Below are 72,089 nucleotides of genomic sequence, written 5' to 3'. Positions count from 1 at the left end.
ATATTGAAGTAGCCTTCCTAATAAAACCTTCCAAATTAAATTTTATAATGACGAAGCATGGGAAACCAGCAGAGTCATTTTGTGGCCTTGTTCTCATTTTATTTTGTGGAGGCCTTGGGGTAGCCTTAGGGCAAGCAATTTAATAATTCCTCTTAGCACTTGTGCACGATTGATTGTTTTGTACAAACTGACCACTCATTCCTTTCCTCAGGGTCCCTGCTTGTTTATGGAGTGTATCGTAGTAGCAATAAACTGTTATGTAGAAGTAATGAGCAATCCCAGTAACGCACGAGCGCAACGGGTCGCTTCGGAACTTTCGAATGTGGTGAGTCTCGTGTTCCCATGATATTCACCGTCGACAGACGATCGAAATGGCAAATACTTTCAAGTCGCACTGTGTAGCCATTCTTACGCAAGTGCATAGTGAGTGCAAGAAAGAAACACTCTAAAACAGCGAATTCATACTCATCCCTAGCATGCAACATCAAAACACACCGAGCAACGGTTTTGGGGTCAGGAAAATCTGCCTGCGAGCCAACGTTTCGACTAGCGGACTTGTTTTCATCTTCGAGCGTGTTACCTTGCTCGTTGCTACTACTTGACAGCGTCCGCGTTATCAGAGGTCGCAAAAAAAGAAAGAGCGGCAGATAGATCACTTTCCAGAAGTAGCAAATCGGGGGCGAGTACCTCACTCTCCGATATTCAGGTGCCTTGATGCACATTGCACGGAGCTTGGAGGGCCATCACATAGACATGAACGCATTACACTACGCAAGGCCATAGACACCGCCGTGTCATACTGCCCTTCTGAGTCTTTCTTTTGCCATACTGCATGCACCCAGAACCTTCTTCTCTTCTTCTTTTCTTGGCAGGACTTCTTCAGCAGGAGATGCCGTCGCGCACGCGTCCCATTGCTTCGTCCGCAGTGGTCACACCGCAGCCAGCCCCTTGCTGCGGCACTGATAGTCTTTTCTACTGTTCGTGATTTACTTCAGCAATTAGCTCGTATGAAAATTTGCTACTCAAATTTTTAAGCGTGAAGTTTGCGCTTGGTCACACAGAACTATAGTGAACTAGATAACAAAACGTCGCCACCGCTATACCTGCTGTGTTATCACAATTACCACAGTATAGTGTGAGCGACTTGAGCGCCTCGTCCTCCTTTTGCAGTGTAACTACAGATTTAAAAAAATGTCCAGTTAAAGGAATAATAACCTAAATAATAGATTGTTCTCTATGTCGCCAATAAAGGGAAAATGGCTTTCTCGTAAAAATAAAACTGTTTTATTTTGATTTTTGATTTTCATGTTTGTGAGTAATAAACCGCGAACTGGTTTTGGCACGTAAAACCCCAGAAAGAAGAAGAAACCGCGCCACTTCTAGCAACACTGAGACCATCGCAGCGGCGGCTGCTTTTTTCTCGTTGCGGGAGTGTGCAGCCCCACGAAAGGCACGCCGCTGTGTCCCCGCGCCACCGATCGCCGCCGAAAGTCGTGAGGAAAGTTCGCTCCATGTGGTTCGGCCTTTCGACGCTCTTCAAGCTAACCTTTTTATCTGTGTTATCTACGCGTCACTAATACCACTCAAAATGTTCAAGCAAAACTTCTTTTACCTGCACATCCATCCCTTCCTTGTCGCCTTGAATGCCAGTCTGTCCATCAGTCAGTTTAATGCCGAGTAGAACGCATCGATCCTGGAGACAACAATCTTAGTCAAGTCCCGTATAACATCCTGTATACATGCGGTGTTTTATTTATTTATTTAAGTACTGCCGGCCTGTAGTTCAGGCCTTAGGCAGGAGTGGGTATCAAATACATTTAAAAGTAGTGTAACAAAAGAAAGAAAAAATTGCGTAACAGAACATATGTGAAAATCCAATACAAGTATAAGAACACAAGAATGTGCTGTCACGTACACTTTGATGAATATACACGTTAAATACAAGAAAGAAAGAGCAGCACAACTTTTGAAACACAATCTTTGAAAGACACTAATGACACATTTGAGTATATAAGTTCTACAACACAAACCCTCACAAAAAAAAACCACGCCAATTGCGGTTTAAGATTGAATAAACCATGTAGGTAAAATAAAAATGCAGGTATCAACAACACGAGCATTACATATATGAATGATCAAATGGAGTAACGCAAGGACATGTGCAAGAACACGAGGCTATGTAGTAATATATTTACTGAATACCCTTACATTTCAAAACCTCTAAGTGCACTCAAAAATACATCAATTGTTGGACTCGTGACCACATCTGCAGGCTGTGCATCCAGTCGGAGTCAGTGCGAGAAAAGAATGAGTTTTTAAAGATTTTTGTTTTGCATGAGTATTCAGCGATTTTTCGGGGGTGGTAAGAACGTGTAGTGCGAATGGTTAGACGTTCGATGAGCGTGTTTTGGTCAATTTGTAAAATGTCATTGTATAATAGGTAGAGAAGTTTGAGCCTCTCGTGATACCGCCGCGTTTTGAGTTGCTGTAGCTGGGCATCTTGCAGAAGCGCGGATGGTGATATTTGCCAACTGTAGCGATTGAAAATAAGCCTGGCTGACTTCCTTTGTACGCTCACCAACTGCACAAAGTTAGTGTCTGTCCAAGCGTCTCATACAGATGCCGCTTATTCTAATATTAGTTGGATAAATGCTTTGTATGCTATAAGTCGTATCTCAGGCGTAGAATATCCCAATGATCGTCTAAGAAAGCCCAACTGTTTCAGTGCCCTTTTTTCTACACACGCTACGTGCTCATTCTACCGCAGGTCAGATGTAATGATTACTCCTAAGTATTTATAGCTATGGACGATACTCAAGGGGTGCCCGGCTAGGTGGTATGTGAAATTTAAGGGTTTTTTTTTCGGGTTACTGTCATCGCCACAGTCTTTTGGTTATTCAGAGACATCTGCCACGTGGAGCACCACTCGTCTAGTTTTGTCAGTGTAATCGTTCAATAAAGCCTGATCTGTTTCGCAAGAAATTTCTTGATACAATACGCAGTCATCGGCGTCTGCGAAAAGTCGAATTGGAACAGGCATGTTCTCGGCAATGTCGTTTATGAAAAGCAAAAACAAGAGGGCCCAAGACAGACCCTTGAGGAATACCAGGACTTCAGCGGAGTGGAAGTGGAACTAGTGCCGTGGATATTTACACTCTGGCCTCTGCACGAAAGTTATGATTCAATCCATGCAAGAAAGGACTCATTTTGTAGTATTGGACGTAGTTTAATCAATAGTGTTTTGTGAGATACCCGGTCGAACGCTTTTTCGAAGTCAAGAAAAATAATGTCAACTTGATTATTTCTGTCTAAGGCTGCGGCGAGATCATGCATTGTTAGAAGGAGTTGCGTTACTGTAGATCTACCGTGACGGAAACCGGTGTTGCAGGTTGTTAATTAAAGTGTGTTTTCCCACGAACTTTGTGATATGCTTGGCTACAATGTGCTCTAGCATTTTTACGGATCCGCTGAGAATTGATATCGGTCTGTTAGACGATGGAGCTGAACGGTTATCTGCTTTAGGTATTGGTATGTTTTCGTTCCAGCGCAAAGTACTACATATAAACCGAATGTGAAGCAATATTATGCGTGACAATAATTGCGGCAGCAGGCTAGGCCTGCTATATGTGGCCGCGAGTGGAGGCAACGTTTATATGCAGCCCTGCAATTTTGATGCGCAAAGAGCGCGCCGAAGCGTTGAGCAAGTGTTACATAGCAAAAGCTGAAAGGAGCATGAAGGAGATGTTTTGTGGGAAAAGGAGAGAACGAAGAGAACGAAGTCGTCGCCTCTGCGTTGCTTTGATGACGGATGAGGAGGAAAGGCTGCGTCGGTCGGGAAGGATGCACAACATGGCGTAAGCCGGCGGAAGAGGCGATCGCTTTTGGCGGCAATTATCGTCATATCTTTCTAACGGCGACGTTATGCGACTGTGTTTGTGTTGTGAAGTGGTCTGGTGGCGTCGATAAACGCTCTCGGTGATGTCAGTGATGCTAAAATCCACCGATGTTACCAGAAATTGCAAGAGGCCAGTGCAACTTCGACAACTCGTGCTAGTGCGATGGCCCCACGCGTGATCAGCGGTGGCGGGCCGCCATGTACGCTGGATCGGCGGGCCCAGGAGTGCGTGTTGTAGAGCTGCGTACCTGTGTCGATTCGGTAGGGTGATTTTTAATTCCCATACGCTACGCTTACTAAATGCCTTATTTCTATCATTGCATTATGATAAGCCAGCAGATAACGAATCTTGGTGATTTAAATACCTGAACGTGTAGTACTAATGCGAACCCGCGCATTGAAGTTCTGGCGTGTGAAGTAGTTGTAACTGCAGTCATAGTTACGTTCCGGTTTCCCCCAATTACATTACTGCTAGCTATTTTTTTTTGTTGTTGTTGCGTAGCCAGGTCGGTTTTTTGTTGAAATTTCATGGGAGAATTCTCGTTAGGGCTTGCGTTTTGTAGCGCCGCTAGTAATCATGAAATCTTCCGTATTTTTTTTTTTCTGTATCCCCTTCAGGGACTTTGCGAAATGAATTAATTGAATTTCGGTGCTTAAGTTTGTCGAACGGCGGTTTCATCTTGCAACAATTTTCTGGTGTGTTACACACTTTCATCTGTGTAGTGTGTCGATTTGCATAGCTTTCTGCCTTTCCTGTTCAAATCGTCGAGTTTACTGGAATTCAATATCCAATTGAGCTCGAAGCTTGAACATAATCATTTAACTACAACGACGCAGGCAGCTCCGAAGTGTCGCTTTGTACTAGACGCAGGATTTGCAACAATATCTCTTGCTGATGAGCAGTACACTCGTTACTTGTAGAAGGGGCGAAGTTCTATGCCACTGGCAAAATTTCAACTGCGCAATATGTCACGTCGAGCGTAGCAGTTTCCAGTTTTAATAGAGACTAAAAAATCCGGTTTTAAATACTTGCGTAGTTTCATAATGTTGTCAGAAAGCAGTGCTACATAGCTAAAAAAGCTATGAAAGAACCAAAAGAACACAACACGTTGGACATTTTGCATTTGTGTAGTGATTGCTATGTAGTGTTGACCTGTGACTATAAGGTACCAACTAGCGCCAAAATAGGTTTTAATAAGACCTTTCTGATAAGCTCATGCTTTTCGAGTTGTCAAATTGCTGCATTTTTCTTTTTAGTCACACCTAACTGTTTCTTTTATACGGAATTAAAGCGGGTGGGGTGGACACTAACAACGCCACCAAATAAGCAGAACCCCAGGCTCTGCTAGTGCAACTATTGAGTGGATCACAGTCCCCGCAAGCGTAAATCAGACACTGAATGGCTAGTTCATTGCAGTGCTCAAATATCATAGGCTTATCATGAAGCACACGAAGAAAAAGCTGATATTTTGCCAGCACAAAACTGGGGTGCGGCTCAGAAAGCAACAAGTGTTTACAATATTGCTAGCATTCTGATGACATTGAAGCACTTACACGAGCTGTAATATCACTAGGGATAGGCACACATTCGACAGGCTTTCACAAATTTTGGCTGATTTCACAAGAGTGGGAAGTCACCGAGTTAAGGCGAGTGTAAATGAGTGACTGTCTCTTTCTCTCTCGTCCGTAGCTCTGGTTTGCATGGAGTCCGCTAGGGGCGCTGCGGTGCACATAGACAACCAGGGGTCATCAGAAAGAAAGTGAGAGAAATAGAGACCGTGAATTGGATGCAAAGAATGGAAACGAAAAGGACAATGGAGATTTACAAGAATGAGAAGAAAGAAATTAGTAGGGAAAATCTGTACGATAACACAAAGGGCAGTGCCTTGCTATTTGAGGCTCGAGCCGGTTGCCTAAGGACGAAAACATATCGGAACAAATATTCGGAATTAGATGAGACATGTGTATGCTGCAGTAAAGATCCAGAGACCACTCAGCACATCCTAATGGAATGCGACGGGATCCACCCAGCGAGAACCGTAGGTAACGTGCAACTCCCAGAAGCGCTTGGGTTTAAAGTGGAAGGAAACATAAACAGATCAGCCGTAGAGATCAGCAAGAGACGATTAGAGTACTGGTGGAAAAAAAGTAGGGAAAAGATGGATGCGACCTGATCTCTTAAAATCATAGGCAGCGGTACAAGGTAAATTTTTGAAAAAAAATAATGATAGGTATACAAAAATGCATGTGAAGTGTGACACACTGACGAGTGAAGCCGACGGGAGCGGACGTGTCGAGTTGAGGTGCCGTTTCAGCGCAGCAGGAGCAGCGTGCTAAAGAGATAAGTTTTATTTTATATTTCGTCTTTGTTTTTTAGGAGGGTTAGCCTAGCCAAGCAATCTTTATAAATTATTTTCATTCTTTTTCACTTTCTTGGTCTTCTCGCGTAGGTAAAAGTAGGTAATTTTTTTTTCACATCTACGCCTTGTTAGTACGAGATGATGGTTGGTACTAGGGGAAATCCACGCGTGCGTTGTTCTGAGTGCGAGCGTTCTTACGCATTGGAAGAAACGCGGTTTAAGTCTGCACGCGAAGCGAACGGTGCAGATTTTATCTGTAGGATGTGTGTGCTAGGGTCGCGGCTAGACCGTCTAGAGCAAGAGAAAGATAAGCTAGCTAAGCGGGTTGGAAAGCTAGAAAATGAACTTAAAAGCGAGCAGAAGCAGAGGAAGGAGGTAGAAGAAAAGCTAGTTAACGTAGAGATGAAGCTGAGGGCCACCATTCAGCAAAGAAATGGTGAACCCATCGAGCCGAGCGCCGTGAATGGAGCTGGCTCTGATGCGAGTGCAGAGACAGCCGAACCCGCCATGCCGGGAGGCAGTGGCGGAACCGTCAGTGATAGTCACGAGGGAGATACCACTGACGTGGCCGCGGAAGAGAACAAAGCCAAGAGCAAGGATAAGACAGGAGGGGAGGGCATTGACCACGGGGGCAGCTTTCGGCGGTGAGGGGGAAGAAAAGCGTCGAGTAGTCTTTGTTGGGGATTCCAACATGCGTAAAGTAGAACCGGCGATAACAGAGAGGGTAGGTGCAGGCGATTAAAGAGGTGATAGCGAAGGCCAAGGAATGCGTGTGGGACACAATTGAGGAGAGACACCTAGTGGTGATAATGGGCGGAGTGATTTACGTACTGCACGGACGAGGAGCAGGGATCACAAAGCAAATAGCCAAAGAGTCACCGACCTGCGGATTGTTTCAAAGGAAGTGCAAATCGCGGTGTGCACGGTGCCAGAGGTTGAAAGGCAGGGCTATGAAATTGAAAGGGCAATTCTTGCAGTAAACAGGGAAATTTGGACTCTAGCTAAAGCAATGAATTTTACAGTCATTGACATCAACCGAGAAGTGCACCGATCAGGCCGCGAAGGCGCTTTTGTGCGTGATGGGATACATTTTAGCGAAAGCTTAGCAACACCGGTCGGACGTCGATTCGCAGCGCGAGCTGTAGCTTTTTTAGGCGGGCCCCAGGCAATCAGGAAGCAGGATTAAGCATTAAACTTAGCGAAACACCAGTAAAGGCCAGAATTAGAAGACCAGGAGTCAGAAAAAGACACAGAAAGGATAAAATTGACAAGGTAAAATTTGCTACATTAACATGCAGGGTGGTCGCAAGCAGGAAAAATGGCTGCAAATTCAAACGCAGCTGAATGATGAAGCGATTAGCGTGTACGCCTTGACCGAAACGCATCTGAGAGATTTAGAGCAGCCGCCTGTTATTGACAATTTTGTATGGGAAGGGTGCAACAGAATGACCGGGCCAAGGAAAGGCGGAGGCGTAGGCGTACTAATTAGGCGAGGTCTGAAGTGGGGAAGGGTAAACGAGACATGTAAAGAGCATTGATGGATTAGCGGCACATGACAAGGTAAAAAGACGTGGCTGGGAGTAGCTTACCTATGGAAAGGTAGTGATAGCAGAGAAAAAAATAAGGAATTGGTTGATTGCATTAGAAGCGATATTAATGAGTTCAGTAAATCGGGCCAGGTGATATTAGTGGGAGATATGAATGCACACATGGACGATTTAGACGGATATACTGATTACAATGGCTCTCTAGTGCTGGATCTGTGTGATGAACAGAAGCTTATAGTAGTTAACAGGGAGAATAAGTGTCATGGACAGGTAACGTGGCAATGCGGAAACAGGCAGTCATGTGTCGACTACGCCTTAGTCTCAGAAATGGTCTACGAACAACTAGACCAAATGATAATAGACGAAAATGGAAAAAATAGCCTGGGAAGCGATCATAGAAGTTTAGCATTAAAGTTTGGGCAAGCTACTTGCGCAGAACATGAACCAATAGCCTCAGATTTTTTAAAAATGAATGACGAGGAGATAATAGGGATCGCAAACAACATAGAGAAGAAAATTGAGAATTCTCCTGCAGCATTCTGGGAATATAAGGAACTGGTGGACGTTATGCAGCATGAAATAAGGCGGACACTGCAAAACAATTGTTGGATTGGCAAGAGGAAACCACGTAAGTGGTGGAACAAGGAAATAAAACAAGCTATAGAAGAGCGTAAAGAGGCATCTAGGGCTCATCGAGAAGCCAAAAAGTTGGGATTACAAGAAGAAGAGGTGCTCCTTAGATGGAATACATACCGAGAAAAGAAAGGGGTTGCGAGTGAGCTCGTGCAAGAGAAAATTAAATGCGCAAGTGAACGTTGGGTGCATAACATTCACAAAAAAGACGAAGGCGCTCCAAAAAGATTCTGTAACCATATAAAAGCACTCGGAGCTCCAACTAAAAACTCGCAAACGCCTATAAGGGATGAAGACGGTAACATCTACGAAGGATATGATGCGATGTGGTACATCACAGACGTTATTAGGGACAATTTAGGCACGAGCAAAAGCATAGTTCACACAACAGATCCAGGAACAGCAGAGAGGCCAGAGAGATCAAAATTTAGCATAGAAAGCTTATATTGGAAAAAGGCAGCAGAAAATGTCCCTAACACAGCAGCAGGACCCGATGAAATCCCAGTACAGCTAATCAAAAACCTCGGTCCAAAAAGCAAAGCACTGCTGACTAATGGCATAGAGCAAGCGATTAGAACAAAGAAAATTCTCGTTGGATGGCGTGAAATCAAGATGAATCTCAACTACAAAGGCAAAGGAGATAAGGATAAGACGAGCACGTACAGGCCAGTCACAGTAACGTCGGTGATATATAGAATGGCAATGCAAGCCATAAAATTAGAACTGTCGAAGTGGGTGGAGGAAAACGATGTATTAGGGGAACTACAGAATGGGTTCATGCCAAGTCATACGCTTAGAAGACATTGGACTAACTCAGTGAATAGAGATTTCAGTAGCTCAGAAAAGACCTTTATAGATAGCATTTCTAGATATTAAAGCAGCTTATGACAACGTAGACAGGGAATTGTTGTGGGATATTCTTCAATACGAAGGCATAGATGACGATTCCGTGGAGCTGCTAAGGGAGATATATCGAGGCAACCAAGTACAAGTGGTATGGGAAGGCCGAAAAGGAAATGAAATGGTGGGAATTCACCAAGGATTGAAGCAAGGATGCCCTCTGTCACCATTGTTGTTCACGCTTTATGTCAAGGGTATAGAAAGACGAGTGGAAAACAGCGAATTAGGTTTTGATTTATCCTACATGCGTAATGGACAAATGGTGCAACAGAAGGTCCCTGGACTGATGTACGCAGAGGACATTGTGCTACTAGCGGACAATAAAAAAGATTTACAGATACTTGTGAATATCTATGGGAATGCAGTGACAAATCTAGGCCTTAAGTTTAGCACAGAGAAATCAGGAATTATGATCTTTAATGAACACACGAGTAACTTCGTGGTGTCAATTCAACAGCAAGTAATAACCATAGTGAAGCAATATAAATACCTCGGCGTACACATAAACGAAGGAAAAAATTACTCAAGCAACCACCAAGATAATCTGAAAATAAAGGGGAAGTGGAATGCAGCAATAATGAAACACAGAGCACTATGGAGCCACAATAAGTATGAGGTGGTGCGTGGAATCTGGAAAGGAGTAATGGTGCCAGCACTAACATTCGCAAATGCCATTATATGCTTAAAATCTGATGTATTGGCAGGTTTGGAAGTTAACCAACGATCAGTAGGCCGGTTGGCTTTGGGAGCACACGGTAATACGACAAATGAGGCAGTGCAGAGTGACATGGGTTGGGCCTCTTTTGATGTCAGAGAAACACAGAGCAAAATTAGTTTTGAAGAAAGGCTCAGGAACATGCATGAAAATAAATGGGCGGCTAAAGTGCACAAGTATCTCTACATGAAAAGCGTGGACACAGAATGGAGGAAGAGGTCAAGGAAGTTGGCAACCAAGTACAGGGTAATCGAAACTGTAAATAGACAACCAGGAGTCATCAGAAATAAAGTGAGAGAAATAGAGGCCATGAATTGGATGCAAAGAATGGAAACAAAAAGGACAATGGAGATTTACAAGAATGAGAAGAACGAAATTAGAAGGGAAAATCTGTACGATAACACAAATAGCAGTGCCTTGCTATTTGAGGCTCGAGCCGGTTGCCTAAGGACGAAAACATATCGGAACAAATATTCGGAACTAGACGAGACGTGTGTATGCTGCAGTAAAGATCCAGAGACCACTCAGCACATCCTAATGGAATGCGACGGGATCCACCCAGCGGGAACCGTAGGTAACGTGCAACTCCCAGAAGCGCTTGGGTTTACAGTGGAAGGAAACATAAAGAGATCAGCCGTACAGATAAGCAAGAGACGATTAGAGTACTGGTGGAAAAAAGGCAGGGAAAAGATGGATACGACCTAATCTCTTAAAATCATATGCAGCGGTACAAGGTAAATTTTTGAAAAAAAATAATGAGAGGTATACAAAAATGCTAGATAAAGAACATGTATAGTATACCTGATTAAATCAAGCAGGCTAGGTGACTATTCGTCGCCGCCCCGTTTCAAAGGGGATGCCAATAAATCATCATCACCATCATCATCATCATCATCATCATCAGCGTTCGTTCCCGACGCGCGCTCTCTTTCTCTTTTCAGCCATGGATGATAACGGTCGCTTCTGCTAACGGCGCGCCCGCTATGGATGAAAAGGTGAGAGTGGCGGCTCAATTGCAAGCGGAGTCGAGGGCTCGAAAAGCCGCTGCAGCACGGCGAGGCAGACAGCAAGCGGACCCGCAGTCTACGGCGCGAGAAGTTGCAGCAAAACGGCAACGCCGGCAAGCGGACCGGAGCTGAGGGCTCGCGAAGCTGCAGCAGCACGGCAACGCCGGCATGCGGACCCGGAGCTGAGGGCTCGCATAGCTGCAGCAGTACGGCAACGCCGGCAAGCGGACGCGGAGCTGAGGGCTCGCGAAGCTCGCGCTTAAACCGAGCATCGGCGCCACCAACCTCAGGTAGAGAAGGCTTCCGGCGGTTTGCCACCGCTTCCCGCGCTCTCGCCGCCTCTGGGTCCACTTGCCGGCGTCGGGGGATTCATGGTTAACCGAATGATCTCTCGGTGCTTCACCCACTCATCATCATTCACTTCGTGGATATGCGGTGTTTTTTTTAAGACGATAGTCTTTCTTGGGGAACTTAAACGCTGAAAATTTGGTCTGTCTGTCTGTCTGTCTGTCTGTCTGTCTGTCTGTTTGTCTGTCTGTCACCCGATTCAGCCACCTGGCCAAAGTTGGACCACTTGCTTACCGCCCACACTACCTAAACTGGTACGGCTGTTCATACTTGTGAACGTTATCGATCACAAAGTAAATATTACGCATATCTGAGGCGCAACATCACTAGGTAAGTATTAGGAGGTGTGTTCCTTTAATAGAAAATACATAGATACGTAACTCTAAAGACCCTAGTTTCTTAAGCTGCGCTGAAAATGCCATTTTATGCGCGCCGACGAACGACGTTCCCCGACTGCGCGCCGACGAGCGCCCTCTGCCATGGAGGAAGGAAACCCTCTGCACAAGCTCATGTTTCCCGATGTATTGCCAGATGGCGCCCATGTCTCACGCAGCGCCTCCTCAATTTTATCAATGCCAGCCAGATGCGGCCGATTCAACATAAAGGAAGCGCTGTCTGAGGCAGGGCAAAACATAAATGGCCGCCTGATGAAATAATGCGGTAAAATGAAATCAGTTCAAACAAACCTTAATGCCAGGACGGAAATGGTACGAGAACAGCATCACGGGTGGCCGCGGATCAGACCAGCACTCATGTAGTACGGCCGGCAGAAGACTATCGTCTTTCGACGACATTTGCAGCGAAGCATGCAGATACGCGGCAAATTTTTTACAAAAAGGGCACTTGTACCCTCAACAGAAAGTGCAAAATTTTATTTACTCTGAGGTGTGTGCAACACTCTCTTTCAAGCCGTCCTACATGGACATACTGGCTGCTATGTACGGGTGTGGTAAACCTTAAAGCATTTCACGTGGAAGCCCACGTGACACTTTTCGCACCGACTGGTTGGTTTCTCGTGGCAGTGAGCGCACCTTGTCTGTTAGCATTGAGGTACAACAACATGGTCAGAGAGAGAAGTTTAATGATACGAAATGCAGAGAGGTCGGCCTGAGGTATATTCCTCTAGCCAGCTACAGTGCGGTCAAAACGACTTTGTGGCTGAATAGCGGACTGCAGGCATTTTCCGCGGGACGGCTTGCATCCGTATTTCTTGAGGAAGGCCACTGCAATCGCCCTCCGAAACGAAAGGCGCTCAATGTTCCCATTCTTTAGCATGTACAACTGCAGAGCGTTGTTGACGGATGCGTCGAGAAGGTAGGCAAACAGAGAAGAGTACCACTTTTTTTCCTTTGATGGCCGTCCGGTCCTCAGAGATGTTGTGGCCCATTTTGTCTACACCTCCCATGTTGGCATTGTAGTTAGCAACCAATAACGGCTCATTTACAGCAACTTTTGCTTTCTTTCCTCTTGAGTATTGCTTCACCTGCTGCATTGGCTGAACACCATGAGCGTTTGAAACAACAGTAACAATACTGTTGTCCATCCAGCGGCATACCATTTCATTACTTCGTTATCAATGTCCACTCTGTAATCAAAGTACTTCGATCCTTACATTTCATCATTTTTTTGTAAGAATTGGACATTTTTCAATGCTGTTTTCACCGACAGTTCCAGTGCATTTCACCCCGATAGCAGCCAGTTTTCAAGCAAGCTTCAAGCTCGTGTAGAAATTTTCATACAATTCGTGAAACAGAGGTGAGCTTTACTCTTCAGTCTGCCAACCATGTCCATCACAACAGAACCCACAAGACCAAGGTCATTTTTGCTGCCGGTGGTCCCGCCAAGTTTTCCTTCGTAGGGCTCAACTTACAACAAATAGCCGAGCGGAGTGCACAGGCACCAGAGTTTGTATTCGAATCTGATTGGTTTTCCCTTCACGAATTGCTTGCACCCGTGTTTTCAAAATTATTCACACATGCTCTCGTCGATACTATAGCATTCAAAAAGTCGCGCATGCAAAAGAAATTTGCCGTTCAAAAGCTTGAATAGCGGCCGTATCTTGGCAAATCTGTCTTTCTGAGGCAGGCTGTTATTGTCCGCAGCATGGAGATGTGAAAAGATTGCTTCAAAATGGTTACGCCTCATCGAGTTCGCAACGAGTTCGTTGTGGCAGTCATCGGAAATTTTCAATAGCATTCTTCGGCGAGGTATAGGCACGTACTCATTAAGAAGAAGCACACCAATGACTCACTTCATTTCTTCGTCTGTAACTCCTAGGCTTCGACTTTTTGGTCCGCATAGCGGTTACTTTCCTGCACCGTCACTGTCGCTGTCGAACAATTTGTGGAATGCTTCTGCCGGAGTAACAAAACTTTCATCCTGTTGGTCGTCCGGCCACCCATTCTGGGGTAATTTTGACTTCAAAAAAGCGCTTTTTCCGCTTAGCGCTGGATTTCGTGACCGTTTTGTGTGGCTCACCATCGTCATCGACTTCACTGGACTTAATGTCGAGGTCCACAATTTCTGCTCGAAGGACGCTTCCAGGCAAGCCAGCCATGTCAGTGTGATTTTCATCGCTGCTTTCTTCGTCAGTCACCGTGGCTGCAAAATTTTCTGGAGGCAATATTGCCAGTGTGGAGGGCACGTCGCCTCCGGAGTCGACAATATATCATTCAGACTTCTCGGTGGTGATCTGTTCGCATAGAGTTTCGGACATGAGTTTCCTTCCCTGAAGAAAAAAGGAGAAAACAAGATGAGCTTGTACTCCGATTATCTTTTTTGGGGAAGGTTCGCGAGTAAATGTTTTTATTATGTGTTTACAGAGGCAAGCCATGCAGTGCGGCGGGAAAAAAAGGACGACGCTCCAACGCACGCGTCTTATCAAAGCCTGTTCTAGAATAGCCGCGAATAAAAAAAAGCGCAACCTAAAATGTTAATCTGTAATACACCAGATGGTCTAACGTGTCCATGAGCGGCGTGTAAATAAGCGACACGGTGCTTATGCACTCGGTAAAATTACGTAGCAGTTGCTTCCGTTCACTCACATTACCCCTTGATACCTTATTTGCCCATGTCCTAAATATAGGACGGATGGGTTTACCACGTTGTAACTTTTGACTTCCTGATATTTCAACAAGACAACTGAATCCGGTTAATTTATCACCTCCTGTGAGCTGGCAGAAAAAGTATTGCAATAAGTCGAAGACAAATAAAGTGTCATAACTTACTTTTTCTTACGCTCCATGGCGTCTTTCACACAGAGTACGCGTTCGCCCGAATGAAGTAGTCCGCACGTGGCAGTAGGAAGGGCATGCAATGGGCATGCTTGCACACATGGAGCCAGAGGCTTGCTTGATTCACTCTAGACGGTACTAGTGTTCAGTTAAAGAAATAGCGATTTTAAAGCACATAGCAGGAGCGTCTTACATGTAGGACACAGGGCATGTATGGGTTAATACAGTGCGTGCACTTTAATGCAGTCTGCATGGCGTTTCTTTTTTTATAGTGACATAACTAAGGGTAGTACGACCACGAATGCGGCTCGTCTTCTGCACGGAGAATCGCTTCCATTTAAGATAGCAGAAAGTGGTTATTGCTGTGGTGCTGATCATGCAAATGTGGCGCAAGACGCAATGGGGAAATCGCTCTTATTCTAGGTTCATTTTGCGTCGAAGTCATCGACTTGCAAGGCTAGGAATGGAGCCGTTGTAAGCTTTGACACGCCGGAAAAATCAGGCCTGGTTATACATTTCCAAACAGCTGGTTCGTTTTTTTAGGGGCGAAGCTCCTTAGGGTGTGGGTCGGTTCCTCCTCTGTAGTATGTAGTAGTAGTAGTAGTAATCGTCGTCGTCGTAAGTAGCCACGTCTACTTTTATGAAAAAACAATTCCGAAAGTTGTGTCCGTAGCGCGGAATCAAACCAGGGACCCCTCGCTTCCGAACGCGCAGCGCTAACCACTACGCCAGGAAGCGCACATGGACACACGCACCACAATGACAATGAATACCCAACATTAACGAAAGACTGCGCGTTTCTAACGCGTTTGTGCTAGCGCGTAACGGCCCGTGTAAGAAGCTGGTGTAAGACGCTGTGGCCTCTCCGCCTTACCCCCGTATTCATAAACGCTCCTCGACTTGAACTTGACTTGCCATCGCCTTGGGCAGTGCGTTCGAAACGCGTTGAAGGCGGTGGCAAGTCAAGTTCAAGTCGAGGAGCGTTTATGAATAGGGGGGTTATACTCTCTCAGCAGTCATGTGATGGCGTCGGCAAAGGCGGTGCACGTTCCGGCATGTGTAAACGGCTGCGCAAGACTCTGTGGCCTCTCCCCCTTACTAGAGAGTACTGCACGTTTCTAACGCGTTTGTGCTAGCGTCCCCTTAAGCGGGAGATGGTGCAATTATAATGAAGGGCGCTGTTATAAAATAGGAATGACGTCACATATGGCGCGTGTCATTGCTGGAAGTCAATCGTTCGATTTAGTGCGGCGAGACTGGGCGAATTACACGGAAGATTCACGGTTTACCTATGATTCCCTCCGGTGCTTCGCCCACTCATCATCATTCACCCCGTGGATATGCGGTGTTTTTTTTTAACGAGAGTCTCTGCGGCAACAAGATGATCTTAGCGTTCCGGCCGCGCCGGTCGCATTCCGATGGAAATGCAAAAACGCTTGTGTGATTGTTTCGCTGCGCGTTCAATAACTCCATGTGGCCACAATTAATACGTAGCTCTCCATTTCTGCGTCCCTCATAATTCACAGCAGTTTCCGGATGCTAAGTTCCACAATATAAATTCTTTAACCACGCCTCCATTTCTTTCTACCCTTCATTCCTTTGACCTCGGCGGTACTGCAGGTATGGCCACGGTAGCTAGTCGCGAGGTCACGTGAATAAGCCTGGCAGTTGAAGACGTGTAAACAAGCTAGCATGTGCAAAGCAGTGCAGCTTTCCATATTTGCAGTGCAGTTAAGGTAATCTCAGGGGCGGAAATACCGACTTGCCTTTCTGCTTCAAAATAAACACTGAATCAGTAACTACAACGTAGCGGTATAATAAGTTCAATTCGAGAGCATTATTCATGATACTCACAAAAGCTACTTATGTCGGTCTTTCGGACAGGGCATCCCCTTTGAGGCCAGCGGAGGTGAATGGAAATATTTGTTGGTTCAACAAATTGAGACGGGCCGGCAAAATCCCGCCCGCTTATTCGACGCCTCAGAATATTGGAGCCGTGTTTCCGTTATACCGTCGAGGCAGCGCAATAGCGCAACCTTGAAGCAAGCGCACCTAAATGTAGTTGCAGGTGTGCATGCTAGAAGCGGATCAGTTTTAACTGAACCTTGTGAACGAGGTTGAAATTTTCTCAGACATAGTCGAGTTCTGGGTTCAACAGCGACTGCAGCGAGCAGTCCGCAGCAAAGCGAATAAAGACTAGACATTGAAGAACAACATTGGCCTGGCGAAGCAATTTTTTTTTCGCACAGTTGCCATGCTCCGTAGTTTTACCCCCTTTAGCCTTCCCGCCTCACATGAATGCTGGTGAAAGCAGCATTCGCATACAGCTACTAATTTAAATACATATTTGCTATCGACCATCTAAGCATCGGTAACAGTTACACAAACTATAAGTATACCACGCACGATTGGCGATGGTGAACGATCGATATAAAACGGCACCCTCGAAAGCCCAAATGTATCTACAAATAGCTATGCGAGTTCTCCGAGCCAGCGTAGGGATGTGGTGTAGCGGTTAGCGTGTTTGGGTCTCACGCGGTCTACCTGGGTTCGATTCAAAGTGTTTCCATGTTTGTGTAACGTGCGTTTCCATGCTTGTGTGTGTTCTCAATTTCTTGTCAATGTTATGTGTATGAAGAGCACACAAAGCCACTTTGGGCGGCACGTGTCTAAAAATAAATAATTTTTTCATAAATAAATACCCATTGCGGCGCAAAACTTTGAGCCGCCTACTAAGCCTGACAGATTTCATATAAAATACCACATAAAAATTTGGGGTTATGCGTGCCGTCTTCTAAGCGGCCCTACTCTGGGCCGTTTAAAGGCGGGCCGCATATGCAAGATCTCCATGAAAAAGGCGGCATACGCAGCAGGCCACTTGAGGGAGCTATTTATAAGCGTCGAAAATTTTGTATACTTTCCGCGTTATAAGCGTTGTTTTAAGCCGGTATTCACGAAGAGTATATCTACTCAACACTCCGCCGATCGCCGAGACGCTGTAATCAAAGCTGGGTCGGTATTGGACATTGCGTATTCCAAGGTTTGACTTCGTTCACCGATCCATACACTAGTGCAGCATGTGTGATTTCATTGACGACTAAGGAAGCGTGAACTGGACACACACACATCCCCGCGATTGCACAAGAAAACGCACGCACACACGAACCCCCCCCCCTCCACACACACACACACACACACACACACACACGCACACGCACACGCACGCACACACACACACACACACACACACACACACACACACACAAGCGCCTGTGTGCGTGTGAATGCGCCTTCTTAGGACTTTGTACTTCGTGCTTCTGGAATCCTCCTTTCGGAGTAGGAACGTGCCCAAAAAGCCTCTCTGGTCATTTAAACCGTTCCATGTGGCTAGCTGCGCGATCTCTTCTTTAATACAGTAAAATTCTCATACTCCTGACAGCGCTGTCACATTACAGTCGATCACGTGCCGCCATGGCCTTTTTCTGCGGGTGGAACGTCGGTGTCTCGTGGAATAGATGTAACTTGGTATGGAGGGTCCCACAGACCCACGGGAAAATAAGCGAAAAGCACTCAAAATCTTTAGAGGCCAACAGGCTATTTAAAAAAGGACAAAAGACTTTTCGCTCGGTGGTGGATGATTTAGCTCACATATTATACGGCGATGTTAAAGCGTTCAGCATGCGTCCCTATCGTTCATACAAATCTGTGCCACGCATCTCTGCTCACAATACTTCTTCCATCACGCGCTAAAACTCGCAATAACCTGCGACTCATCTCTCCATCCAGGTTGCCTACGATGAGACAATGTTATCTTGACGGTGTATTTAGGCATATGTTGTAAAACGTTACATAGGCAGACATACGCCCAACGCGCATGTGTAAAATATACTTCGAAATTAAATTATAATTGCACGCACGCGCATGTAATTTAAACGGTTCACTGCAAAGCTTCGCTTAGCGCCGATTATCAGAACTTTGCTTCTTTTTTTGTCACGATGTGTTGACTGAGAAGCAGAAATATTACCAGGAGGAATGAATCAATATTCGCACTCATTTATTGGGAGAACATTTACCCACTATCCAAAGCCGTCCTAAATTCACCGCAATAGTTACAAGGGGAATCTGCACTCGTAATATGGCATCGCACTTCTCCAATGGGATCGGCCTTCCCACACGTGCCAGCTCACATTCCGCAGAAATTGCTGTTGCTCACAAATATTCCGGATTGCAACAACACCATTGTATTCGTCCACGCAGACAGATAAGTCACGTCTGCCGAGCTATCGACTTGGCAGCGACGTCTTCGTCAAGTTCCGTGTCGAGCCAGCCGTTTGCGTGCTAGCGCTGTAAATTGATAACGATGACCGCTTGCAAGAGAGCACATGCAAATAGTGAAACAATGCACTAGAGGGGGGGGGACCACGTTAGTGGACAGCCCTCTGAGGGCACGCCGCCCCTGAGCGTCGGCGGTGCTGTGGTTTTCACTGGAGCCTTTGTTTTCTTCGAGGCTCGAGCCCGAATATGGATGAAGAGAGTAGGATAAAGGAGACAAGTGTTGAGGGAACAGCATGGGGTGGCGCAAGCTTTCACGCACTTGTATAAGTGGCGCGAGATGTCATGACGCCAGCAGCGTCCTATGAGAAGCGATGCACATGCGTGGCCTCAAACTTGCTGTCGTATTTATGTCATCGCATTGAAAACATTTGTGCTGGGCTGCTTATGATAGGCAAAAGTATCACGGGAAACAGGGAAATAAAGTTCCAACACTCGCTCATCTCGCACTTTCGTAACGAAGTGACGTCGACCGTGAAATGTATCGTCTCTTTCTGTTTGCTCCTTCTGTCGCTCGAAATTGCACACTCGCGCTCCACGCTGGGCTGGTGTGTGCAGTGATAGCTTGAAGGCCAGAAGGCTCAAAGCTAGCATTGGTTACTAAATCTCTGCAAAATGCCTACTATTTTATCGAAGGCATGAGTGATAGGCTTGGAATTATAAAAAGAGGAGGGGGGAGACAGAGTGACACTTTCAGCTGTCGCACCGCGTGCTGTGAAGCCGAGTAAAACCACAGCGCCACACTTCATCCAGGGCGAGATTTTTGTCTGAACGAGGAACGAATATGATGTCATGCGACACACCGGAATGCATTCCAATCTATGGCTAAATCGTCGCACCACGTATTATTTGTACAATTATCTTTCATCACAATGGCAGTCAGAATTTCTTCATCTTGCTTACACATCTAGAAAAAAAAAGGCCTGGCAATAGTTAGATCTATAGGCCGACCTTCCGTAAAGTTAAGGTTGTAAAGCTTCCGTAAGGATAAGCTGAGGCTATTTCACCGCAGAAAAAGACGTAAGTTTACTTGACTCCAAGCTAAGCAGCACTGAAACTTTGGGACTATGTATTTATAGCATCCTATACCAGCTCATGTCCTGTATTCTTTGTCGTACTTCTTTTGTATAGGCGTGGCCCAAGAATTAATATACCATGTGTCCCAGGTAGTGATAGCCAAGCTGCTAAATATCATAAAAAAGACGGTGCAAGATACGCATATTAGCGCACAGTTTCTGTCTTATCCTCTTCACTTCTCGTAGCGTAAGAAGCCAAAAATAATTTCTTGGCTTTCTTATATAAGGCTAATAAATGTCGGGCCCTGCGTTTCCCTTTTTGCTCTCCACTTGTGTATTGCTTCTTCCTCCCGTCCCCTAAAAAACACAAAAAACATACACATTGCAAAAGCAACTTTCATCTCTAATTTTAACGGGTGGGGGCAAAAGTGTGTTGAAAAACTATAGAACAAAATAGATTTTGCCGGTCTTTTCCAAATCAATTTAGAAGACCTCCCATATGAGATTATGTAAGTATTTTTCTAAGCAAGCATTACTGCATAATTTTCAGCATCAGAGAGTGATAATTTATTAGAAAGCAGAGAGTTCTCTGGCCTGCTACTCTGCACAAGAGAAAAAGGGAAGGGGTTTCGTTAGCACTGCTTGACGCAAACCGCGCTGCTAAAGCAAAACGAAATATCGTTTCAAAAGTTCGCAGAAACTAAGTTCACATTGGCATTATGCCTAGATTTATCGAAACCTTTTTATTCCTTACCGCATGAAAAATGCTTCATAAATTTCAGTCATACTGTCTACATGGCATTTCGTTTGACCTCCTAGCTTCTTAGATGGGGCATCGTAAGTCTTCTTACGATCGGAGCATCTTCTTCAGATATTAAATCCATAAAGATGGGAGCACCTCAGGGCAGCATACTGCGACCCCTTTGATTTTATGTTTACGTTAATCGTGTACACTCGTTTACGTGTAATCGACATGTAACATCAATCTGCTATGCCGATGATACAACATTATTAACCAACGGTAAAACCCCTGGCAATATAGAAAGGATATCTGATGAAACATTTTCGCTGTTATTAGATGAGCAACATGCAATTTCTTACTAATTATTACCACAGAAAAGCCAAAAGCGATACTCTATAGGTCAAAAAAAGGGCTGGAAACTTCCCCGATGATTACACTCCGTCATAATGTGATAAAATAGTAGAATGCATGTAAGTTCTCGACGTATACTTTTTAAGTACTTTACCTTGGAATGACTATATCCGCGAAGCTAAAAAAAAGACATTGCGCATAACTGCGGTTATGCTAAACAAATGTAGACATATCATGCCTGAACCTATAAAACTACAACTATATAACACATTATCCATTTCTCAGTGACGCTACCAAGCAAGGGTCCCAACAACAAAAACAAATCTAAACCGACTCTTCCTCTATCAGAATAAGTTTATCAGAAAAAATGCAAACATTCCGTATGACTTTCACACGCCGCAACTATTTAAACATTTTAAGGTTATAGATGTAAGGGCTTATTATAATTATCGTTTACTCCATTCATATTGCTCGTTCACAAAATAGAACAATTCCTTTAGAGCGAGATTTCAGAACTAAGAAAATGTATAGCCGGATACACTAAGTGTCGCCCCAATAGTTTGCACATACGAACTTTTCAAAATATCTACGCGAAACAATCCATCATTAATTTTTACCCGTCCGGCTTTGCTCTCTAATCTTGCCAACAAATTTGTAGATGTGTCAAGTAGTCCAAAAAATGCGAAATCAGTTTCTGTGAATTACGTTGGAATTATTGTCAGCTAAGCTGTGTAAACCAGCCGTAATTTGTGGTGCGTGGCAAGAAACTACCAAGAAAGAAAAGAAACTTTCACGCTGAGGAGGGATTCGAACCCGCTTACCCCTCCAAGGCGAGCATCGTAGCCACTACATCCACGCCTGCATCCACTCCTATACAACCATATCATTGCATTCGAGCGTCGTCGTCTTCGTGCTCAGCTGGCGTGTTCGTACGCTCGTGCTCTGCGAGGTCAAGAGGTTTTGCGTGCTATGAGATCGAGAAAGAGACGCATTAACGGAGGGGGTCTCGCGCCTCTTCCTCTTCACAACCACAATCTCTGGAACGCGATGTCGGCATTGGAGCGCGGTGTCGGTGTTGCAAGCTGCTCTATGCAACGCGCAGTGACGGCCGTAAGTCCGAGACGCGCGAAAAGATATCATGATCATCATAAGTAATAAAATAAAAAGTTCGCGCGCACTTTCGGAAAATGCTTGGGCTACGATCACCCAGCTTCGATCTTTCAAGCGTTGCGCGGCCGAGTGCAAAGTTAAGCGTTTTTTAATGTGGAAAGTTGGGCGAGTTGGTGATTAATCATCATACCGTATTGGTGGAGCAGCGCACTGACAAGGACAAAGTGGAGAGGCACAAGAATACACGAGTGTCGAGACACAGAAGACACGAGAGACAGAAGCAGCGAGTGTCGTGTATTCTTGTGTCTCTCCAGTTTGTCCTTGTCACTGCGCTGCTCCACCAATACGGTATGATGATTAAGCGTTTTTTACTATACAAACTTTTCATAAGAAGGCTATGACATAGCAAACGTGGTCTTTTAGTAGATGAGTACCTCGGCGAAATGAATATACTTTGCCATCAGTATCCTGAGACTGAGAATAATATTTAACAAGAAATTCGCAAATAAATTTTTATTGAACTTTGTGGGTCACCTTTAAATGGCAGTCCCATTTTCACACCCCCATTAATTAAAATTTTCAATACTGCACCTCAATTTAGAAATTCAGCATCCAATGTCAATGCTCAATCCGAGCAGCTTCGAAACAAAGCATAGCGGGAGCGCAGAAAAGTCGGTGCCGCAATCATATAAGATGGAAATTCTCCGTAACGGAAAGCTCGACGACATTGGAAAGCTAACTTCACGGCCAGTGGTCGCAAGTAGTGAGTTGCCACGTTTTTCTTGGCAAGGATGTGCCCCGACGTGCGGTATCAGTATTTGACGCTACATGCCACAATTCATACTTCGTCACAATTTTCCCCACTGAGAGCCGCGACCATCGGCTCCTCTCGCACGCTTGTATTCGCACAAACGTCACAGAATACGACGCGCGGCGGCGGTGATATCGCCCTTGGACTTTATGCGGAACACAATGGTGAAGGCGAAGAAGACTGCATAAATGCGCTTGGAGTGTACGTATAATTGCTATCGCAATAAAACATGTTTGGTCCAAACATGGACATCAGCACTCGTTGACATAATTTTACAGTTTACGATTTGAGCAAAGTTTATACTGCACGTGGCAGCGCGGCGAAAGGCATGCCTAGGTAGCGCGAATTTCCTTTCATATTTTATTTCGTCATTTATGGTATTTTTCTTCGAATAAACTTGAAGAACTAGCCAAGAAAGAAGTCTTTTAAGCTCTATTGGTTTGATTGCAGAACTCTACAACCATGCTGACGCATACGAATATAATTTCGTCGTACTCATTGCCTCAGGATGCCTTTAATCCTACCTTCAAAAATAAACTGTTGAACCATAGTATAAATTGTTTATCCTTCGCAAACACGGCAGTGTGAACCGATTCTTGTCCTTGCCTTGAGCTAAGATTCGTTAGCCTCTAATGCTCCGCGCTGGCTTGCAGCTTTTATTGGCGCCTTCTTGCCCCGAAATCCCATGCGGCCGCCTTCACTCTGTGTGCACGCTTCACTGTGTGTGTACAGTCGTCTGTACAGTGTGTCCCAGATAACGTTAAGCAAGCTCTTGAAGTAACAAAAAAAGATTGAGAAAATAAAGTACATAATGTATTCAGTCGTTATAGGTGTGACGACCGCAGAGCACATGATTAAAACAGTATCTTGCACCATGTTTTTGAAAACATTTATTCGTTGAGAAGCTTGGCTAACGTTAGCTGGGATACCTTATAATTACAGTCGTTCACTGTATATCGATAACTCGTCATACGTAGGCTACAAACTATAAGAACTTGATACTTAACAATTAGATTTCCTGCGGGACATTTAGTTCCATTTAACACTTTTATGAACATAAACTTTGTATACTGCTTGAACAGATGCTTGCTTATTTATTTCGTGCACAAGGCACTATTCCCAGTCGTGTGCTGATGTTCAATGGAGAATGCTATCTGGCAGCAAGGCACGAAGGATCTTGGTTCTATCGCCCAGGTTTGAACGGAAGTGAAAATTTTGAAAGCCCCCAAGGAGTCTTTGCAAGTCTTTTTGCGTTGAAGGCATCGGGTATTTCGTTATGCCTTTAACTAGGTTCGCGAGGTTCTCGTAGTTTGCTTCTATTACAGCAGCGCTTATTTTGTCACCTATGAATTCGACTTTTGGCGCTTCTAGCGTGCATTTTTCCCAGTTCAGCGTTAAGCCAAGGGCGCCACAGTGTTGGAAATGATATACAACCTTGCCGTGTGCTCTTTCCACGTGGTTCTCTAGATGATGATGTCATCCACATAAACCAGTACGCCAATGTAAACATTCAATTATATATGTCATTGCTCTCTGAAACACTTCCGGCGTCCCAAATGGTAAACCTCAAAAACCGAAGTGCCTGTAACGGCTACTGAGCATGCCGAATCGCCAAGTTTCTGTGCCTAGCGGAATACTATAAAACCCGCTCTTTGCATAAAGTTTAACGAAATACTTCGCACCGGCCAGCTGGCTCTAAATGCTCCCTGTTTATTGGTTAATTGAAGTTCCCGGGGCCCATGCAAATTCGCATTCTTTCGTTATATTACAGCGAAGCGGTTAGCCTCTAGTTGGTCGGGATTTTTTCGTTGTCGCCGCTCATCCCAAAACTGTACCGCCACCTAGCGGCCGCAGTCACTCAGACAGACCTCATAGGGCAGTTGGATAAGGGCTTTGTCTCAGTTTACGCGTAACATAGTCTTTTTCTCGTAAATTATAATTACAATTCCAAGCTTTCACGTTTGCATATTGTGTCTGCGTCGTACTTCACGAATTTATCGATGCAATTTACGTTGCCAAATTCACTTAGTTCAATAAAGCGGAGGCGGAGGGTCTAGAAGAATGAGGATGTAAGCTGCAGTTCCACCCACGTGCGTGCGTCGCTTGTGGTTATGGTGCTTGTCTAATGTGGCTTAACATTATTCGGGGTGGTGGTACTTGTCTAACGTCGGCAACCGTTTTGCAGTACATCCACTTCCACGTGTTCGAATGCAGGCGGATGTTGTTTTTTAGTGATTGAAAAGACAGCATAGACCCAGTGTCACATACCTATTAACTCAAGTTGATCCGAAGGTTGGTTTCGGACCTGGTTTCCTCAGAATACTCAATCTTCACCGCGTTACACTTGAAAACCTTAAAACATTACCTGTCACAGTTATCTCTAACTGTAGATGTAAATTTGTTATATTCAATATGAGATTATGAAATAGATACTAAATTTTCAGCGACAAGCTGACCTACCTGCCTCCGCTCACCGCTTAACTAATTGTAAGCAAGTGCGCACCAACGTACGAATAACCAAAACACCGGACGCAAATGTAGACTTGCAAGTAGTATTTCATAGGGAAGGGCGCAAATAAGCTTACACACGAGATCTCCAGCTTACAATGTACCAACTAGTGCGGTCACACACCCTGCTTCGACCCACTGATTTCCAGTAAGGCAGAGATAATAATTCATATTTTCGGTCTTTCGGCACTTTAGATAAGGAAGACTATGGAGCGTCAGCGAATTCCTTGGAAGGAAATCTGCGCGCCGAATCATCACCTTCCACATATCTCGCAATACGCTATTCTATTGTAAACGAATTATTAATTTCCTCCACGCTAAATATTTCAAGCATTCTTTATCTCAAATGTTAATCAGGGCAGTCACGTGATTTTTACTGAACCGGACACTGTGTTACCGAGGAAAATACATCAGTCACTGCACAATAAAAGCCCAAGGATTCGCATTGCAGAGCTTGTAACAGTTTGCCAGCCTTCAGTACCTGGGCAACGCTTTGGCTCATCTGTTTCTTCAGTCATTGCAGTAAGTATGTCGCACGATTTCATTTGGGTGTAGCTTTCATTATTCGCATGCTTTTCGCTCTTATAAGAATTTTGTGAGACCTCTGTTGAACATTTCATATTGAAATTGTTATACACACGCCAAAAACTTTTTCTACCAAGTCGGCCACATAAGTACAGCACTTGCCTTCATTTTTTTGCATCGTAAGCCACAACCATGGACCATGCTACTCTCTGCAACCACAACCACGGACCATGCTACAGAGTATTCTCTGTCACTTTTTCTGTGACTCAAGTCTATTTTGAAGGGAACTGAAGTGAGCAGGTTCCTTTCTCAACGATATCACTCTTACGAAACCAAGTGCTAGGCTGAGCGTGCGCTACTTTCCACTTTCCATTTACCCGCGTAAGGTAGACAACCAGACACTTCTCTAGGTTATATCGCTACCCTCTCTTGTTGATTTCTCTTATTACACATCTTGCAACCTTGTGATATTCTTGAACCGCCATGTGCAACACAATTTTGTTATCTATATGATATGTCGCACCTATTGGCTTGAGGCGACATTCAGAGCATACTTAATTACCTATGGTCTAATTCACAAAGCTTTTCGATATCAAGTGTCCTTTCCCATTGGCCAGCCGCCTCCTCTAATAATATGTCCGTCATCATGACATCCTGGCATTTTCTTTTACCAACAGTTATGATGTGGGTATTGGTATTGTGAATATAGTTCCCAGTTTTTGAATGGGGCGCCAATTCTATCCGCACAACGCTGGCGCTGCCTGGCCCAGCGTTGAGCGGGAAATATTAGTGATATAGCTCTTCTTTCAAACTGAAAATGTATCAGCGACTTCTCGTTTCGCCTTTTAGCCGAAATAACCGCCAAGAAAAGGGTCTCTCCGCACGAAGCTTTATGCTTTATTTTCACCAGCGTGGGTTTCTACACTCATTCCAGTCATTAGGAATTCAGGCGCGGATCCAGGGGGGATGTCCGGATGTCCTGACCCCCCCCCCCCCCTCAGATTTCTGCATCACCCCCTCGCTGACAGGGGGATGGCCCTGTCGCAAAAAAATATGGCCACCAGCATTTTTCAAAAGTATTTTTCGCGAGTACCAGTGATATCAGCCATGTAGAAGTAAAGCTAGCTCGCTCACAAAAAGTTGTATTCCGTCGGGGTGTGGTGTCGCGAAGTTGCCGTAGTTATTTTTTCTCATGAACACCTTGGACCTCCTGGCGCCGGCGGTGCCTTACTCATCCCGTCGGTGGCGTCGAATGAACGAGGGGACGTCCCTTTTGCCAAGCAGGCCGATGTCCGCGCGAGCGCCTTCGCGCCTGATCAACTTAGTAGCCCTTTGGGGTGTGATCGGTTGCCTCATTGGCTGTCATCGGTTCCGCGACCAATCTGCTTAATGAAAGAGATCATTTGCTGAAGTGTTCATATACAGGGTTTGTCCGAAAAGCAATGTCAGTGATTATATTGTGAAGCGACTATAAGTCGCAGTGCGCTAAGGCCAGTTTGGATTCGTGGAGGGGGAATTGTTAGCTTACGCACGCGCTGTCGCTCAGTCGTCTGCGACCATCTGGAGAGTAAGGACAAGGCTTTTCGTCAACTCATTTTCATTTACGGTGCAAGTCGTAATGCAGTGCTCGTTGGAACAAAGGATTGCCATCGAGTTTTGTGTGAAACTCGGCAAGTCTGCAGTAGAAACTTTTCCTCTGATAAAAACAGCTTTTGGTGATAACGGAGGTCTCCCCTCTTTGTCCCGACTGCGGCGGAGTTAGTGATTTCAAACACATGCTCTGGGAGTGCCCCTCTTTACAGCACCACACGGACCACGTATTGATGGCGGACGCATTTTATTCATTGGTCAAGAGCCACGAATGGATTAATCAACTCCGGGCTGTCCAGAAGGCCCACGATGCGGCGGTGAGGCTTGGCCTTCCCGTCCCAACGTGGGAGCGGCCCGCAGTCTTGCCCCCATAAAAACGGGGTGAAGATTCTTCAGGACCTAAATAAATGTTACCACCACCACCACATCAGGTTTACCGGGGGCACAAGGTATTTTTAGAAGGTTGTGAAGAGGTCAGCGATGAAGCCCGCGCTGTAGTGCCGTCAACGACCATCACCGACAAAAATGTGACGCGCGCGAGAAATCTTTTGTACTCAGACCCTCGTTTGAGCGTCCGTTTAGTGGCACAGAGAGTAAACATTGCAAAAAGTACCGTTCACGAGATTTTGACGAATAGTTTTCAGATGCGAAAAGTGTGCGCGAAAACCTTGCGCAAAATGTTAATGGACGACCTACAATCGAGCCGAGTTGAAACGTGCCAGGAGGTTTAGGACTTGTGCGAAAGTGACCCCCACGTTTTGGACAATGTCATCACAGGTGACCAGACTTGGGTGTTTGAATACGACCCCGAAACAAAAAGGCAAAGTGGCAAGGGGCACAGCTCGGCGTCCCCTCGCCCCAAGAAGGCCAGAATTAGCAAGTCAAAGGTCAAGACCATGCTGATTGTGTTCTTTGACATCAGCAGCCTTGTCCACCATGAGTTTGTACCCCATGGCACAACCGTGAACGCGAAATTATACGTGAAAGTGCTCAAGCGACTCAAACGAAGGATTCATCGCACCCGGCCTGATATCGGGGGCGATTTGAAACTTCACCATGACAACGCACCATGCAGCCTGCACCGCCTTTCTCGTGACCCACTTCCTGGCCGATTGAAGGATGCCTACGGTTCCCCAGCCGCCCTACAGTGCTGACGTGACTCTCTCACGCTTCTTCTTTTTTCTGCACTTGAAAATTGCCATGAAAGGACATCATTTCGCGACAGTTGGCAAAGTCGAAGAGGCTTGCACCAAGACTCTAAAGGACATTCCTAAGGAGGCCACCATGACGCCTTCGATGGTTGGAAATCTCGCTAGAAGCAATGTAACGACGCAGGAAGAGCCTATTTTGAAACATTTTATTGTGTTGTACCGATCTCATCAATAATTTCTTTTTGATCAACTCACTGACATTACTTTTCGGACAAACCCTGTATAAATAATAACTAACAGCTAAACTAAGAACTACGCATGGGCAACTTTTTTTCTAGCGTTAGCTACACTGGCCTAGCCAAGCCCGTGTCGCGCGGCACATCAAGAGCCGTGCTGCGCATGCGCAAGGATCAGTGATGTCACACGGCTTGCGCACCGGAGCCACCGGAGCCGGCACTTCTCGCGCACTCCGCCGCCGCCGCGCGCGACTCACCGCCGCCGGTCTGCGCATTCCAGAGAAGTGACGTCGTAGCCGTGGTAGACGCACTGGCGCCCGCGCGCGCTCGCTGTGTAGTCGCCGTCTGACACTGCGCTGGAGCCGCTGCGCTTCTGACTGGCGTTTGCCAGTGTGGTATAGCCATGGAGAAGGAGAGCGCAAATGCTGCTCAACAGCGCAGAAGAACGGAGAAGCTTGACTCATCGGATCCCGAAGTAGTTGCCTGGCAATTAGTGGTTGAGCGTAGGAGACAACCAGGAAAGCTAAGAATAATCAGCTGAACCTTTGCTAACGCTACGTATATCCTGGCATAGCTGAGCTAAGCCACTGCAACTTTTTTAACTGTAGCACTCATTGTGATCACCGTTACACGTTGACAATATCCAGTACGAGCACATTACCGTTCGTACGCTACAAGTTTTTCATTGTAACTTCGCAGTTTTGTTGCCGTACATTAAGCATAATAGGGTCAAAGCCGCTGGATCCGTTTATCTGAGTGGGCGTTCTCGCGGAGCGGGGCGAAGTCTCGAGCAGCGGCTGCGAAGTGGGGGAGCGTGACGTCAGCGGCCAACGCCAGAGCGCGGGCCAAGGATGGCGTCGCGTGGTTAGAGATACGAGAGCAGATGCGCGCATTGTGTAACAGGATGGCGTCGCGTGGGAAACAAAACATGAAGACGCTGGCTCGCGCTCTCGGCTACTACACCACATCGTTCTTCTTGTAGGTGGCGTTGTGAGTATTCTTACGCGGTGATTCGCATATCGTAAACAACCAGCGTAGTGGTTGCCGCATTGGAGCTCCAGCAAACGAAGGTGTCTCAGCCAAACACACAGAATCTCCTTAAGGAAAACAAGGTGTCCCAACAGAACTCCAAAGACGGACCCATGCTTGCGCATTTATAACGAACCTGCAACAGATCATCCCAAATTTTATTTTAGAAACAATACAGGCTAGATATACCGGGTGTTCAAAATTAAGCATTATGATTTTCTTAAAATTAGGCACTGGGAGGCACGTGAAGACCACCTGCGCAAATAAGTTATGTGGCCATGGGGACACAAAGTGAGACGATAATTATCGCTGTCAGCAGCCGAATTGACTAAAATTGAATAATTAACTTTGTATTGACAGCAGTAAGAAACACGACTGCCTCTAAGTTTTCAATACAAACATACCCACTTACTGCAGTCGACAAAAAATAATTGTTGAAATTGAGTTAATTAGGCTGCTCACAGCGATTATCATCATCTCACTTTGTGCCCTCCTGGCTACATAACTTATTTGCAAAGGTGGTCTTCGCGTGCCTCCCAGTGCCTAATTTTAAGAAAAGCATAAAGCTTAGTTTTGAACACCCTGTATTATCAGGCACAGCCGCCAAGCACATGACTGTATTGGGTAACGTCGTTTTCCTATAAGCTCGGAGAATCCGATATCTGGCTTCGCTACAGGTCTTCTTCCTCTTTCTGGGGTTTTACGTGCCCAAACCAGTTCTGATTATGAGGCACGCCGTAGTGGAAGGCTCCGGATTAATTTTGACCACGTGGGGTTCTTTAACGTGCACTACGACGCAAGCACATGGGCGTCTTTGCATTCCGCCTTCATCGAAATGCGGCCGCCGCGGCCGGGATTCGATCCCGCGATCTCGTGCTCAGCAGCGCAACGCCTGAGCTGACTGAACCACCACGGTAGGCTACACGTGTTGCTCTAGAGGTATAAAACGCAGGTTGATCGTGAGCAGAAACGGTGAATTTCGGTGAATAACAAAGGCTACCATCATCATCATCATCATCACTGACAGAAGCTGACCCCCCCCCCCCCCCCCTCAGAAAAAACCTGGATCCGCCCCTGGGAATTAAGCTAATTCCTCGTAAATCCACAACATAGTGATCGTTTCATGAAAAAAAAAGGATAGCCACCGTCAGCCTGAATGTAATATGCAAGACCCACTAAGGTTATCAAAACCAGGGCAAACTTCTCTTCACCCGTGGAGTCTCGTTCGTGACTAATGGTTTTCCATAGAGAACTTCCCTCATAAAAGAGGAAATTTTAGACCACCCGAATGTAGGACGAAGCTACAAAGGAAACTCATACCGGCTTATCACAAAGCAAGCTTTGCAATTGAGGAAAAATTCCTACAGATCCGGGATTCGAACCCGAAACCAGCGCCTTTCAATGGCGGTCGCTCTACCATATGAGCTAACCCTGAGGCAAGCATGTCGCCGCACGACGGGAAAATAATCGCCATCTCAAAGTACACAGACGCTAAATATTGTGATAAACCACCAGAAACGATAGCTTCACGCTCGTTTGAGGTGGTTTCTTCTACTTTTTATCGTACTGTCAATGCTTTCTTATTGATTTTAATCGCCGTGATCGTTACCGATATTCCCCGCAGACATTGAAGAAGGCGTGTTTGCCTTAAGCTATAGAATATGGTAGCTAACTCATAGTATGTACTTATAGAAGTCTAAATTACCTAATCTTAATGGTGTAGAATGGAGATGTATATAAAGTTCACACCCTAAAATACACGGGTTTGTCTAAGTAAACAGTGCTCACTGAAAGAACACGCAATATAAGCATCAGCGAAAGTGTAAAGAGTAAACTGGCTGCTTTATATTTCACAGCACCTCAGTGTGTGATGTTTAAGATCAGTAGTACGAGCATCAAGCTTTGTTGAGCAGATAATTTCGAGACTTAACAGCGTGAATCTTACAGCGTTCTCTCCATTGCCAGAGTACGCTGCTTATGTGGTAAAGTCGGACGACTGACGTTACCTTGGATTAGTATGACAATGCAAGCGGGCGTTTTCTGGCAGGCAATGTGATTACCATGTGCCTTGATTTTTAAAAATGAAACAACAGCTGAAAGTTATAAAGCAACTGCAGCACTGAACATACTTAACAGGGTGATTTATTTGACGTGACCGACCTGCCTAAAATAGGGACGCGAGTGGTGCCCGACAAATGCGTGAGGCTGCATTCTACCCAAGAGCATTGTAATGCTATGTCACACTCACTCACCCAGTTTAACGCAAAACTTCACCGAATAACGCTGCTCTAACAAATGATTCATTGTGCAGATGACAAGGCACGTTGAAAGGGGTTCACCTTAAACTTAATCTACACTTCGAGAAGGATTGGAGACGACTGGCGACTGGTGCACTCGTAGCTAAGGCCCCCACCACCCAACCAGCGCAGAAACATCCCCTTCCTTCTCCACGTTGTGGCGGGAAAAGATCAGTCCTACTACTTTCCGAACAAACCCTCTAGTAGAGGAGCCAATTCACTGCGCGTCTCTCAGCGCACTGTGGTGCGGTGTCACAACCATTTCATTTTGTAAGTAGAGAGGCCTGTATATCGTACATACCATATCTTCTGTTTCAATGGACCAGTGTCAAAAACTAAAAAAAAGCTTCGCTTATATGGACAGGCAGAGGTAATGTGTTCAGCTTATATTTTTTGCGTCCTCGTTTGTCACATGGTTAGAGCTAATACCTTAGATTAACTTACTATCACATTCCCAAGTAATGTTCAAATGCGTTATTCGACATCCGAACGGTTCTTATGACGGAATGAAGTGGGAGTATCATGAATTTGTTTAATCAGTCTGGATGGTCGATGCAATCGTGAACAAATAAATGAAGTTGATAAGTGGAAACAGGTCTCTTCGGGACTTTTATTTTCAGTGATAGCTAGATCTATTTGACTGCTGATATAGGCTTCGTCATCAGGTCTCATCACTATCAAGTAAGCGCAACAATCTTGCAAAAATTCGAAGAAATTCATTTTCACCATTTTTGGACATGTAATATGGCAGTGCTCCTATGGCACTGCCGAGTTATGTTACCCTGCAGGGCTATATGATAGACATGCAGGATCATGCATTGGAAATACTGGAAGAGAACTGTACTCTCTTAGCAAATGCCGGTTTAAAACAACGCATATAGGGCGGAAAGTAGATCAAAATTTCGACGCTTATAAGTGGCTCACTGTAAGTGGCTTACTGCGTGCGCAGTCTATTTTATGCAGCTCTTGTTTATGCGGCCTGCATTTAAACGGCCCATACTAGGGCCGCTTGGTGGTCGTGACGCATAACCCCAAATATTTATGCGGTATTTCAGATGAAATCTGTGCGGCTTACTAAGCGGCTCAAATCTTATGCGGCTCAAAGTTATGCAGCCCATTGGGTATTTTTTTACAAAAAATTTGTTTGATTAAGGACAGGTGCTGTCCACAGTGGTTTTGCGCGCTGTTTTATAGGCATTGTATAGAACCGCATGATAGAAAATTCATAACACACAATACAAGCATGGTAACGCACATCACACAAACATGGGAACACTGAGAATCGAACCCGGGTTCACCGCGTGAGAACCAAACACGCTAACCACTTCTACACATCACTACGCCGTCGCAGAGGACTCGCACAGCTATGTGTAGACACATTTGTGTTTGTGAGGCTGTCGTTTTATGTCGATCGTTCACCGCCGGCGATCGTGCGTGATATACAAATAGTTTGTGTAGCTGTTACCGATGCTTAGGTGGTTGGTGACAGCAGATGTATTTAAATGAGTATCAGTATACGAATAGCGCTTTCAACAGCTGTCATGTGGGGCGGAAAGGCTAAATGGGGTAGGATTACAGAGCATGGGAGCTGCGCAAAAAGAAAAACTTCTTCGCCCGGCAAATGTAGTTCTTAATATTTTCTGTTTATTCGCTATGATGCGGCTGCAGTCACTGTTTAACCGGGAACTCGGCTTTGTCTGAGAAACTTTCAACCTCGTCCAGAAGGTTCAGTTAAAACTGATCCGCGCTGTTGCACTGCATCGACGGTATAACGACAGTACGGCTCCGATATTCTGAGACGTCGAATAAGCGGGCAGGATATTACCGGCCCGTCTTAGTTTGTTGATTCGACAAATATTTCTATTCACCTCCGCTGGCCTCAACAGGGATGCCCTGTCCGAAATACTGACATATATAGCTTGTGTGAGTATCAAGAAGAATGCTCTCGAACCGATCCTATTATGCTGTTCCGTTGTAGTTAATGATTCAGTGTTTATTTTGAAGCAGCAAGGCGCGTCGGTTCTCCGCCCGTGAGCCTACCGTAACAGCATTGCAAATATCGGAAGCTTCACTGCTTTTCCCACGCTAGCTTGTTTTCACCTCTTCACCTGCCAGGCGCATGCACGCGATGTTGCAATGAGCTACCGTGGCCGATGTTGCAACGAGCTACCTGCAGTGCCGTCTAGCTTAAAGGAACGAAGGGAGGTAAAAAATCGAGGCGTCATTAAAGAATTTAAATTATGGGGCTTAGCGTCCCGAAACTGCTGTGGATTACGAGGGTCGCAATATTAGAGAGCTACGGATTCATCGTGGCCACTTGGAGTTATTTAACGCGCACCGAAAGAACGACACAAGCGTTTTTGCATTTCCGTCGGAATGCGACAGGTGCGGCCGAAATGCTAAGGTCACCTTGTTACTGCGGCGACTGTCATTGAAAGTGAACGAATCAGCTGTTTGGAATTTCGCATAACAAGGCGGGATTTTTCCGGCGTGTCGAAGCTTGCAACAGCTCCATTCCTACCCTTGCAAGTCGATGGCTTCGACGCAAAATGAACGTGGAATAACCGCAATTTGCCCATTGCATCTGGCGCTACATTTGTGTGATCAGCACCACCGCAATGAGCACTCTCTGCTATCTGGAATGCAAGTGAATCTCCGTGCGCAAGACGAGCCGCATTCATGTACAAACTACTTTTAGTTAGCTCAAAAAATGAAAAAGAAAGCACCCTGCAAACTGCAATAAAGTGCACGCGCTGTATTAAGTGGGCACGCACTATTGTGCTGTGTCCGGCAAAGGAAGTTGTGCCATGAAGTGGTTGCAAGCAGGTGAGATGGACTGCCCACTAGCATACCCAATTATCTCGAAGGAGAGATTGAATTCGGATTTAGGTGTCGTGTACATTATTTGAGTGCCTCTGACTTCGTTGTATGAACTGTGCCCTATATGCACAGGTATTAAAAGCACACGTTTTTCTCCTACAACGTTAAGTATGCTTTTTGCAGAATGCCCACTTGATCTATGTACGCCATCTGAAAGCATGCTGTACATTATTGCAGACACGTACGTTCATGCAGACACAGACAAAGAACATAATTTTCAAGGGAGAATGATTTATTTACAATAGAACAAAGTTGAAAGTGCCCAGCATAGTTTCACTGTAGGTTTTCAACACAGAATGGAGACTTATATACCAAGCTCTGACAGTAACAAATAAAATCCACACTGCTACAGGAAATACAAAAGCAGATAGGCAGTGTTAGTGCCTGCAGCTTTTAAAATGTGAAACAAGCATAACCCATTAACTTGCATGTACTTCATGCAGTTGCGAATAACAAGAGTTGGGCCTCTCAGTTCACCATTTTCTCGTTCATTAAAGAAAATTTTGTTTATAACCAAAACTATGTAAAATAGCAGATAACTACAACATGAGGAACAGAACAAACATATGTACTAAACTTACTGAAATGTCACATTTTCTATAGATAAGTTCTCTAATGAGGTATTTTGAGAGCTAAGTGCTCGCAGCTTTAATGAAAAATAGCTATCCCTGACTAGCATGAAAAAAAAAGAATGAAAGCGCTGCACGAAATTGTACGAGGTGTTTTCAAAAAGAAACCAAACTTTTGAAATAGCACGCAAACAGGCAGAGAGCACGCTGCGGCTACTGAACGCATGCAGCAGTGGGTTTAGACAACAAACTGCCATTTGCCGCGTTTCGCTCTAACCATTGGTTGGTGAGCTACAGCCGCCGAAGTGTGCACGTGTACAAGCTGTTTGTTGGATTAGTGCCAAAGTAACAATGAAAGAGGCTGAAGAACAACGTGTGTGTGTGAAATTTTGCTACAAACTTGGCAAAACTTTCACAGAGACATTTCAATTGCTTAACCAAGCATACGGGGAAAACTGTATGAGTCGCACTCAGTGCTATGAGTGGTTTGAGCATTTTGAACAAGGCAGAATGTCGGTTGGTGACGATCCCAAGCCTGGACGACCTTCCACATCAACAGATGATGACCATGTCTAGAGAGTGCTGTGCTGTGATTCGTGGAAATCGTCGTATAACTGTTCGAGAACTACCTGACGAAGTGGGTATCAGCATAGGATCATGGCATCCTATTGTGAATGACAAACTTGAGATGCGTTGTGTCAGTGCAAAATTCGTGCTGCCTTTGTTGCCTGTCGATCAGAAACGCCTGTGTTAAAATAAGCCAGGAACTGCATGCCACTGGCAATGATAATGAAAACTTCTGTAACATCACAACAGGCAATGAGACGTGGGTTTATGGCTCTGATATTGAAACAAAAAGTGCAGTCGTCGCAGTGGGTGGGCGAACAGTCTTCTCGTCCAAGAAAGCATGCATGAGTCAGCAAACAAATCAAGGTAATGATGGTGTTTTATGACTGGAAAGACATAGTCCATCAGGAATTTGTACCACGTGGTCAGATGGTAAACAAGGCTGTCTACCAAGGAATTATAGTGCGTTTGCGGGATGCTGTGTGCAGTAGGAAGCCTGAATTGTGGGAAACCCAGACTTAATTGTTGCAACATGACAATAAGCTAGTTCACGCGTCGCTCCTTGTCTCCGGCTATCTAGCAAAACATCACACTCTCGTGCCCGTCCTCCGTACTTTCCAGACCTAGCCCAAGAAAGCCTTTTTCCTGTTTCCCGAACTTAAAATCACGTTGAAAGTACGTCGTTTCCAACCCATAAAAGAAATTTCAAGACAATGCGACACGAGACCTACGCGCCATCCCCGAAAAAGCTTTCCAGGAGGCTTTTCAAAAATAAATGAGATGATAGGAACAATGTATTCCCAGAAGAGGGGACTACTTTTAAGGCGACATGCATAAAATGTTGTACAATAAGCAATAAAGATGTTAAAGCAAAAGTTTGGTTTCTTTTCGAACACACCTTGTACGTATTTGAATTGAAGAACTCTTTTGGGAGCCAAGCAACATAAAAAAATCATTTGTCTTGCGGAGCACACTCTGTACACATGCCGCAGTGGTTGGGTGAATGCAGAGAGATCCAAGTGAAGTTTTAATGTATACATTGCTAACAAGAGAAAAAAAAAGCATTTTTAAATAAGTGTTTCATTTTGACATAATTGCTCAGTCATCACAAACACATTAGATATCATTCGTATATATTCAGAGTTATTTGTCCTGATGACTCCTGGGCCTCCAGGTAACCGTCGTACCTGGAAGGAAAAAAAAGAAATGCCACCCAATGTTAGACGATTCCAAGAACCGCTTCACCTTGGCCCTCTTATGGCTATGTTTGTTCAATAGTTTTTCTAGGTCAATATAGTAGCGATCTTCCAAGAAACAGATCTCAATGTTAACCATAAACTTCTTAGACTGCGAGATAACGATCCGAGGTCTTTTATTTGACGGCGCTCATTTTGGTGTGGCAAAAAAACCGCACTTGACTGCGCTTAACTGCACCTTGTTGGGGGAGAGAATAATTGTTCAGACTGTGTTCAACACCCTTGCATTGCCCTGCTACTTGACATGTGGGTTGTTGCTGTAGTGCACGGCATTGTATTGATGTGCACACATTCTCTTCATTTCTATTTTAAATCTCGGCTCTCCTGTTTCCTTTCATTCCCTTTACATCCCTTCCTCAGCACAGTCACTTGTATTTACGCTGGTGAACCTGCCTTTCTTTCTATCTTTCTAATTCCTGTCTCCAAGAGCGTGTGTCAGCATTATAAAACTAGGTGTCCATGATCTACTACAGAAAGCTGAACATTCCATATCACACACTTCAGATGTGAATAACTCATAAGAGATTGTGAAAGACATGCGAATGTGTCCGACCTTTGAATTTACAGCATTGTATTAGAAATTTGACTGGCATTATTAACACTAAAGTCCATCCCTAATTAATCTGAATATAATGAGTGCATACACAGTGTAAACAAAGTAATCAAGCCATGACAACAGGCACAAACACATAATGCTCTCGCAAGCAACTAAAGAGAGAAACATACATTCAGTAGCATTCTTCACGTCATGTACGAACACATTTCACATATACTTGGTCTCTTCGAAATCAACTCAATGTGCTTGGGCTTATTATTTATTTCACAGTCATATTTCCTCACACTTGCAGGCAATATTAATTGGTCCACATTGTCAGCTGGCACTCAGGGGCACTCGTATACGTCCCCTACACTTACTGGCATTCAGTTGTACTTGCATTTACACTGGCCTAAACTCAGTGACTTCCCACTGTTCTGAAATCAGCAGAAATTAGTGAGAGGCTATGGAAATTTGTGTCTATCTCTAGTGATATTACAGCTCGTGTAAGTGCTTCAATGTTCTCCGCATGCGAGCAATATTGTAAACACTTGTATCTTTCTGAGCCCCACACCACTTTTGAGCTTGCAAAATATGAGCTTTTCCTTTGTGTGCTTCATCATAAGCATATATTTACGCACTGCAATGAACAGCCATTTTCTGGCCTGATTTTCGCTTACCGGTGCGGTGGTCCACCCTAAAGTTCCAATGGAGAGCCCGGGGTTCTGCTTTCATGGGTGGCGTTCTTATTAGTGTTGACGTCCCACTTTATTCCTGTATAGAAAAAAATTCATTTAAGCGAGAATAAAAAGAAAATGCAGAAATTTGATAACTCGAGAAGCATAAACTCATAAGAAAGGTCTTATTAAGGCCTATTTTGGGGCTAGTGGGTACTTCATAGTCGCAAATACATACAACATAGCAATCACCACACAGAAGCAAAATGTCCACCTTGTAATGTTCTTTGTTTCTTTCATAGTTTTTTTAGCTATGCATGCAGCGCTTTTATCTCACAACATTATGGAACGACGCAAGTACTTAAAACCAGATTTTTCCGTCTGCTATAAAACTTCAAATTGCTACAATCGACGTGAATGTCGCGTTGTTGAAATTTCGCCAGTTGCATAGAACTGCGCCCCTTCTACAAGTAACGAGTGTACTGCTTATCTCCAATAGATAATGTGGCAAATCCTGCGGCTAGTGCAAACCGTCACTTCGGAGCTGCTGCGTCGTCGGAGTCATTTGTTTTATTATGGTCGCGTCACGCAAGCTTCGAGCTAAATTGGGCTTGGAATTTTAGTGAACTGGACGCATTAAACAGGAAAGCCAGAAATTCTCGCAAATAGACCCACTACACAGAGGAAAGTGCGTAACACACCAAAAAATTGTTTCAAAATATAACCGTCGTTTGACAAACGGTAACTACGAAATGCAATGAATTATTCCCGCAATGCCCACGAATGGAATTTAAAAAAAGCAGATTTCATAGTTAGAACGCTACACGCGATTACCAGTCGCCGCTATAAAACGCAAGCGCTAACGAAAATTCGCGCATGAAGTTTCTACAAATGGACACCTGACTACGCAAGAAAAAAAAATCGCCTGCAATCATACAATTGGGCGAAACCTAAACAGAGTTACGCCTGCAGTTATAACTACTTCACACACCAGAACTTCCAATGCGCGTGTTCGCATTAGTACTACACGTTCAGATATTTAAATCACCGACATTCGGTATCTGCGGGCTCATAATAATGCAATGGTAGAAATGAATCATTTAGTAAGCGTAGCGTACAGAACGCAAAAATCGACCTACCAAATAGGCACAGGTTCGCAGCTCTACAGCACGCACTCCTGGGCCCGGCGATCCAGTGCACATGGCGGCCCGCCGCTGCTGATCGCCAGTGTGGCCGTTGTACTCGCACGAGTTGTCGAAGTTGCTCTGCTTTTTTGCAATTTCCGGTAGCAACGGTGGATCTTGAACATCACTGTCATCACCGAGAGCGTTCACCGACGCGGCCAGATCACTTCACAACACGAACACATTCGCATAACGTCGCCGATACAAAGATATGACGATAATTACTGCCGAAAACAATCGACTCGTACACCGGCATCCGCCATGTTCTCGCTCCTTCCCGGTCCGGTCGGCGAAGCCTTTCCTCCTCCTCCGCCATCAAAGCAACGCGGAGGCGTCGACTTGCTTCTCTTGGTTCCCTCCTTTTGGCATACGCTTTACTTTCTCCCTCAAAGCATTACCCTCACTGCTCCTTACAGCTTTTGCTTTGTAACGCTATCTCTATGCTTCGGCGCGCTTTTTGCGCGCCAAATTTGCAAGGCTGCTTATAAGCGTTGCGTCCGCTCGCAGCCGCATATAGCGGCCTAGCCTGCCGGCGCAGCCATTGTCACGCATAAGATTGCTTGAAAGTCCGTTTATATGCAGTACTTTACGCTGGAACGAAAATAAACCGCATATGTGCCGGACATTATACGGTACTTGACTAAGAGTGCAGTTTCTTTTTTTAGGCAGTAAGTCTGCTCCAGCATAATTTCCTGCTGGCGAAAAATGCAGGTACGTGTGACAGGACACTATGGAAACTGCGATCGCCATTCTCTGCGTTGTCGCTTCTGTAACGAGCAGCGTGCTGTCGATGCCCGAGGCCCTGGTTTCGTACAACAGAGTTCAAGAGCGTATGCGGCAGCTAGCGGAGGACTTCAACGCTCTTGAAGGTAACCATCTTATCTCTCTTATATGCGTGTCACTAACACATCTGAAAAATGTTAAAGCAAAAGTTTTTTGACTACGCATTTGCCACGGTGCCTGTCGCCGTCGATATCAGTCTGTCCGTCAATTAGTTTAATGCCGAGTAAAACGCATCGATCCGGAAGACAATACGCTCAAAACTCAGCCGATTTTGAGACGCTATAATCAAAGTTTTGTTGGTCCTGGAGACGGTGTATTCAAAAGTTGGGCTTCGTTCACTGATTCATGCATCCGTATATCATGTGTCATTTCATGGGCGACTATGCAAGCGCGAACTGGACTGGCACAAAAAAGCACGTATGTGCATGTGAATGCGCCTTTGTATGCCTTTCAGCTTAGTGCTTCTTAAGTTGTCTTTTCGTAATACGAACGTGCCCACAATGCCTCTATGGTCATAGAAAATGTTTTATGTTGTTTGTAGACGAGCTGTTCCTTCATACAGTATAATCCTGATAATCCTGATAGCGCTATCACATTACAGTCGTCAAGTGCGGACATTGCGTCTGTTCCTCTTCCTTCAGGGTGAACGTCGGTGTCTCGTCGAGTAGACGCAACATGATATGGAGGGGGGGGGGGAGTGGCACAGCACGATAAGGGAGAAGCACTCACAGTTTTTACAGGCCAAAGGATATTTACAAAGGAAACTAGGGCAACTGCGTTCGCACTGCGTGGGGTGGTGTGTTTGACGACGCATTAATCAGCCGTCTTCAAGCGTTAAGCATGTGTCCCTATCTTTAATACAGCTCTGTGCTAAACATCTCATGCTTCCTTCGTCACGCACAAAACCTTTCAAAACCTGCGAGTCATGACTCCGTCCATGTCGCCTCCAATGAGACCATGTGATCTTGAGATTGTATTTAGGCTTAGGTTGTAAATATATTCCATAACCAGACTTACGTCACATGCATAGGTGTACAAAATACTTTTGAAATAAATTATTATTACACGCACCGTGTGTCTTTTGGCATAGCAATTAGTTTAAACAACTCAACGAAGCTTCAGTTATCGCAATTACCGTAACATGTCTTCCTTTTCGTCAAGGTGCTTTGATGGGTAAGTAGAAATATTGCCAGAATGAATGAATAAATATTCACATTTTTTATTTGGAGAATCTCAACCCAGAAACAAAAGCAGCCCTAAAATGTGCACCCTAGCGGCAAAGAGAATGGGCGCTCGTAAAATGTACTCGCACTTCTCCAATCGGATCGACATTGCGCATGTGTCACCGCATATTCTGCTGACAATGTTGTTGCTCCAAACAACGCCACTGTCTTCGTGCAGGCAATCGGTTAAGTTACGCGTGCCTCGGTATCGAAATGGCAACGACGGTTATTCATGTTTCGTATCCGGCCTGCCCTTTGTGTGCTAGTGCTATAATTTGATAGCGCTGACCACTTTCAAAAGACGACATGCAAATAGTCGAACAGTGCACTAGAACTTGGGGGTGATAGGAGGGACAGCCCCAGTGTGCAGTCCGCTGAGGGGGTTCCGCTCGCTTTGCGGCAGCGGTGCTGCGGTATCCGCTACAGCCTTTGTTTTGTCCGTGGCTCTTCGCCCATTACGGTAAACATATGCACACAGGCCAGATGAATGGACGAACGAAGAGAATAGGCTGAAGCATAGAAGTGCTGAGAGAACAGCGTGTGCTGGCGTATGCATTTACGCATTTGTGTACGTGGCGCGAGATGCCTAAAGCCGGCACCGTCATTTGAGAAGCGACGCACAGGTGTGGCTTAGAGTTGGTGTTATATTTATGCGATCGGTTAAAAACACTCTGATGAGCTGCTTATGAACAAAAGTGTCCGGGGGAACAGACATTACAAATTCAACACTCACTTTTCACCACCACCCCCCCCCCCAAAAAAAAAACTAATCAGGGAGTTTTACGTGCCAAAACCACGATCTGATTATGAGGCACGCCGTACTGGGGGACTCCGGAAACTTGGACCACCTGGGCTTCTTTAACGTGGACCTAAATCTAAGCGCATGGGTGATTTCGCATTTCGTCCCCATCGAAATGCGGCCGCCGTGGCCGGGATTCGATCCCGCGACCTCGTGATCAGCAGCCCAACACCACTATTCGCCCATTTTTATAGCAAATTATGTTGACTGTGAAATGTACCGTCTCCTAAGTGCTGACTCAGTCGCTCAATATTGCACAACGGATGTTCGACGCTTTGCTTCTTTGAAAGCCAGACAGTTTATCAGCTGTATAAATTTTGAAATATTCGCTTACTAACTATATTATCAAGCATCACACATATATATTATATATTATCAACACAGCACACTCAATGACCGTGGTCAGACTGTCAGAACGCTGGCGTCAGGAAGCCCGGCACCACCACCGGGCGAACTTACGTCGTGCGATGTATCGATTGAACGCAAGCTGGGCGACGAAAACACCACACGCACAAAGGTATGAGGCGCCTGCAGTCGCTTTCAAGGTACAAAGTGCGCGAGAGCGCGCGGCCGTGCTAGGTATGCAGCTGGCGCTGGTGTAAAAAGCCCCCCCCCCCCCCCCCTACCTCCCGCGCCGCCTCACCGCTTCCCTCTCCGCGCGCGCGAGATTTAGCCGTGATCGTCGGTTCGCCATTGGTGCTGTCGCAAAATGCGCAATTGCTGTCAGAAAACAACGCCACGCCTCCCCTCGCTCCCTGCCATCCCCCCACGGCCTTTCGCGTGGCGGAAGACGGCGAGTTTCTTGTCAGCTCCCCTATCTGTGCGCGCCAGATTGATCCGCGATCGTCGGCCCCCGTTGCGCGCTTTCACTCGCACATACAGCATACGGTGCGCGGGGACGTTGTTATCGCCCTTGTAAATTATACGGAGCATCACGGCGACGGCAGAAATGCGCATGTAGTGTCCATATAACTGCTTCCGCAATAAAAACACTGTGCAAGATACAATTATAAAGCCTACGGTGTTCGCTGTCTGATGTCAGAGAGAGAGAGAGCCAATAAGCTTCATGCTAAAGGGCACGCGAGCGTAGGCATCTCCTCCGCTCTGCAGTGGGTGGTCCACTACGTCCTGGAGACTAGCGGCCTTAGCTGCTGTTCCTGCTCGGTTGACCATGTTGAGCTGGTCCGCCGAGTCGGAGCTGTACAGCGCTGCCTCCCATTGCCGTGTGGTGGGGGTGTGTTATGGGTGTGTGCTATGGTTTGTTTGCGCAAGGCCATACCATGTGGCAAAGCGTTGCGCATTGATCGCAGTGTGGACATTCATAGGAATACATTGCAGGGTGTATGACGTGGTAAAAACTCAAATGTGGATATGTGTTTGTTAGGAGTTTTCGCCATATTACGGCTTCCTCTCGTGTCAGAGCATTGTGAGGCGGTGGTAGTGTTCTTCGTGAAAGGCGATACCGTTGCAGGATGTGGATGTAGATTAATGGTATGGGCTCTGGATGGAACTGCTCGGCGCAGCCATCTCGCGGCTCCCGGTGTGCATGCGCTCGGGCTTAGGCGTGTGCCTGCTGATTGCCGCGTAAGGACTCATGCCCCGGAGTCCATACGATTTGTATTTATCTTGGGAGCTGGTGCGTTCCACTCAGTGTGATGTGCGGCCCTGAAAATTTTGGCCCTGGATTAATTTCTGCATGCCGTCTGAGAGTCCGTCAGAATTATGACGCAATGCCAGTGCGGTCTAGTCGTGATGACTAACGCTATCGCTAGTTCCTATGCCTCTGCAGCGCTCACTCTGCAAACGGACGGCGCATTTATTTCGGTCCAGTGATTGTCGAATATGCTGGTGACGAATGCGGGGCTTCTTGCGGTGCTGGCCGCGTCTACGTACAAGACATTGGGGTGCTTTCCGTACGTTCTCGCGAGCGCCGGCTCTCGGGCTTGTCGCCATCCCATGTGGAAGTTCGGGTGCATTTTTTAACAGCTTGGCTAACGTTGGCTGCGTAAGCCTTTATACACGTAGGCATATATTTTGCGGGGTGCTTGACATTTGCTACCATACATTTTTTTTGCAGTAGAAAGGCTATGATCATGGTGAACCTGGCGTTCTTATATATGAGTTCTATGGTGAAGTGAACATGCCTTGCAGTCAATATCCTGCGTCATATATTAAATTTATCAAAAAATTGCTAAATAAGTTTTTAATGAACCTTGGCTGCCACTCTTCCATCAGGAGTTGCATTTTAACACCCAAATTATTTCAAAATTTTCTGCCATGCACCTCATTTGAGAAATTCTTCATCTAATTTCAATGCTCAATCCAAGCACCATCGAAATTGAGTATAGAGGGAGCGCAGAAAAGAGGCTGCCGCAATAACATCAGATGGAAATTACCTGTGACGAAAAGCTCGATGACTTTCGCACGTGAACTTCAAGGCCCGTCACCGCAGGTAGTTTTAAGGCACATTTTTTTTGACAAGAATGCAATATCAGTTTTTGACGTGGCATGCCACGATTCAAACATCGTCACACATTTTCTCAAGGAGCGCATCTGCCTGACATAGCAGTTGGCGCCTCGGGTGGCATTATACATGAATGAGGCTCTGAAATGGCGTATTGAAAATCTCGAATTGGGCGCAATTTTCTAGATAAAAAATTATTGGACCATCATGCTGTGGCCGTAAAATATGGGCGCAGCATGAAATCACTGAGAAGAACACTTGGCATAGGAAAATCCAAGGCGTATGCACTGAAAGATAAGCAGGGTAATAGCATAAGCAATTTCGATGATATAGTAAACGCAACGGAAGAATTCTATACTGACCTGTACAGTTCCCAGAGCAGCCAAGCTACTTTCATTCGAAGTAGTGGTGAACAGGATACAGAGGCTCCTTCTGTAACTAGCGATGAAGTTAGAAGGGACTTGTAATACAAGACCCGAGGAAAAGCGACAGGAGAAGGAATAAAAGTCGATTTAATCAAAGATGTAGGAGACATCGCTCTGAAAAGCTCTTGAAAAGAAGGGAGGCGTTGAAGAATTGAAGAATTATAGACCCGTTCGGTTGGTTTCAGCATTTTATAAAATGTTCACCAAGATAATTTTCAATACAATCAGGGCAACACTTGACCTAAGTGAACCAAGAGAACCGACTGTTTTAAGAAAGGCATATACCATGATCGATCACATCCAGGTCATCATCCACATAATAGAGAAATCTGCGGAGTACAATCAACCTTTCTATATGACTTTCATAGATTATGAAAAATCATTCCATTCAGTAGAGATACCAGCAGTCATAGAGGCACTGCGTAATCAAGGAGTAAAGGTGGCATACGTGAATATCTTGGGAAAAATCTACAAAGAGTCCACAGCTACATCGGTTCTCCAAAAAAAAAAGACTAGACACTTACCTATCAAGAAAGGGGTCAGGCAAGGATACACACTGTCTCCTATGCTATTCACTGCATGCTAAGAAGAGTATTCAAGCTATTTGACTGGGAAGGCTTAGGAGTGAGGATCAACGGCGAATATCTGAGCAACCTTTGCTTTACAGATGACATTGTTCTATTCAGCAACAATGGAGACGAAATACAACAAATGATGGAGGACCTCAACCGATGAAGTATAAGAGTGTGGTTGAAGATTAATGTGCAGAAGACAAAGACCATCGAATTCATCATCATCGTCATTTAATAACCCGTAAAGGCCCATTTCGGAAGATTACTTAAGGGGGCGGGGGCAAAAAGTTATATACAGAGCTGTCATGATATCAAAAAAACTTTTAGAGCCTCTAAAAGTCATCTGTATATATATATATACATAGTGCAAGAAAGCAATCGTATAGTAAGAAATGGCGCAGGTGTCAGCACGGTGATTAGGTTTGATAATGGGTTGTCAGTAACTGCTTTAATTTTGAGCCATCACGCTCAGTAACTATTCATTGTGGCAGTTAGTTCCAGTGGTCTATTGCGATTGACAGGAACGATTTATGAAAGGTGGGGGTAGTTTCACGAAGACGCTGTACAGTTCAGCTGTATAAAAGTCGACGAGAAGTGCGGTGAGGAGGGATAAGAAGTGTATTACGCAGCTGGGGAAAATAGTAGTACAGTTTGTGACAAAGACACCGTTGTGTAAATGTGCGGCGCGTTGACAAGGACTGGAGGTTAAATGGAGACTTAATGCTACTGATACTTGTCTGCCAATCGTAATGTGAAGCTATAAATCGCGCATCCCGATTCTGTACCGATTATAATGCGTTAACTACGCAAGACTCAAGAGGGCTTCAAATTGTTGACGCATATTCCAGCTCAGTGCGAATAAATGTTTCATAGGCAAGATTGCGAATGGAAGTGATTGACTTTGATGGGGACCTTTTGATTAAGCTGAGCGATCTTGAACAATCAGCCGCTATTTGTGAGATGTGGTCAGACCAGGTGAGTTTGTTCGATATTCTGATGCCTAGGTAGCGATATGTATCGGTGGCTGAGAGCACCTATGAATTGAGGGGATAGGGGTAAATGCTGTTGTTTCGCTGCCTAGAGTTACACATTAAATCACATTTTGGAGTGCTAAGTACGATAAGCCAGCGTGAGCACCAGTTACTTATTTGGTTGAGGTCATTTTGCAGCGACAAATTATCAGTTTTCGATGTTATGCGCCGGTACACAACACAGTCATCTGCAAACAAATGCATTTAGGATGCTATGCCGTTAGTGAGGTCGCTAATAAAACTTGCAAACAAAAGGATACCAAGGACTGAACCTTGAGGAACGCCGGAGTTCACGGTCTTGCTAGCCCAGCTACGGTTGTCAATGACTGCTTACTGGGACCTATTAATAAGAAAACAATGGATCCATGATAATAATAAAAGGTAAAGACTGAGGAAAGAGCGTTTTGTCAATAGTCGAGAATGGGATACACGATCAAATGCTTTTGAAAAGTCGAGGTAGATAACGTCTGTGTGGAAGCCGGAATCCAGATTGAGGTGAATGTCTGTGGTGAATGTCTCGAAAAGCTGTGTTTCACGTGAAAGTCCTCGCCGGGAAACCATGCTGGTTAGAAAAAATAAACCAGTGCACGATTATCCAGATGGGAAGGTACGTGGGAGTATATAACATGCTCTAAGAGTTTACAAGCTATGCATGTCAGAGAAATGGGGCGATAATTCGATGAATCGGAGAGGCTGCCAGATTTGTGTATCGGAACGACACGGTTGATCTTTCAGTCTTTGGGACTCGAGCTGGAGGTAATGAATTGATCGAAAATAAATTGATATATGGCATTGGAAATTGAATTCGTTCCTTTTAGGAGTTTACCAGATATGTTATCGGGGCCAGGAGTACTTGAAATCTTCAGGTTATCGATCAGTTTAGATATACCTTTGCTGTAATTGTTATGGGTGGCATCAGCTTGAGGTTGAGCAGCGGTAAGGGAGGTATTACTTGCTTAGGTTTCTGAGGGAAAATCGAACAAAATTAAAATTAGTGGAATCGCTGCGTTGATGAACAGGGACTTGGGAGCCATCTGGGTTGAGTAGGGCGATGTCTTGTGAGGGAGTAGATTTGTTTCTTGTTATATATTCCAGAACTTTCGGGGGTTATCGCGAAGGATATTCAACAGATCCTGGTGGTAAAATTTACCCTTTGTTTGTTTTAAATGACAGGTGTACTCGCGCAAAGCCTTGAAGTAATTGTCCCACTTTTGTGAAGAGTTCTCTTGTTCGGCTTCGTGGAACACACGTTGCTTTTCGTTGAAAGTTTACGCAATATGTTCGAAAACCAAGGTTTATAGGAATTTCCGCGAATTCGCGCGAAAGGCAACTACAGGGTCATCCACTCTTAGGGGGAATGCGGTTCAGCGTGGCCGCGCTTTGTGGAGCGCCAGTCCGTCCAGCGCGGCCGCGCATCGAAGCGAAGGGGCGCAGGCGCACAGGGGCCTAGATGAGGGGGCTTCGCGTCGTCTGCTACAGCGCCAAAGCGCACCACTTTTGCTTTGTTGTGAAGTAGACTTTCCTAAACGCAGGCGTCCGAGCACCCTAGGCGGCGTCGCGGGAGAGCGCGCTACATAATTTGGAGCATTTTCTGGCTCGTTGTATCTACAGCTTGTGAGCAGCCTGCTAAGTCGACATGCATGAACGGAAACAATGTTCTCAGAACACAAACGACATAGCAATTTTGTGTGTTAAGGTAAAAGATGTATTTTTTTTTCTTTTTGGCGCGCTCTTTATTATGCTGGGGCCATTTTATTTAAGCCACAGCTGTTGGTGCAGTGCCTCCTGGAAAAACCCATTAGCAAGGGCTTCTCATGTGTCGTTCACTTTAATGAACCATCCTAGATGCTTTTCCTTGTGAGTGACCAGCCACTTAGTTGGGCAGTCGTTGGCAGTAGCGTATCAGCATTGTATGCTGATAAGAGAGGTTAGCATGACCCAAGCAAAAAAAAAAAAGAGCTCGGCAGGTAGATCGGGCCGACGCCCATGGCCAGTTAAACACTCAACGGCCCAGTCTCAGCCATCTGGGTCGAGCCGGGCTTGGCTTTTGTAAATGGCCAGCCTGTTTGTCGACCACCGGTCGGCGGTCGGCAAACGACACCGAACCAGGAGACTACTCCACGGCGGCAACAGCATGGCTTGTCCGCGGCCAGCATTCTTTTGCTGGTATTCATATTTCGGTTTTAACCACTCAGCCTAGCCCCCCCCCCCCCCCCTAAAAAAAGATAAATTAATGCATTACACTCGCCAGAATTACCCGGTGCTCACCTTTATGGCGTAACACAGGGGCGATGAGTAGCTCCGAGACGTATACCCCACAAAATTAATAAATGTTAGTGAGGATATGCATATGACCTTTTCCGAAGAAATGAAAGCTGGAAGCGCATATCGACTAATTTACCAGGCAAGACGTAATGTCAGCTACAAAGACACACATGTCGATTATAGATTTTAAACTCCAACCACCTATTGAAAATGGACAGAAAAGCATTCACGTGCTTCGCGCATTATCTCCAAGGATATTGAAAAAAAAACGCCCGCGCCACCTATTTTACATCAGACTATAATTGTTATGAAACGACTGATCGATGATTTATCTAAATGAGAATGCGACTTGACGCGTCAGATATGCGACAATGGACCGGCACTGCTTCCGCAATTTTACATACATGTGTGACAAGAAAAATGTGTTGTATATTTTATCGGAGGTAGCAAATGAAAGTGGGGCATAAAATTACTGCCAATTCGGTTACTCTACTGAACATAGCAGTTTCCTACATCACGTAAAGCTATTCACGCATACCTACGAGCGAGGTTAGCACGGCAATACAGGAGCCGTGGAGTAACCGATGTCACTCCTTCGTTACTGTCGAAGTACAATTTTTTTCCCTCCTTAATGGTAGAATCGATGACACCCATGATCAAATATACATGCATGATTGCCCAATCACTGTATACCTTTCTGTGAAATTTATGGTGGGTGTTCGTCATTTCTTAGTCATTTAACGAAATTCGGTATAGCATCAAGAGAAGCGCGAAACGGCACACTAGGCTCATCACGTCGTGACCCCAATCTTGAAAAGCCCTCCGATGGGTCTCCCCGGAGGCGCTGCACCAACAGCAGGGACAGTAAAATTGAATCGCCCCATCCTAATAAAGAGTGCGGCAAAAATAACTTTCACCTTCATACAAAAAAATGCTATGTCGTTTATGTGCTGAGGAGTTTGTTTCTTTTCATGCAAATTGGCTAAGCAGGCTGTTCACAAGGTGTACCCAAAACGAGCCGGAATATGCTCCAAATAATGAAGCACGCTTTCCCGCGACGCCACCTAGGTTGGTCGGTCGCCTGCGTTTAGGAAGGTGTATTTCATTACAAAGCAAGAGCGGCGCGTTTCGGCGCTGTAGCAGACGACGCGATGCATCTCCTCTAGGCCCCTGTGCGCCTGCGCCGCTTCGCTTGGATGCGCGGCCGCGCGTGACGGACGGACTGGCGTTCCGCAGAGCACGGCCACGCTGAGCCGTGTTCACTTTAAGAGTGGACGAGCCTGTACTTTTCCATCAGCGATATGATCTGTTGTTTGTACGATAGCTAGAACTGTTCGACGGTTCTTGATCTGAAGTGCTGAAGAGACGCCGCGAGTTCAGCGTTAATTCGATTGAAGTTAGCTCTGTTGTAGTCCCGTATACATTTGGTTAAAGGCGGAGAGTTCGGTACCATAATTAAAAGTGAGAATAACGGTATTTTATGGTCATTTATTCCATCCATTATTTGCATTCTTAGTTCTTCTCTTTCCTGTGCCTGCACGGTTCCTTCCTGGCTTTGAAAGTCGCCCGTGTAGTTCAAGTTTCGCTTCCTTTTTAATTGATGGACAATGTTTCCTGAACTCATGTTTGTTCATACGCCATCTCGCTCTCAGCAGTCTCCTCATCTTCCGTCTGTACTTTCGGGATGTCTGCCTTCTTGAGCGATTAGTGGAGCTGCTGGTTTGGTCCTTGAACTTGAAAAAGTCACTTTTGAAAACCTTTTTCTTCTTTTGGGGACATGCTTGGGATCTGCAGTTCTGTTCTGTTCTGTCACGGATTTCGGTGGACTAAAGACAGACAGGGACAAGTCGCTCGTTTAAGACAAACATTTATAATTGAAAAAACAAGCGACAAAGAAAACAGCACGAAACAAACAATATACAGCACGAGTAAATTCTAGAAATTCCCCAGAGTCCTCAGATATCAAAATTCATAAGTCCAAAGTATTTACATTAAGTCCCTCGACGTGGCCACGTCACCTCGTCGTCGCGGCTTCCGGCGACACGTCGTTGGGCCCGCCGATGCGTCGTAGACTCGAAGTCGCTGTGTCCGACGTTCGGTCCACGGTTGGCCTGGTTCGGGGGTCAAGACGGTGGGGTGACCGAGGCGCCTGGATCGCCCAATCAACTCCGCTAGCCTGCGGATCGTAGCCGCAGGGAATCCGGGAAGCGGTGCCGTCAGCCTGTAGCTGCGGCTTCCGGTGGGACGTCCACTCAGCTCGCGGGTCGTGGCCGCGGCAGCTGAAGAACAGCTTATATCGGGTTGCCGCCGTCTCCGTGATCCAACCGTCCTTTCCGGCCTCCAGCTCCTTCTGCCTGTGGCCCAGAGCGTAGCTGGGCTGCTCTCTTCGGCTACGTGTCTCTTCTCTCGTTTGCCACGTAGCTGCACGCGCACTTTTGCGCTTCTTCTTCTGCTTTCATATAATGTATTCTTTGTATTCGGAAGCTCTTATTTTATACCTTCATGATCTGTTGTTTGTACGATAGCTAGTACTGTTCGACGGTTCTTGATCTGGTTATCCTAGTGAAGTGCTGAAGAGACGCAGCGAGTTCAGCGTTAATTCGATTGAAGTTAGCTCTGTTGTAGCCCCGTATACATTTGGTTAAAGGCGGAGAGTTCGGTACCATAATTGAAAGTGAGAATAACGGTATTTTATGGTCATTTATTCCATCCATTATTTGCATTCGAGTAATCAACTGGGGATTAGAAGTTAGTGCTATAGGTCCAGAACGTTGTTTCCGCGAGTTGGAATGGTGACAACTTGAGTGAAGTTGAACAGTACAGTTATATCAAGAAATTGATTAGGCAAACGTGAGCTAGTAGCAAAAATGCTCCAGTAAGTATTAGCAAAGCTAAAACCTCCGCATAATACAAAATTTGCGCAGGGAGAACGGGAGTGGAAGTTGGATAGGATAGAATTAAGTTCGTTATTAAAGGAAACGTAGCAATTGGGTGCACGGCAGCAGCAAACTAGAATAATCGTGCATGATGCGAGGGATATTTTTAGGCAAACAATTTCATGGCTAGAAGTTATAGCAATGGGAGAGGAGACCAGGCCACTGTTTCGTGAATACTAGAATTGCGCCTCACCGCCGACCCACCCTGTCAAGCCTGAGAGCGCAGCAATGGCTATTGGCATAGAGCACTTGCACGGGCCGATTTTTTCAGCCCGGGCCCGGCCCGGGCCCGTTTTTACGTGGGCGGCCCGCCCGAGCCCGATCAAAACTTTTATGGCGAGACCCGGGCCCGGCCCGGGCCCGGAAATATTCTACGTTACCCGCCCGGCCCGGCCGGTCACCCCTTTACCTTAGGCCCAAGCCCGGCCCGAGCCCGACTCGAAACCGGCCCGAGACCGAAAAATAATGATTTTCAGAGTTGAGACGCCCGAGAATAACTTGCTGCACGTTACATGCACACCACCAGAAAGCGCGAGCCCGGCCCGGGCCCGCGTCAAAAAACCCGAGCCCGGCCCGGCCCGGGTCAAAAAGCACACGGCGTGCCCGAGCCCGGCCCGAGCCCGTGAAAAAAACTGTTCCACCCGGCCCGGCCCGGCCCACGGGCCGGGCCGGGCAAGGGCTTTCGGGTAAGCCCGAGCCCGTGCAGTGCTCTAGATATTGCTGCATACAAGCTCATCTTCCCTTTCACCCGGGCTTAGCCATGACTCCGTAATTATGGCGACGTCAGTATTATTATTAGTGACAACGGATTCCAGTGCTTCTTTTTTTTGGGGGGGGGGGGGGGGGGCATGTAGATGTGGGCGTTAGTTTATGGATAGATAGATTATGGAAATTAGTGGTATTAATCTGACGCTGACAGGGCGGGTGATGGTTTAGGAGCACGTTTTGGTAGCTGTTGCGACGTTTCCACTACTGTGTCAGTTGAAGCGTGGTAAACGAACTGCTTGCTGCCGATTATGAGCTTATCGAAACGAATTTTCAATTGTGATTTGGATTGCTGGGCATAGAAAGAAAGTTTCTGCATAGCAACGCGCACGCGCTCGGAGTAATCTTCCCGGATAGATAAAACTCGTGCCTTTCAACTTACCAGCAGCAGAAAGGATGGCGATTTTATTCTTAAGCTGCGCGAACTCACCAATTATAGGACGATTCTTTGTAGAGAGTAAATGGCCCAGCCGATGTGCGCGTTCAATATCAGGGGGAGTAATTGAAATATTAAGCTTTTGGGACATGAAATAAATTACGTGCGTATAGGACTGCGCCCGAGTTTAATTGTTGGAATCCGAAATACGAAAAAATAATAGATTGTTTCGACGTAGCCACTTTTCTGAATCGCAGCATTTATTTGAGAGAATCTTCACTTCTGAATAAAGGTTTGTAAGCTGGGTACTAGTAGGGGTAGTGGTAGCAGAAGGTTACTTGGTCGATTGCATCTTTTCGACAGTTCTTTCCAGGGTGTCGACCCGGATTGAAAGTCCATTAACCAGGATTTCTATGTTGGATTGGGTAGAGTGTATTAAGGCAAGTTCAGTTAGTACAGTGGTCTGAGTGCACTTCTAAGTGGGAAAGCGCTTGAGCTAGGGATTCAAGGGAATGTGATGTGGCATTGGTTTCAGGGCCGGGGTTTAACTCAACATCGCCCGCCAGTAAGAGCAGAGCAGAACCAGTGGGACAAGTTTTGTACAGAGAGCATAAGACGTACTGCAATTGTCGACGACAGTCAAAGACTGTAACTATTGTAAATATGAAGGAATACCAGCCATTTGTGACCTCGGAAATATTAAATAGCTAATGCGGCCAGCGAAGAGCAAGCACCTTTTACGGATGAATAGCTGTGGTAATTTCTCACGCTGACGTCCAGAAAGTAGCAATTTCACGAACTGAGTGACATAGGGTGCTACATAACCGATGCTGTCAGCGCGTACCGCGATGTCAAACGTGACGAAGCAAATGCTACGGCGGTACCCGCCGCGGTGGCTCAGTCAGCTAAGGCATTGCGCTGCTGAGCACGAGGTCGCGAGATCGAATCCCGGCCGCGGAGGCCGTATTTCGATGGAGGCGAAATGCAAAAACACCCTTGTGCTTGCGTTGTAGTGCACGTTAAAGAATCCCAGATGGTCAAAATTTATCCGGAGCCCTCCACTACGGCGTGCCCCATAATCAGAACTGGTTTTGGCACACTAAAACCCCAGAAAGAAGAAGAAGAAGAACAAATGCTACGGACAACTTCATGTTGCCACACAACCATAGATATACACATTATTGTCATAGAGGTATAGATGCCGCGATGAAATTGTTCTTCTTTCAGGTTCTTTCAAGCCAGGACACTGCACACACATCCTTCACAACGGCCAAAACGCAAGCGGGGTGTACACAGTGTTCCATAAGGCCGCCGGCACTTTCAGGACAGAACGTATACTGCGACATGGACACTGATGGTGGAGGTTGGACAGTAAGGAGCTTTTTGTAGTCTCTGCGAGTTGCTGTAATGTATTGTCCTGTTCCATCAGCACTACCGAGTGTACACTTCGATGCAGACTACGTTAACTCGTGGTGCCGGTTTTGTGTAGTCCTTTTTTTTTGCTTCTAGTGCGTATGAAGTTAGAGTACAAGTAGTGTTTTATTAGCTTAGAAGTGCATGTCTTCCTGAATGTAGGATAAAACCACGCATACGAAGTACTGTGATCTTACAGGCCTTATTTGCAATATCTGCTCTTGAAAAATTCAAATTGGTCGCAGTTAATCCTAGCAATTTATACATAAAAACCGTACGCAAATCGGCTACATTAAAATTAAATCTACGCCGTTTTATAGAATACACTTCTTTTATAGCTTTGCATAAAGTATTTCGAACTCAACAACTTTTCCATGTATATGCACTAAATCACTCGCCGAGCTGGACGAACTGGTGGTGCGTCATGTCATGCTGTGGCATTTGCCATGGAAGGCCCCATTGAGATAATAAAACTAAATTCATCCTACATGAAATGTGTCCATAGTGGTCATCTTAGTTTAATTAAATGCTCATAGAAATAAGTTGACTCATTTATTTATAATTGTGCGTTCGATTATAACGTAGCTTCCCGTTTTAAGAAGGCTTCCTTAAACAACACAAAGGAACAGACAGAATTGCGATGCACTATGTTGAGTGGATGTTGATGCCTTAGAAACACGCCCAATGAGATGACATAAGACAAAATAATGCCCCTTCAGATAGACTTGGTCTATGAATACGTACCAAAGAAGTCGCACGCTGCTAAGGTAACAATATTCGAAACTTACTTAAGTCGAATTAGATCTCACCGTGCTTCAGGTCTTCCAGAAAGTCTTATTTGCCTATGTTACATAGCAATATAATCACCTGTCAGTGAGAATGTCAGACGCTTTACTGAAGGCTTAAGTTCCGGTCGGACTTGAAGATGCAGCAAAATAATATCAGTGATTGCCACGAAGTGAAAATAAGCATAATGGAGCTCAGCCTTGCGTTACAGACAAGTGCGTTTCGTAATCAAGTGCATAGTTTAATGTCATTTCGCGTACACTAATGACCTACAGCGCATGATATAGTCACCATTTGGCGCAGGTAAATGTCAGTAATTTTATGTCTGTAACTTATTCTAGCTAACACGCTAGGCGGCGTTTCGCTAAAGGAGTACTAGGGACACCGAACTTGGGTCACTGAGAGTGCGGCAAGCCCTAGGGCAATTAGCTCTCGCAGGCACCGGCGTGCCACGCTTCTCGTCTCGGAGGCCATGCGTGGACTTGCTCAGCTGTGCCATTAGATGGCGCCGCGTGTCCTGAAAGAAGCGCGAGAGGAGCACAATTGACGCATGACTCGTTTCTCAGCGTAAGCACTCACTGGCGCGCCATGCATTTCGGAGGCGATGCACAGGCTTCGTGTCAGGCCGCGCTTGATGGCGTGGCGTGTTCTTAGGGAAGTACCATGGAGGGGTCCCGCTGCAGCACAAGCCTCATACGTATAGCTCATTTCTACGGTGGCAATGTGTTGTATCAATGTGGAATTCAACGCTATCGCATTAACATCGACAGTCCTCGTTAATTGGGTTCGGCCGCAATTTTTTCTGTACATCAACAATCATACCTCATGGTTGTTGCCTGGGCACGTCAAATGATTGACAGATTTATTGATTGACTGATTGATATACTGATTCATTGATTAATTATTGAGCAGAACAAGAACACTCTTACTGGTACTACTTTGTCGGTCAGCGTACAGAGGCTGATAATCCCGTTTGCTGGTACTTGCATTCGGCGCAAATGAACCATCGATGTATATCCAGAATAATAGGTTCCTCAAAGTAATGACTAACCCAGCAGCAGGAACGGTAGCAGCTGCCACGCCAAACCCGGTAGTGCTGGGAAAGAAATCTCCACTTTAAAAGCCGCTTTTAAATTATACTACCACTCTCTTCGGATAACTTAAAGCATGGCTGGTATTTTTTGTTCTAAAGAACAATTCTATTGTCACCATTATCTAAAGCAGATCTAACCTAGTGTTTATTCGCCGCAAGTGCTATTGCTCTATGTTGGGTTTCGTAGCATACTTTTACTTTTGAGATATGGTCTCTTCTGTAACAAAAATAATTCAATCTTCTACGCAGACATTGCCCGTCAATCGATGTGGTAAAGGGCAAGGCAGTACGACAGAGCCATCAAGGCTTGCATGATGTTTTTATCTTTATTTTAGGTTATCCAACGCCGCGGACAGTATGGAAATCCTGTGTTCAACTTCTACCGAAACTGGACCGAGTACGCCAACGGATTTGGAAATCCCGCTGAAGAATACTGGATCGGTACGACACGCAGTCTCAAAGTGCGCGAGAAGGAATACTTTGGTTCTTAGGTAGGCCTTTAAGGTTCACTGCTCTCCACATCAGCTTTGCGAGCTTTTCAGACAATTCAGAAAGCAAAAAATGAGGTTTTCAATAATGAAGAATAAGTGCACGCAAAACTTTTCACCGGTGGGCTATTTCAACAACCATTGCGTGTATAAAAACATTTTGGAAAGTACAATTCCATATTATTTTCTTTTCCGTCCACCCTAAACAGTCTGCCAGCCTACGTGTATTCAGGGGGATTTGTACACTAGGTGGCCGAGGGTGAATGCAACGTTTTCGTCTAATATTGCCTGAGGAGAACTTTCTAAACTTTCCCAACTTTAGGAAGATGGTCATTCCAGTTAAAACTTATTGGGCGTAACTCCCAAAGCACCACGTTACGCTATTACAGATATGTGTTTTTGGTGTAGAGTTGTGGAGGTGTAAATTTCAAGCTTCTAGTTGTTTCAAACTTAGTGATTATCATATTTTTCATAAAAAAGGCTTAGGTATTTTTTCAAAGTTATGCTTCCTAGAGTAACACTAATTCCACTTCCTTTCTCAAGTACCACAAAATTCATTCAAATCATTTCGTTTGTTGTCTCTTAAAAGCATCTATGTGTCTTGCGTGTAATTGAATTGTATAGGCAAGATGGATGTGATACCTGGCTAAGTTTTCTTTTAACGTGAACCGAATGCGTAATGCACAACCGTTTTGTTCTCGCTCTTCTGTTTTTATCATTTCACCACGATCGGAATGCGGCGTTTCGTAATCGAACTCAAGCAGTTAAATCGATCAAATTTATTAATTTCAAGATCAAATGAGAAATGGTGTAACGAGACAATGATGCATAATGTGCAGTTTCACTAAGCCCTGGCCAAATGCGGTCGTGGTCTCGAGCTCAATATTACAAAGTCATACGCACGAGCCACGGTGGCAAGGGTTCGTTAATTTAATTAGCAAGTAGTTCTGGAAAGGACTATCAGTGATTCCTCGACGTGATATATCGCAATTTGAAAAGCTACCTGAAGCTGGATGAGTCTAAATGAATATCAGAATAGAGAACATTTCGAGGATACGCAAGTATTTCTGCTCCGGTAGCAATGTTCTTATAATCGTTACAGGTTTCCAGTTAACTTCTGCGGCTTCGCGACGTGTAGCCTAATGTTTAGGCCTTTTTAGAGAATACATTTTCTCGCTTACAGGGCAACAACGCACTCCACGCTCTCACATCGGTGATGAGAAGATGGCCCTACGAATTGTACTGAGCAATAGTACTGAAGAAACTGTGTTCCTTGACTACAAGTATTTCGCAGTAGAGAGCGAAGAGCGACAATTTTACGCTTCGATTAGGAGATTACACGGGAAAAACAGGTGAGACGTCAAAGTATAAATATTCAGCGCCATCCTTTGTTTGCGATTATAGATTGTTATGTTCTTCATATCTCGTATTCACCCTTCGGTAAGACTGAAAACTCAAGGGCGTCCCACAAGGGCTCATCTACATTTTGTATTGACATCGCAAATACAGCACAAGGATGCATTAGATGAAAGTAGGTAGCGGCATACATCTCCCAAAAATTTCTCCCCACGACGAATGTATGCTCGCATACATAGCGCTTTCAATGCGAACATGACCCAGGAATGCGTCGCTTATATATTTCCCACTGCTTATGAATTTGACTGCGAGGTCTCACACTCCGGTTGCCGTACATGGGTGCCCTATTATCAGTTCTACTAAACCACCGGCGTGAGATCATTTACATCATAAAAATTGACGCGGAAACTTCACTGGGAGTTGTGTAAGTATGCGTAAGCGTGCTGCCACTTGCGCATATCCACGCACCCGGTGTCAATATGAATGTTATGACAATTGATCTGACCAGTATAAATGACAGCGTTGCGGCGACGCGATCTGCTGCGGAAGAATCGACGAGATGTCCAAGCACAGAAATTTCACGACGACCGAAGTGGCATTTGGACGAATCGAGTTGTAGCCCCGCCCGACGAAAAACAGATAGGACCGTCGATAGGCGTTCGAGGTGCGTCGCGAAAGTCGGAGAAAAAACGGATTACATCGTCCGAGTAACAGAGGCAGATGGACCACTTGAAACCGTGTAGGAGCGCGGTTCGTTCAAATGTGGCTGGAGCATTACATAACCCGAAAGGCATCACTGTGAACTGATAAAAGTCATCGGAAGTAAAAAAAAAACGTTTTCGCACGGTCCATGTGATCGATGGAAATTTGCCAGTACCCGGAGCGAAGCTCTTTGGACGAAAAATATTGTGCTCCATGAAGGCAATCCAGGGCATCGTCAATGCGTGGTAGCGGATAGACGTCCTTCTTGGTTAGCTTGTTTAGGTGCCGATAATCTACGCAAAATCGCCAACTGCGGTCCTTTTTGTTAACTAGTACAACAGGGGATGCCCATGGGCTGCAAGAAGGTTCAATGATGTTACGAGAAAGGATCTTATCAACCTCGTGTTGGATGATGTCTCGCTCAGTAGGAGAGACGTGGTAAGGTCGCCGATGGATTGGGCTCGCATCCCCGGTGGCTTGTTAGTTTATGTAAAAAATCACACGTTAAGCAATAACTATGGTATAATGAGAAGTTGCATGTTGGTAATTTCAGAGAGGATTCACGGATTATTAATACAAGGCTATTACAGTAATAACTTTTACATAACAAATTAGTAAATGCCTAGGCCAATAGTAGCTACCGATTCATTTCAATGTAGAAAAAAAATATAGTTGTTTAGCTATATTGGCTGTATCGAATGGCTTTTCTTTCGAATGTCTGAATTTGAAAAAAGCTTCGCCCACGGTGAACCTTAAGGTACATCATGCGCGAAGTTTGCATTGATAAGATAACGTACAACCAGAATTGTTCGTTTACGCAATCTTTGAGTCGAAATAAGCCAACAATATTGCGGCGTTAGGGCCCTCTTTGCTCTTTCTCTTGCTTCTCTTACACCTCACTGTGCACTGTTCATAATAAAATATTGTCGTGGCTAAAAAATATTCGAATAAATACATGTGTATATAGCTGTAAACCACTACTGACCGTGAGCGAAAAGAGCGTAATGGTAAACGAAGCGGTCACTGCACGCACGTATGTCACTTGACTGCGCGAGTAATTTACTTTTTTCGTTACTCTTATTCTTGCAAGCATGGTGCTATTGCCCGCGTACCCATGCGAATAACGTTTCCTTTTTTACGTTATTTCCTTGCGCGGACTCATTTAGCGCGTTTCTACGCACGCAAAGTTACCGTAATACCGTCCCCGAACTCTAGCACCGGAGCTAGGCCGCGCTGATTAGTTTGATATGTTAGTTTTTGCATTATATTGCTGCCCAAGCACAAAGAAATTCTCAAAGATGGGTAAGCTCCATGCAGCACCACACTGTTGAAGTTAAATAGAGTTTAAGTGCTTTGCGTGGAAAATGAACGCAAAAAACTACAGCGCGTAGCAGACGACCCTCGCTTCCCGCGCGCTTCGTGAGCGCGACAAGCCCACGGGTCCGGAGCAGCAGCGGCGCGGCGCGGCAGTTCACAGAAAAAGGCCCTCGCCGGAGCCGGCGCTTTGGACACTCTCCCATCATCTAGGTCACTCTAGTCTGAAAATGGGGCGGAGGAATTGGCAAAGATAATAACTGTCCCCCTTCCCCTCACGGCTGGCGAGAAAAAAAAGATCGAATAACCCTTAACCGCTATCGTAACACGCGACCGCGCAGCCTGTAAAGATGGCGGCAGCTGCCATGCCGAGATAATGGTGCGAGCGGAGAAGCCGGAGAGCAGTGCACGTGCGTAATCGTGACAAGACGACCGGGCATGGTCCTTGCCTAGGGCTACGCAAATAAAGTGACTGCTGATTTCCAAGTATTGTAAGTTTTATTGAAATCAAGAGCAACAACTGCACCATTAACAGCAGAAACCTTTTTAGCTATGCTAACGAATATTTCATACTGCCGCTTTACGTTTGGTGTTGTCATGCACAAATCTCATGACAACGCTTCATCCATCAAGATGTCAATTCTCTAAAAATGTTTAAAATGCCTCCCTTCCAGAGAAACGCAAAGAATAAACCGCTCTCGCGTCGACTCAATAACTCTGCGCAGTAAGACAATTGGAATTTGGAGTGGATATCTCGGAGCACGAACACGCTAGAATAATTCTTCCGAATGATACTGTGTAGAAACACGACTGCCTCTAAGTTTTCAACACACATACTCACTTACTGCAGTCGGTACAAAATAATTGTTCAATTTTAGTTAATTGGGCTGCTCACAGGGATAATTATCATCTCACTTTGTGGCCCCCTGGCCACATTCCTTATTTGCACAGGTGGTCTTCGCGTGCCTCCCAGTGCTTAATTTTAAGAAAAGCATAAAGCTTAGTTTTGAACACCCTGTATTATCAGGCACAGCCGCCAAGCACATGGCTGTATTGGGTAACATCATTTTCCTATAAGCTCGGAGAAACCGATACCTGGCTTCGCTGCAGATATTCTTCCTCTTTTTGGGGTTTTACGTGCCAAAACCAGCTCTGATTATGAGGCACGCCATAGTGGAAGGCTCCAGATTAATTTTGACTACCTGAGGTTTTTTAAAGTTCACGGCGGCCGCATTTATAGCTGAGCACGAGATCGTGGCCTCATCGATCCCGCGATCTCGTGCTCAGCAGCGAAACGCCTGAGCTGACTGAGCCACCACGGTGGGGTACAGGTGCTGGTCTAGCCGTATAAAATGCGGGTTTATCGTGAGCAGAAACGGTGAATTTCGGTAAATAAGAAAGACTACTATCATCATCATCACCATCATCATCATTGACAGAAGCTGACCCCCCCGCCCCCCTCAGAAAAATCTTGGATCTGCCCCTGGATATGGCCACAAGTGTAGCATACGGGCCTGTCGTCTAGAGTGCGCCATTCAGCCGGATTGAGACACCGCGGAGGGGCATTCATGTTTCGAGGGCGCATGGCAGAGGTGGCGAAGCGTAGACAGGCCGAATAATGGAGCAGACGTTGGTCAGGCCAACGTTGGCCAATTCCTGGCGTACGACGGTCTGGATCCGGGAAACGGTAGCCTGGAAATTGTCGGAGCCAAGGGTTGGGGTTGGGATAGAAGATGCGGCTTCGATTTCACGCCGGATGATGTGGACGATGTCATTAGAGCGATTGGGCGTGGGGAGACTGCGGTGGTCTTTGCAGGAGGACGTAGCAGCCGTGTTGGGGAGGCGGGGAAATGGGTGGGCAGTGCGGCAGCTCTTGGGTTCTTCAAACCGCCGGCATTCGGCAATTATGGCTTGTACAGTAGAAGAATTCTTAAACACAAGGAGGTGAAAGGCATCATCTGCTATGCCCTTAATGATATGTGCGAATTTATCAGCTTCGGACATTCTCGGATCCACTTTTTGGCACAGAGCGAGCACGTCCTGAATGTATGTGAGGTGGGACTCAGTGCACGTATGGACACGCGAAGCGAAGTCTTTTTGAGCGGTGCGCTGACTTCCAACAGGCTTTCCAAACGAATCCGTGAACTTCTGTTTACAAATGTCCCAGGCGGTAAGTTCCTCCTCGTGGGTCTGAAACCAGACGCGTGCCGTTCCCGCAAGGTAGAATATCAAATTAACCAGCATGGCGGTCTGGTTCCAGTAGTTGCTCGTGCTCACCCGCTCATAAAGTTGAAGCCAATCTTCAACATCCGTGTTGTCAGTGCCGGAAAAGGTGCCGGGGTCGCGCGGTTGTGCCAGAATGACGGTTGGCGTGGGGGCCGACGAGCCCGAAGCATCCTCGCCTTGAGCTGGCATGGTAGATGCAGCCAAGGAGCGCCCGCTGCGTAATTCCGTCTTGCGCTTGGGCCCGCAAACTCCACCAAACATGTTACGGGGAAAAGAAGTAAGAAATATATATTTACACTGTATTTACGAGAATGGAAGCGCCTGAGAAGATCATAGCTCGCGAAGTCCAGAGCGTCGTCTTCTTCATCGCTCTGTGACAATATGCACGCATAAGCTCGCCGCTATAGGAAGAATATGATGTAATGACAATCTAAAATTCATAAATAAGCGTGACGCTATTCTGAGAATTGCGCAGTAAGTGAGGGTGAATTACTAGACACAAGAATAGAGTCTGCAGAGCGAATGCACTCATATATAAACTTGGGGATCGTAGAGTGAAATCCAGATGTACCTGACAAGAGCTACTATACATAAGGCAGCAAGCTCTCAACTCATATCCGTATACGCCTTTCGACAGAAATTTATTCATTGATAGCATAGCTTTAAGTTCACACTTGGTCTGGAAGCCTGCGGAAGCGGCAAAAAGTCAAAGAATTTCATCCGCTGTCCCGCCTAACTGGGCGTCAAACCAGATGGTGAGCACGGTTGGTCTCGAAACAATTTTCTCGCCACGACCAATGTGGCAAGTCGTTCACCAGAAGCCGCATATGGATTTAAGCTTTCGGTAGTAAATCGAACAAGGCGCCCAATATGCCCGCGGGTATGCTAACCGACGCGATCAAAAATTAACTCCTGCCTTAAGATAAAACTCACAACCTCCACAAGTACACGTCCCAAACGAGCGAGATTGGGATGAAAATTTCCGAAGAGCTGGGGATGAGCAGAATGTTAGCTCCAAAGCAAACTATCGGCCTTGTGATTGCAAATGGTGTCTGTCATGTCCGTGTCGTGGTTGTCAAGGCCGCGAGCTGCGTGATCGCATGTGCTTATGCGCGCGTGCGTTCTGTGCGCTGTCTTCAATGAAGAAAATTCTACTCGCAAAGCGCGTGTCCTCGTATGTATAATTACGCACGAAATGTTGGTCTACTGAGAGTCATTTTGATTACATTTCAATGTAGTGGAATCGCAGTGGCAGGCGTGCATACATTTCTGTGCAGCCTGAGTGGTGATTTAACATTGCTTGCTGTGATAGGCCGTGTTGCATGAGGATACGTGCCACACACGAACGGCGCCCACGAATTGCGTTTCCTCCGCTGACGACTACAAGTTTGCACTAATGCCTTTCGTTTGCAGGATAGTTTGTGGGCTTACATTCGTGACGTTGCGCCTTCAAATGTTCCCGCCTGAAAAAAAAGCGAATTAAACGAATTGTCGATTCTACATAGCAAGCGACAAGACCTTCCCCATCCTTAATGATGCATCAATGCATTTGCACCTTGAATAACGTTAGTCTAAACATCCCCGGTTAAAAAAAGGCGCATTTGTCGCCCTAAAGGCGAAGCATCGATTGCGAAAGCAAATTACTAGACAGCTATACCAATAATGATAGTAGTTTTACCGGCCGTATAAATTTGTAAACATTCGCTTACTAACTGAATTAACACGCATGGTGTCAGCGCACATAACCACACATTAGCACATCGCACTCGATGACCTTAGACGATGTCAAAACACTGGCGTGAGGATTCGTGGCAGCAGCAGCACGCGAAGGGCCCTTCGTGCTGTCCATCGCTTCAACGCAAACTGAGAGGCGACAACACAGCACGCACAAAGGTATGAACCGTTGGTGCACCTAGATCTGCCCCCAACGCAGATCACTTTGAAGATACGCACGCGCGACCACGCGCCGCCGCGGACTACGCAGCTGCCACCGGTGTGCAACGCCGTCCCCCTCCCTTCCTGCCCTACACCGGTGCCTTCAGCGCGACGGAAGACGGCGCTCTTCGTCCCCACTTTTATCCCTTAGGCGGCGAATGGAGCCTTGATTGTCGGTCCCGTAGCACGCTTTCAATCGCACATACATCATACGGTGTTTGGAGACGGTGTTATCGCCCTTGGACTTTATGCGGAACAACACGGCGCCGCCGACAGCAACGGAAAAGTTGCGCTTGGTGTATCTATCGAATTGCTATCGCTATAACAGTGCAATAAATACGGCGCGAGCATGGATGCTGTGAAGGTTGGAGCTGCAAACGTGGTTTAAGAGGCAGCGTAAAAGATTATACGAAAGTATAGGTGCGCACGGTAGCGAATGTGCCAAAGAAGCCCATACGTCCTGCAATGCCGGCATGTGGAGGCAAGGCATCGCTATCTAGATGTCGCGGGGCCAAATTCTCGACGTGAAAAAAATCAACATTTGCCGTTCGAGGCTTCTTGCGCCAAGTTGTCTACTGCGCCAGCTCACATCACATCGCTATGATATCCCTTATACTGAGCACACAACAATACAAATGAAGCGTAGTAAGCGAGAACTTTCACCACGACATCGTGTCACAATCTAACGTGAATACTCACGTCTACATTTATAGACCGCATTCTATAACGGCACACCTACTCTGGTGAGCCTTGATAGTTTTCTATGAGTTCAGAGCAATGAGTTTATAGAGATTTTGAACGAGGTAGCATATCCATGCGTCACACCGTAGTTTTTCTCAGGTAGTGAAGACATCGCTAAAACATAATATTTGGTAAAACTGCAGTTACAAAATGAACATATTCATGAATTCTTGTAAGGTTAACACTATACATATATAGCCATTAGGTTTTATAGTAAGGCATTGCAGAGTTTTGATGAAATTGCAGTGCTAAATACGGTAATAGAATCTCGGAAAATCTCCGCACGTGACGCCACGAGCGAACACGAGAAAGCCAGCACAGTTTCATATTCGTCATTATTCGTGGATAGGAGCAAGCAGCCTGTGACTGAATTTTCGTATTCTAATGGAAATGTTTGTACGTTTTCAAATGTATCCATTGGAGACGTAATGGATGCATAATTTTAAACAACTAATGTTTTGCCCCGCGAGTTGTAGTCGCGTTTCAGTCGCACGACCATAATTGATTTCCCTGCTCATTGGCTTGAAACCGTATTTCAGCCTCGCCGTGGCGACAGTGTGAACTGACCGTGATTAAACGCGAAGGGCGTGAGCAGTGAGCTGCACGGGAACTTCGCCCGTTCTTGTCTCTTCGCTCACCTACATTTGGTCGGTGTGACGTTATACAAAAATGACGCAATCGACAGGCAGCCGATTATTATGACACGATAACTAGTAAAAATTGTTTCAAAAGAAGTGAAAGCACAAAACAGGACGGTGAGCGCACCAGTGTTATAAAGGCTTGCTTCAGTACCTCCATTATTTTAAAGTAATTTGGCAATGCGGAAAAATCAAATATACAATGAGTTAGCTTACTGCTGCGCATGTTAAACAGGTGGAACTTAACGAGCAGAATTATATAGCATACTATGGGAAGTTTGTCAATTAGTCATTCGACTAAAAGAACAAATTGACGTTCTTGGCTAGTGCTCCCAAAGAAACCCCGTGCGGAACACTTTATTCGCGCTAAAAGGTTTGTGTCGTCCACGCAACTTCGTAAAAGGCAATAAGAACGCCACCCGCTATCGCTCTATGATGTACACTTTTGGTGTGTGCTCCTCTGTCTCTCTTTCTATTCCTACCCCCATGTCGGGAAACCAACCCGGACTATCTATGGTTAATCTCCCTGCATTTGTATGCATCCTTTTTCTCTACATTTGTAACAGCACTGTCCATCGCGTGAACATTGCAAACGACAATTTTTATACGCATTCAGGCTGTTTATACTCAACTGTGCATTTCGGTTAATCATAACACTTTTCACAACTCTCTCTTCTAGGTTGGGACGCCATTCGGCTAGCTTCCGGCCATAAATTCTCAACCTTCGACCGTGACAACGATGCTTCCAGTACTAATTGCGCTTCCCGCTTCCGTGGCGGATGGTGGTACGGTAATTGTCTAGGTGGCAACCTAAACGGGCTCAATCTGAACGGGCCACATGATAGTATCGGCGACGGCATTGACTGGAATACGCAGGAAAGTCTGTACCATTACTCTTATCCAAACGTTCGAATGATGATCCGACCAACAGAGTAACACTAATTTATCAAAGCACTTTGGTCGGCTCGTCTTCAAGGATACCCACTGCTCTATTACCAGAGCCCATCACTCGTATTTCGACGCGGAAGAAGCTGACACTTGATATGACTGACCTACGGCTTGTATGTTCTTTTACCTTTCTGCAGCAGATATAGGAAAATGAGAAAGCACAGAAGACTAGTATGAAGTAACGGAGTCTTGTCTGCTTGTAGGTTTTGGCTTTGTGGTTATTCAATAAACGAAAACAATCATGCATTTTTGACCTTATGAATATTTGAGAATGGCCGGTGCGGGAGGAAATGTGTTTTTCCTGAAATAAAGATTATGTTAAAAGAAAGCAGGCGAGAATTTTGTATTTTAATTCCACTGCTTCACTGTGAAAAATGCCGTATCGAATATGTGACGATAGTATGATGAAAAGGGCGATTGAATTTGGACGGTATGATTACCCTGGAATGACAGAGAAAGGATGGTGTCGGTGGAACTACGAAGGCAGTATGACGACAATGGTATGACGCTTTTCAAGTGATTACGATAGTAAAACAACAGCGTGACAACGACGGCATGGTAACAATAGTATCCTGCCGACTGTGTAACGACGACGACATGACGAAAGTGGAATGACGAAGTTTGAACGACGACGATAAAACGACCAGGACCGCATCCGCCCCAAAAATATGGCGAAGAATGAAGGATGGCTTGTTATGACGACGACGCAATGATGACGATAGCCTGACAGTTGTATGAGGGCGATGGGATGACGACGAGTGTATTTCGGCGATGGCGTGCGAATGACTGCATGGAGAGTGTCGGATGAACAAGCTGGAGTGAAAGCGACAGAACTACAGTTGACTGCATGACAACGAATGCCGGACCAGTGTATGATGACAATGGAGTGGCGGCAACCGCACGACGGGGCTTGGATGTCAGAGCTGGAATGACGATGATGCAACGGACATAAGGGTATCACGACCACGAGCCGACACCTAGTGGCCCACGATATTTGACAATTTAGGCCACTTGGTCGGCGCAGAAAGCGTAACTATGACGACATGACGAGAGCCAGGCGACGAAGCTGGAATGACGATGATGGAATGTACATAACGGCATCAGGAGTATGAGCATATAACTACTGGCTGAAGCTGCATGGTAGACAACATGAGTCACTGGGTCAGCAAAAGAGGCTAGATATATAGGTAGATGGATAGATAGATTCGATTCAGCTGAAGTAGGCAAAGAATGGTAAGCGCAATAATATATTTCGGATAATATACCGGATGTTAAAAATTAGGCTTTGCGGAATTTTAAAAATTCGCTGATTGTAGGTAGCATAATCATTATCGTAGACCTGCGTCAATCGAAGAGGCGGACATTAGTAGCGCGGGAAATCGAAACAAATATTGAACTAATTAACAAAAAATGACCAATGAACTTCGAAGTTAATTACTTAACAGCACATAGTGCAATTTACGAATTTTAGCCGGCTAGTTTGGAATACGCATCCACTTGAAATGAATTTCCAGGGTGACACCGGATTCGAGATAATATATCCCAAAGTGTGGGACGAAATACATGGGCGTTCCAGTTACTTTTGTGCTTCATTGTACAAAACAGCATTTTGGTAAAAAAATAAGTGAAACAACTGCAATTTTACGGCGAGCTTGATGCCGCGTATCGCAAACTGGTGTCATTCTGGAAATTCATTCCAAGTGGATATGGCTGACAAGCTCACCGACTACAGTTTGTAAATTGCAATACGTGTCGTTTGGTAAATAACTAAGAGGGCTTTATTGAGTTTTTTTTTTAATTAGTTGATTATGCGTTTCGATTTCTCGTGCTACTAATGTCCGCCTCATCGAAAACCCAGCTCAATGATAAGAATATTATACTACCTGCGACAGGCGGTATATAAAATTCCGTAAAACTTTAAAATGAACACCCTGTATGACTACACGTTTAGTGCATCATAGGTACTAGCCCATTAAACAAAGATAAAGAATTACCGTGAAACTCATCTCAAGATGACTGTCGTTGGCAATACGATTAGCAATCGAGATTAGCAACCCTATTTCTAAAGTGGCGTTTATTCAACAACCCTAGTGGTCATTCTGCGACTTTCTTTTATTCGGGTACATGTGGCATACTCCGGTATCCCACTTTGCTATGGCCATGACCCGCGGCAATTTGATGATTGCATGACGTCGACACAGTGGAGACGACGGAAAGATGAATAAATAGCATCAATTAACCTACAAATGCGGTAAAACGATAATGGCATTTCGACAATGAGATGGTGAATCTTTATTGATGACAAAGTTATAAAGACAACAGCGTGCCGACGACGATGTGAGGACAATGGAGTGGCGACGAATGTGTGACGATGATGGCGCGACGACGACACTATGACAACCGGGAGACGAAGCTGTAATGACGAAGATGCCACGACCATGATGGTATTAGGACAGAGGCATGACAACGAATGAGTGACGGTGGTTGTCTTACGACGACAGTAATAACTGTGGCATAATGACAGCTGAATGACGAAAGCATAATTAATCTATAATGACGATGAAGGATTAACGTCGAGGGAACCACAAAAGTGGTATGTGGACAGCCACATGGTGGCCTTATTGAAGTGATCACGATGTATAAAACGACAGCATGACGATACTAGTATGACCACTGCTTGAAGACGACCGCAAGACGAGAATCTAATGATGAAATTAGAACGATGACGATGCAGCTACCGTAACGGCATCGCGGCGATGGTACGAGAACAAATGAATAACGACGACGCAATGACGACGATCGGGAATGAGAACGGCATGAGGGCACTTTGATGAGGACGGGTGTATGACGACGATAGCGTGGCGAGGACTGTATTACCAAACCTGTATGACGGCGATTATGCGACGACGACTGCATAACGAGAGTTGGAGGACGAAGTTAAAATAACGCTGATGACATAAAAATAACGGTATGACAACGAATGCTTGACTGTGACACAATGACGACAATGGCATAGAAACGGTATGAGGCAATGGTATGACGATAAATGTATGAAGGCTATGGCGCGACGAGTATTCTATGAAGAAGCCTGTATGACTACGATGGTGTGATGTTGATGTCATGGCGAGAGTCTGATGGCGAATTCGGAGGGGCGACGCTTGAACGACGAGGACGGCATCGCGACACCGGTGCCGCAACTATTGCATGACGACTGTATGACGAATTGACGGGAGAGAAGAGGTGATGAAGAACAAATGCATTATGACGACACAATGGGGACGGTGATAAGACAACGGTATGAGCTCACTATGATGAGGACGTCGTGTGTAGGACGATAATGGCGCGTTGATGGCAGTACAACAAAGCCTGTACACGACAATGACATGACGACGATGGCATGAAGAGAGTTGTATGACAAAGCTTGAATGACAAGGATGGAATTAACATGACGGCATCACGATCACGAACACAATAACCTAGTGGCCCAAGTTATTAGACAGTTTGTGTCCCTGGACTGGCATACAAGCCGTGATGACAGCCGTATGATGAGAGTCAGCTCACCAAGCTGGAATTATGACGAAGTACCAACCGTGGCAGCATTATGACCAAGAGCACATACGCAGTTGACTAAACTGGTAGATAACTTGGGCCACAGGGTCGTCGTAATCGTCTAGACGGACGGACGGACGGACAGACACACAGACAGACTCAAAATGCTGAATAGGCAAAGAATGGTCGTCGCATTAAGAGCAAATGCGTGAGGAATAAGCCGTGGTTGACCCGATGCTTCCTTCCCCGTGTGCGTAGAGAGTATGAATTATGGCCACAATAGTTCATAGAGTTACATCGTCAAAGCTGGCAACACATTTGTCTAAACAGAGAGGTGCCGTGAGATAGTTCGAGAGTGCAGCATAGAAAACTCTAAACGCAACCCCCAACATTTTGACGCACGCTAATTCCGGAGCGGAGATCTGTTTGACATGTTGTAAAGGTGACTGCCGTTAGAACCGTGTTGTCAGAGTTCTCACCTTAAAACCTTATCTCTTACTTTTAAGCTAGCATTATTACTTTTTTTAGCTGCGTGTTTTTCTTTTAAGTGGGGAATAGTAACTTGGTGATAAACCTTCAGATGTTCAAATGCGTAGCATCCCGAATCCCATACTGTGTACGGACTTCTGAATATTGGGCCAATCCTGCGTATGAAGGTAGAATTTTGTGCACAAACTGGAATGTTACGCTACACTGTAAGAATGTCCGTCATCATAAGGAGGAATATTGCACGTAAAAGTTCGGAAAATATGTCGTTTTCAAAAAATAAGGCAGAAACTTCCGTTAAAATACGGAAATGCTCTCGGGTATAAGTTTTACGGACATTTCACCCACAATAATACAATGGCTGCACTGTTCTGCACGAAACAGACAGAATTACGTATTTCTGTGTTGTGAATATCGGTGTTTTTTGGAGGAAAGCTATGCACGCTGTCTGAATGAGCGCTTGTACCACAAAGTTTCTTCTAGCAATATTTCATTGAACATACCAACTGTACGCATTATGAAGAGACCTACAATGGGTGAGAGTTATAGCCTTCTGCCAAAAGTTGCAATAATAATGGGATATTTAAACATATGTTTTCGCACGCTCTATTCTGGTCGTAGTTGGCCGCACCGATATAATCATCTGACCCTATAATCATATAATCATATTACCGGCCGATATAATCATCTTACGATGATTAGATGCTAAATATATGCGTGTACTTGCAATGTTTTCACATTATTTGGCGTCAACGCTTTTTAAATTATAAT

General features: G+C 45.5%; 1 pseudogene; it reads left to right on the top strand.

The window, feature by feature from the left end:
- The first annotated feature begins 25,903 nt into the window (after positions 1 to 25,903).
- Positions 25,904 to 67,535, top strand: LOC125944328 (techylectin-5A-like; annotated as a pseudogene).
- Positions 67,536 to 72,089: the final 4,554 nt, after the last annotated feature.

The sequence above is a fragment of the Dermacentor silvarum genome, chromosome 3 (assembly GCF_013339745.2).
Source record: "Dermacentor silvarum isolate Dsil-2018 chromosome 3, BIME_Dsil_1.4, whole genome shotgun sequence".
Classification (NCBI taxonomy): domain Eukaryota; kingdom Metazoa; phylum Arthropoda; class Arachnida; order Ixodida; family Ixodidae; genus Dermacentor; species Dermacentor silvarum.
Note: the sequence above shows the minus strand (reverse complement) of the source record. Positions and strands in the feature narration are given on the sequence as shown.